This window comes from Stegostoma tigrinum, chromosome 11 (assembly GCF_030684315.1).
Source record: "Stegostoma tigrinum isolate sSteTig4 chromosome 11, sSteTig4.hap1, whole genome shotgun sequence".
NCBI classification, from domain to species: domain Eukaryota; kingdom Metazoa; phylum Chordata; class Chondrichthyes; order Orectolobiformes; family Stegostomatidae; genus Stegostoma; species Stegostoma tigrinum.
Genome location: NC_081364.1, coordinates 57,991,306 through 58,063,394, shown reverse-complemented (window position 1 = coordinate 58,063,394; position 72,089 = coordinate 57,991,306). Strand labels below are relative to the sequence as shown.

At 41.0% G+C, this 72,089-nt stretch overlaps 2 protein-coding genes across 3 annotated transcripts in view; both read left to right on the top strand.

Moving 5' to 3' along the window:
* LOC125460375 (ADP-ribosylation factor-like protein 8B-A) overlaps nucleotides 1–9,797 on the top strand; it is a 42,338-nt gene extending 32,541 nt beyond the window's left edge. The window contains 3 exon segments of the mRNA XM_059649618.1: nucleotides 2,223–2,290; nucleotides 3,443–3,513; nucleotides 8,801–9,797. Of these exon segments, the coding sequence (XP_059505601.1) occupies nucleotides 2,223–2,290; nucleotides 3,443–3,513; nucleotides 8,801–8,850 (189 nt within the window). The 3' untranslated portion in view covers nucleotides 8,851–9,797.
* A 9,947-nt stretch (nucleotides 9,798–19,744) lies between these two features.
* Nucleotides 19,745–59,716, top strand: edem1 (ER degradation enhancer, mannosidase alpha-like 1). Of its 2 annotated transcripts, XM_048547613.2 has the most exons (12): nucleotides 19,745–20,254; nucleotides 23,955–24,027; nucleotides 39,597–39,700; nucleotides 40,946–41,117; nucleotides 42,931–43,114; nucleotides 47,343–47,517; nucleotides 49,032–49,152; nucleotides 49,259–49,429; nucleotides 50,939–51,012; nucleotides 54,064–54,160; nucleotides 56,280–56,465; nucleotides 56,865–59,716. In XM_048547613.2, exons 1-12 carry the CDS (start codon nucleotides 19,773–19,775, stop codon nucleotides 56,952–56,954), a joined length of 1,929 nt encoding a protein of 642 aa, XP_048403570.1. In that variant the 5' UTR covers nucleotides 19,745–19,772; the 3' UTR covers nucleotides 56,955–59,716. The 2 variants fall into 2 exon arrangements, with proteins under 2 accessions (XP_048403570.1, XP_048403571.1); XM_048547614.2 differs by lacking the exons at nucleotides 39,597–39,700; nucleotides 40,946–41,117.
* Nucleotides 59,717–72,089: the final 12,373 nt, after the last annotated feature.

The window sequence follows — 72,089 nt, the reverse complement described above, 5'->3', positions numbered from 1 at the left end:
ATGCTTTCAATTCTATGAAACTGGTATATGCCTGTTTTAGTTTAGTTCACATTTATTTCGATGGTCAGTGTAATGTATACTCCAGTTTTACAGTTAATAGCTGGGCAGTGCAAGCATTGAACATGAGCCTCACAAATGCCATTGTCCACTTGAAACAGATGAGATTGACTAAATGCATCCTCTGAAGGGTCACTTAGGTTCCAGTGAAGTACAGCTGAATTTGTGATTGCAAAATGTCCTAAAAGATGATTGAAGGAAGTTAGTGCTACTCAATGTTATGGCAGAAAGCAAATGTGTTGAATAATTAGACTGTGAAGAGATGTACTGAAACTGAAGGAGCAGAATAGGGGTGGAAAGAAAAGTCATGTTCAAAGACAATGAGCTTCAGAGTCCAGTCTTGCAGTCAGCAAAGGAAAAGTAGCTTTGTTTAACCAACACGTAATGGAAGGATCGCATGAAATCTATAACTTGAGAAGTAGCTGGAGAACTCCAGTAAATTTTGAAGAGCTGTGACATGCCTTTGGGGTAAACTGTGGAGAAGTGAACAAAGCTGCAAGATTTTAGCTAAGGAGACTGAGTGAGTTGACAGCAAAACGGTTTAATGGAAAAGTAATTTGTAAACTATAGTTTACAAGTTGACTATGCTTGCTTTGTGTGATTATTTTTGATAATGCTTTCTTCAGCTTAAAAGTGTGAAATCTTGTGGTAGCAAGAACCACAGATGCTGGAATCAGAGATAATGATGTGTGGAGAAGGGTTCAGACCTGAAATATCAACTTTCCTGTTCCTCTGCTGTCAGGCCTGCAGTGTTCCTCCAGCTCCACATTTGGAAATAGTATAGTGTAGTTCTGAGTGTTTGGATTTTTCCTAAAGATATTCAGTCCCTAACCAAATTGCAACAACTGTAAACCTGTATGCTGCATTCCAGTCACATCTTGCAATTTTAATCCCTGGAGTACCTCTGAGGGTTTTTAGGATATCTGAAATGACAGCTTTCTGCCCCATAATGAAAAGATTTATCTCCATTCTTTGCAAATCTGTGCTGTTTTTAATTTGCACCCAAGGCTGCTCTTCACAATCTGAAATTCTTAAGTTAGCAAGGATACAAGCGAATGCCATGTCCTTCAGTAGATGTGCCACTTTTAAAATTGCCTTTTCTACTGATCTGTTGGATAAACGACGTCAATTTTAAAGTCCACTTTCAAGGTCAGGAAAGAAAATGTTTTTTCTGGAATGATCAGTTACAAATATTTTTTCCTGTGCATTTTTTTTTTGAAGACCAGGATGACTAGGGCTGATTACCCTGTCGTGCCATTCACAATAAATCTGATAGCCAACTCCCAAGACAGTACTGATCAATGTGCACCATAGATTTGAGCATTACCCTGGCAGTGTACAGTGGTTGTAACTTTGTGATGAGTTCTTTGTCCCAGCCCATATCTGTGTCATCCATCTAATAGGAGCTCCAGTTATGATGGTGAATAAAATTTTTGCAGACTGGGAATTGCAATCAATTAAATTGGTGTCAAACCGATTTCTAATACACAAGCTATGCCTCACTGTCCCATCACGTAAGTCAGATGGGGGTGAGAAATAGAAATGGTACATGGACTTGGGCTGTTTAGAAGAGATATGGCACTACAAAAGGCACTGACAGCACTGAATTATATATAAAAGGTAATTGGACAGGCACTTCAATGTAATTCCATAATTTACACACCATTTGTCTTTCAATCAAGTGAAATCCTGTAAATGTACTGATAACGTAATTTGGGTATGTGAGATATAATGCTGAATAGGTGCAGCTGTTGCTAACTGGGGAAAGCCCATGGCACAGCTACTGTTCTTCGAAATGCAAGCAATTTTGATTATTCAATGCACGACAGTTTTAAATTAATGCTGAATATTTAAATTTTACTCTCTTTATAGATGTGAATTTTTTTAAAAGGGAGCAATACTGTTTATATCTTGGATGTTCTGTTGAGATTTGCTGTGTTCATAAAGGGTTAGAGAAAATGAATTAGCCAAATGTCACTTGAAGTAAATTGACTTTGTGCAGGCAACTTGCGTGATCCTTTGCTGCCATATATGAAAGACCTCATGAATGCTGAACAAATTTGTTATCTAAGAGATTGTGCTCCTTTTAATGAAAGTTAATCTTTAAGAGAAAAACAGCTGTCCTCTGACATGATATTAGTTACAACAATTTTAAATATTTTCAGGTGCTAGTTCTTGGGAATAAGAGAGATCTTCCAAATGCTTTGGATGAAAAACAGCTCATTGAAAAAATGTAAGTCATTTTTCTAGATAACTGCACCCTTCCTTCTCAGTTCTTATCTGTATGCTAGTTGAATTGTATTGAACAATTAAAGGAGACATAGTCATCTGTGTTAATGTGTTTTGTTTGAACTATTCCTTCTCGTATATCTGATTAAAATGTTTTTGAGTGCAGCAACTTGTTTCAATAGTACCAACCTTTAACATTCAGTTCATGAATTAAAAAGTGTTTTTATCACATCTTTAAAAGGTGGGAAAGAGCTTGTATAGTGCATATCAGACATACTTCCAATAGCCACGTCCCTTTTTTATGGATAATTTGTTTTGGTGCACAGCCCCTTTTTTATTTTGTACGGTCTTGCTCAATGTAACTTAAAGGGGTCAAGTTGTGTGGGGCAGGTGCTGGAGCTTTTTGACTGGTTGTGCAGATGAGAGAAAGTACTGTTTCCAAATTATACATATTTCAAAGGCAATCTGTTTCAGTGAGGCCTTGTCTGAAACTTCAGCATTAATCCTGGAGAAAACCAGGACAAGAGCTAAGGTTGCAGTATAACATTATTCTATCTAATTTATATTGCTTGAAATTGAGGAAATGATATGTAACACAAAATTTACAGTTGATTTATCTATTGGCTGATCAGTTAGTTTCTCAGCTCCTTTTGGCAAATACTTGTGCTCTTGCTATCCCTCACGCCACTGCTGTGTTCAAATTTGAACTTGTTCATGCAAAGCCTGTTATGTGCCTCTAATTCTTGAACACTGAGCAGTTGACTGACAAAACACCAACACTAATTTAAGTTGATCAATATACGTCAGAATCTCTTACCCAGCCACTTCTGTATAACAACCAGACTTAACTTGCAATCTAACCAAAAATGCATTTCAGAGTTAGCTGTCAAAACATTACATTTCACTTTGAAGATAGCTATCTTCAAAAGCATTTCAACTATGTTCTAGGATATCACATGACACTGCTTTCATTATTTCCAAGCTATATTAAAAATGAACGTTTAAAATATAGAAATAGCAATCTAAATATTTATAGTCAATAATTGTGTTCATTCATTCTTTTAATAATGAATTATACATAGTTTATATGATTATACTGGTAACTTTTTGAGAATGAGTTTGCTTTTACCAATTTAATTATTTGTTTCTGTTGTAGGAATTTGGCTGCTATCCAGGATCGAGAAATCTGCTGCTATTCAATTTCATGCAAAGAGAAAGATAACATAGGTAGGCAAAATTTACAGGACTCCTTTTGGCAATGTCATTAATATCAGAAATGAAGGTGGAGAAAGCATAGAACTGAGGACTTATCTGTTGCTGTAATTGGCACCTTTGTGGAATCCAGTGGATGCAGTGACTGACTTGTATGACAAGTCAGTGTAGAGGTGTGGAGGGTGAGTCATGTCTGACTCAAACTGTCAAGCCGTTGATAGTGCAGAACTTGAATATTGCTGGAAAGAAAGATGTTGCCAATGCTTTTTTGTTTTGCACCAATCCGGATAAACACAGGAATACCAAATTTCAAACTATCTCAATTCATACTAAGGGAGGAAAGGATGTTGATTAGTTGGCATGTATGCTATGATTGAGGCATTGCCACAGTAATGAGTGGGGAAGTGCAGGATCCCCAAGCTGCACGTAATTCAACAATGTGCAAAGCATGACCGTAAGAAATGTTCTTTACATGGATGTGTATGAAGGTAACTTTTTTGACAAGTGTAATTTAGCAACATTGAGCTTGACTGATTATGCAAAATCAGTTACTGTAATATGAATGCACTCAGGACTATTTAGCAACTTCTGTCCACTTGTAGAATTGTAACTTAGATTCTTGCTTCTGCAGTTTGCAGGTGAAGGGTGGAATGATTTCAGTGCTGGTGATGCCAGGTGTGTGGCTGTATGTTCCAATAATTGGCTGATTGAACCAAAGGAACATGCTATTTGATTCATAATGAGCAGAGTACAATTAACCAGTTTCGATAACATGTCTCCCTTCTAAGCAAAAATAAATTCTAGAAAATCCTTCACTGCTTATTAGCTTAAGATTATTGCTTGGTTTAAAATGTAATATCCTCAACAAAACCTCTTAAAGACCAGAAATCTGGAATGAATACAAATTGCGGTTAAAGAAAACAGGTTAGTGTCTTAAAGGAACAGTGTGGGGGTGATAACAAAGTGTGGAGCTGGATGAACACAAGCCAAGCAGCATCTTAGCACAAAAGCTGATGTTTCGGGCCTAGACCCTTCATGAGAAAGGGGAGATGGGAAGAGGATTCTGACATAAATAGGGTGAGAGGGGGAGGCAGACCGAAGATGGATAGAGGAGAAGATAATGGAGAGGAGACTATAGGTGGGGAGGCAGGGAGGGATTAGATCAGCCTGTGGAGGACAGACAGGTCAAGGGGGCGGGATGGGGTTAGTAGGTGGGAAATGGAGGTGTGGCTTGAGGTGGGAGGAGGGGATGAGCTGGGCTGGTTTTGGGATGCCGTGGGGGGGAGGGAAGATTTTGAAGCTAGTGAAGCCCACATTGATACCATTGGGCTGCTGGGTTCCCAAGCGGAATATGAGTTGCTGTTCCTGCAACCTTCGGGTGGCATCATTTATGGCACTGCAGGAGGCCCAGGATGGACATGTCGTCTAAGTAATGGGAGGAGGAGTTAAAATGGGTCGCAACTGGGAGGTGCAGTTGTTTATTGCGAACCGAGCATAGGTGTTCTGCAAAGCGGTCCCCAGGCCTCCGCTTGGTTTCCCTGGTGTAGGGGAAGCCACTACGGGTACAGTGGATGCAGTATACCACATTGGCGGATGTGCAGGTGAACCTCTGCTTGCTGTGGAAGGTCATCTTGTGTCCTGGGATGGGGGTGGTGGAAGAGGTGTGGTGACAGGTGTAGCACTTCCTGCGGTTGCAAGGGAATGTGCCAGGGTTGGAGGGGAGTGTGCAGCAGACAAGGGAGTCGTGGAGACAGTGGCCTTTCCAGAAGGCGCACAAGGGTGGGGATGGAAAAAATGTCTTTAGTGGTGGGGTCAGATTGTAGATGGCAGAAATGTCGGAGGATGATACGTTGTATCCGGAGGTTAGTGGGGAGGCGAACCAAGTCAAGTCACATGACACCAGGTTATAGTCCAAGTTTATTTGAAATCACAAGCTTTTGGAGCATAGACCCTTTGTCAAGTGAAGTGCGAGAGAAGCACACAATTTATGGGCGGAGAGATCAAAAGATCATTCAGGTGGTGTGACTGGAGTGTCAACAGTGTGTTGAGGTCACGTGCAATGCGACATGAACTCAAGGTCACTCTTGAGGCCATCCTCATGGCTACAGCTTTCAGTTTCTGCTGGGCGATTCTGCATTGTTGTGTATCACCAAGGCAGATTTGGAGGATGCTTACCCAAAGATTGGAGCCTGAATATCCTTGACTGCTGAAGTGCACCCTGACTGGGAGGGACCATCTCTGTCTGACTATTGTTACACAAATGTCGATTTCATCCATTTTCATAGCATCTGCATGGTTTTGCCAATATACCATGTCTTGGGGCATCCTTGCCTGCAGTGTATGAGATAGTCAACATTGGCTGAGTCACATGAGTATCTGCTGTGTTGGCCGTGGGTGGTGTTCCCACATGCGGTAGTGTCCCTGTCGATCTGGCATATCTTGCAGAGGTTGCCATGGGAGGGGTATATGGTGTCGTGGTCAGTGTTGTCCTGAAGGCTGCGTAGTTTGCTGTGGATGATAGTCTATTTTGGGTTTTGCAGTTGCTTGAAGACAAGTGGAGGCACAGGGATGAACTTGGTGAGATGCTCATTGTCATCAATAACATGTTGAAGATCATAGCATTTGACCTCATCTGAGTAATTGCTCTCTGTGCAGGGCTTGTCTATAGGAGATGGGTTCTTTAATTTGTTTAGGGTGGAAGCTGGAAGTGCAGCATGAAGTTATCCATGTGCTTGTGGTAAAGTGAGGTACAGAGATGTCTATCTTTTGGAGATGTGTTCAAGAATGAGATTGATTCTGAAGGTCCAAGGTGAGTCTGGTGGGATGAAATTTGTTGATGTCACTATGTAGTTGTTTGTGATTCCTGTCCTTGAGGCCAAAGGAAGAAAATATCATTAAAATATCTGTTATTTAGCATTGGTTGGAGATCCTGTTCAGCAAAGAAGCCTTGCTTGAAGTGCATGAAAATATTAGCATATTGGGGAGCAAACTTGGTCCCCATGGGTCTGGGTGAGAACATTGTGGTTGAGGATGCAGCAGATGAGTTGTCGGATGGCGTCTGGAAATTAGCAGTTGGTATTGAGGACTGAGGCTGTTGCAGTGATGCTGGTGTAGGGTGCCGAAATGTCTGTTATAACTAGGAATGTTCCTGGTTCAACTGGTTCATGGGTGCTGAGCTTCTAAGAAATCTGTACTGTCTTGACAGAAGCTGGGGTTCTGGCTGCCTCCCCTTTACTGTGGATGTGCAGTCCCTTTACACATCCATTCCCTACCAGGAGGGTCTTGGAGCAAAGACCTGAACTGTCCCCAACCACAACCATCACCACCCCCCTCTACTTTGCTGAGCTCATCCTCACCCTCAACAACTTTTCTTAACTACTCTCATTTTCTTCAGGTCAGGGGAGTGGTACTCTCATGGGCCCCAGTTATGCCTGTCTCTTCATGGGGTACGTGGAACATTCCTTGTTCTTGTTCCAGTCCAATTTGAATCTGACATACTGATATCATCAGTGTTGCTTCCCTCTCGTATTGTGTTGGAAAAGTTCATCGATTTCGCTTCCAGTTTGCACCCTGCCCTTGCTTTCACCTGGTCTATCTCTGACTCCTCCTCTCCCTTCCGCAATGTCTGTTTCCATTTCTGGGGTTAGACTGGTCGATAATATCCACTATAAAACCCACTGACCCCCACAGCTACCTGGACGCTCGCTGTGCTTCCAGTAAAGACTCCATCCCATTCTCTTGGCTCCTTCATCTCCATCACAGAACAGCACCTCATTTTCAGCTTGGGGACCCTGCAGCCCTCCAGATCCCGTATTGAGTTCAATAATTTTGGGTCCTAAACTCTCCCATGCCCTAGCCCCTGCTCCACACACCAGGCCTTGTTATTACATAGCCTGACATTACACAGTACCTGTTGTTAGTTGTGAACAGTCCCCCTTAACAGCTATTCACCATCCTACCCACATTGTTATCAACTGCTTTGTCTATCCAGCTGCTTTTCTCTCTCTTGGAGATCTAGCCTATCGTTTGCTCCCTACCTCATTCCCTCCCTATTTTCAGCACACAAACCGACAATTTCCCAGCTACCATCAGAGGAAGGGTCACCGGACCCAAAATGTTAACTGATTTTATTTTTCACAGATAATGCCAGACCTCCAGAGCTTTTCCAGCAACATCTGATTTTGTTCCTGATTTCTAGCATCCGCAGATCTTTCGGTTTTTGTTATTCCAATCATTTGGTTTGTCCCAAGCGTTACCTTATTTTTAATTCCTTTGCAATTATCTCTGCCTCATTTAATCCGAGTATAGGTCATGCCTTCACTTGTTATTTAGCTGTTGACACTTTTTACACTCATAGTCTAATGCTTTTGATCAGCTGCAGAGACTTATTGGTCAACACTGCACTCTCACCATTTGACTAATACTTTGATCTCTCTGCCCTTGATCTCTGTCTCCATAAATTCTGCTACGCTCCAAAAGCTTGTGATTTCAAATAAACCTGTGGGACTGCAACCTGGTGAAATGTGACTTATGGCTTTGAAGGAACAAGGTAGTGTTTTGAAAAGGATCATGTATCCAATTTTTTATATACAAGATTAGTTGTCCTCATGGTTGATTTTGATTGCTTTGAACATGAGAATGTAGGCCATTGACCCTTCCGACCTGCTCTACCATTCAATAAAATCATGGTTATTGTGGATGTGGTTTCAGCTTCATTTTCTTGACTGGATTCCATAAACACTTGACTATCCGAAATCTGTCCAGCTTGAACAAATTTCAAAATCCGGTCTCCTTCTGGGGAAGAGACTTTTCAGAGTCAATTCTCCTTTTCTCAGTGCATTCTAGGTATTACTTTGCATACTTTCTCTGACTAAGTGAAAAACCGGTTTGAGGTCAAATGCTTTTTAAGCTGATAATGTAGGTCTACTGCAGATAATAGAAAATGCTATATTTACAAATATGAACGTCAAACTCAGACCTTTAAGCAATTGCAGTTTTGTAAAATTGACTAGTCCAATCTGAACTTAAAACTTGTCAAAGTTTTTTTGCAAGTTAATTGCAATTGCATGTATTGTACTTGTATGTATTATAGTTGTGTAAATATTTCATTTTATTGTAAGTCATGTTAACACTAACTATGGAGCAGTTTGAGTCTGTTGCTTAATGTTTGAAATTAAATAGATGTGAATTTTTTTGTACATTCTCTTCCTGGTGCACAGATGAGAATCAGACTGTTTTGACTTTATCAAAAATCTGGGCTTTTTTTTTGCAGTAACATTAACTTTATTTTTATTTTATTTAGATATTACTCTGCAGTGGCTTATTCAGCACTCAAAATCCAGAAGAAGCTGAAATTTAATGGTGAAAATCCGTGTGATTGGCCACAGTCCTTTCTGCACTCAGTTTACTTCATTCTTCATGGATAACCTGCAGAAATACACTATCCTGAATATATTGAATATATTGAAATACTTTGAGTCCCTCATGACACATCTGCTGAAAAGTATGTTCTCATTGTGAGAGACAAACTTGCTTTACCAATGCCATTATATAAAATCATGATTGAGACAAATGTTGAAGTCAGTGATAGAAAAGCACAAGGAAGAGCCCATGAAAATTAATCATGCTTGTTTCTTAGCCTGAAATGTGTTTTGAACTGCAGTATCAAGTAATCTTTTATAGCTTTTATCAATCTCTCACCATTAATTTCCTTACAAATGGGGTTTTAGAGCATGTTACATTGCACCCCGTATTTGTGTTGGTGCTGTAGATATTTCAGTGTCACTAGAATTTTTAAATGTTCACAGTTGGTACAGTATTTAATTTAGTCATGAGCTTTTGCATACAAATAGAATATGTATGTGGTAGTTGGGGGACCATCACTGAGGTTTATTTAACGTGCTTTAACTGAAATTTATGCATTGGATGTGCTGGTTGAATACACTGCTTCAACATTAGAGTCTTGACACTATTGGGCAACATGTGACCTTTCTGTAACCATGCATGCAAACTTCAAATTACAAGATTTGTAAATAATATATGTTGAATTGGTTTACTTTTTCTATTTAGTTGACTTGTGAATAATTGTGCTCTCCCCTCACTTCTGTTGAAATAAATGGAGTTAATGAGAGCATATTGTTGTCATATTTACTATCGTTCAAAGACTTGTTGTACTCAGCTCACTTTTGTGTTTATGGTAGTCTGCAATTGCATTTGTTGCTTCAGGAGCTTGCCTGATGTGTAATTTGGCCTTATTGTGAGGCCCCCTATGTTCTAAATATAGAGAATTTTGGAAGTTACAGCTAATGTGTCCGTTTGCTGTCGCTTCTTTTTCAAAACCAAGCCTGCAGACCATCAGGACCGGGGGTGCTTGTCAGACTTCAGTCCTGTTTGTTTGCCTTGCATATACAGGTTTAAAGTTTGTCCCTTTTTACCACTTGATTTTCAACTATTCTTGGGTGGTTTGTGTTTTCTCCTGTGAAGACTGGGCACAATACTGTTTGTTAAAACCCTCTGCCATTTCCTTATTTCCCAATCTTCTAAGCTACCAACCAAATATTATTTTTACAAACTGCAGTAGAATCTAAATATCCTGATAAATGAAAATTCCATCCTGATAGGAAGGCAAATGAGTGCCTTTAAAATAAAGGGGATGGAATATAATAGTTAAGTCCTGGTGCAATGAAGAGGATTGTTCAGATTTGCACCTTTGATATTATGTACGGATGATCTGGATTTTCCAATGGTTAGAGAATCATTTCTGCAGCCTGGATTAGATTTGCACATGAAAACCCTTCAGAACCCCACAGACTCAATTGCCAAGGAAATGGAAGATTTTGATGTGCAGTTCCTGTTTGTCTGGAACCCTCAAAGTATCTCTCTTTAAATCTGAGGATTTGTAAGGTTCTGCTATGCAAATAATTACTTGGTTGGGAGGGGGTGGTAGTTAGACTATTTTAAGTGTGTAGTCTAACTCCTGAGTAACTATTAAATTGATTTTGAATTTGTCCCTCACCCCAATGCTCCCCCCACCTGACCACTTACACCCCTGTCCCCTCACCCCCCCACTGGCAACCCTGAACTTCCATTTCCCTGCTACATCTACTGAACCTCAGCATCTGATCCTCACTTTCTTGATGTGCTTGCTTTTGTACAAGAGTTGTCAAGGTGGCTGGCTCTAATGTAGGAGTTTTAAATAAGGGAATATGGCAACGAAGTGCTGCGATAAGATTTTTGTGGTTTGCCTTCCCTTGACTGTTTGCTTTACGAGGGACCTGTCAAATATGGCTCTGTTTTTGAAGGAGAATTAAACTAATTTCCTGCTGTAAACTCCATTCTCTTGTTTTATGTTTTTAAAAGAGGGACCATCTGCATGTGATTGTTATTTGATGGAGAATTTGCCCTTGGTTTTGTTATGATAGCATTGAAAATGTTCTGAGACGGTTTACTCTACTGATTCCTGGAATTAAGGGATGTATTGTGAGGTCTTGAGCAGGTTAGGCCTAAATTTGTATTTTTAAATATACAGGCAATCTTATTAAAATCTATCCGATTCTGAGGCTGCTTGACAAGATAGATGCTGGGGGGATGCTTCCCCACAGTTTTTGGAAATTACAGGATTTCCGTTTCCATTTTAGCGAGATGAGGTAGTATTTCTTTTATCATAAGCTAGCTGATCTTTGCGTTATTAGACATTGAAAACTACAAGATACTCACTCATTCATTTTGATCTACAAGGGTCCCTGGTTATGGAATACAGGTGAGCAAAGTGGCATTTAGCTGCAAAGAGATCAACCTTTGTTGGAGCTGATTTGAGTGGTTGAATGGGCCACTGTTGCTATTTCTCCTAAAATGTTGCCACACATCACGAACTTGTGCATACTCCCCAAAGAAAGCAGAATTTTCTATAAAGTACTTAAGTTTGAAAAAACTTTCATAAGCTAGCATGATTTCAATAATTTAATCATTCAAATTTAGTGAGGTAAAGTTATTTCCATGTATTTGCTGTCATTTGTGTATGCCTTATTCTGAAACCTCTTTGGAACCAGTGACATTGAGCAGTGTTGAGCAAAACCAAGTGATTACAAAATACAACTTGGGTCTGTTTACTGAATCAAACTAATTCAAACCCTTGTTTGTTTCAATAATTTAGGCCACTTGGTGGTTTCAGTTGATTATTGGTCCCAGGTTTTGGATTTTAAAGTTGAACCTAGTTCACCTGAAGTTAGAGTATTTGTTGTATTGGTAATGAAAATAAATCAGAATGAGGTTTCAATTGACTGGTCACTGCAGCTACAGTTACTTCATTTGTTCACCAAATGTAAGCATTGCTGATAAGGCAATATGTATTGTCCATTTCCAGTTGTGTAGATGAAGTGCTGGTGACTAGTGTCTTGGGACATTGCAGTGATGGATTAATGCGGCCACAGATGCCTGTCTGAAAGTCTGAACACAATTTGACAAACGATCAAATGATTGGTTACATCTCAATCTTCAACATTCAGAATCAGTCATTATGGCACAGGAGGCCAGTCAGTCTGAGTTCACTCAAGAATATGTGGGGACAGACTCGGGCTATTGAGCCAACATAAAATCAAAACCCAAAGCAAATGGTTGTTTCTAAAGAGTGCCAAACTCTGAATTCTGTTTATAAAATAAAGTTCATGCCAGTTCTATTGACATCATGTCAGTGTTTCAACAGCATGGAAACAGTTTTTTCAGTCTGTGTCCATGCCAGTCATCAAGCACCTTTCTACTACAGTCTCATTTTTTCAGCACTGAACCTGGTATCTTGCATGCTATGACTTTTTGAATAATCATCTAAGTACTTTTTTTAAAAAAAAATGGTTTCTGCTTTTCAGGTCTTCAGGAAGTGAATTCCGGATGCCCACCACCATGTGGGTAAAACAATTCTTCCTTAAATTCTCTCTGAACCTCTTCCCCTTTACCTTTAGTCTGTGACCTCTGGTTCCTGTATTAAGGGGAAAGGCTTCATCATATTGACCCTATCTCTGCCCCTCATTGTAGAAACATGTATAAAAACAATTTTTTGCGCTCCAAGTTTATCCTGTCCAGATTATGCTAATACCTGGGAGACAGCCAGCCTTCCATTCCAGCGAAGGTCTGAGATTGAGACCCTCCTTGACCCCTCAGTTCAACTAAGGTGTCACAAGGAATCGCCGGAACTGAGGTTGTCTGGAGGGACCACTTGGAGCTCTCCTAATGTGCTGAGTGAACATATTAATCGTGGAAATCAGTTGGTATTTGAATAATAGCACTGCATAGATTGAGTTGTAGTTCTTGCAAGCCATATGTTATACATTATTTAAATCATAACTAGGCTTGTGACAATGTCCAGCTTCTACATAAGCAAATAATCTAAATCCTGATAGAATGAATGCAACTGTTCTTGGTCATTAAATCGGTTACTGTAAGAAATTAGTTTTTAAGGTTGCTACAGACTGTCCAATGTTTTTAGAAAATTTCAATAAGGATGCTGTGTCAATATGAAAGTTAGAATAATTTTTCTAAGTGTTAGAGACTTAAGGAAAGAACATTAATCTTTTACATTATTTTGCTTTTTAAATGTGATCTGAGCTACTTGTTGGTAGGCCTTGGTGTCAAATGTATAGATTAAACACCTAAAACACATTGTTTCTGCAGATTAATTTTGATTGCATCTGTCATGACAAGTTATTTTACTTTAAGAACAGTAAATAAGAGTAAAACAAAGTGCTGGAGAAACTCACTGGGACAAGCAAGGAGAGAAATAGTTAATGTTTGAAGTCCAAATTACTTCTGAATTGAATAGCTATTAGTCCTTTGAGCCAGCTCCCTAGGGAAACAAGCATTTCACATTGATTTATTCAAGAAGATTGCCTCCATTCAAAATTTCATTTTAAGGTAGTTTGAATAATTTCAGAATACTTCTGTTTGGATTTCCTTGTCATGACTTGGTCTAATTGAAGAAGATTGATTTGATCTGCTACATTTAGTGAACAGTTCCATTAACACTATCATATGATTACCATGAGTGTACATAAACTAGCCAGATTTAATCTTTCCACATGTAGCAATTTCTGCCTTGCACTCAGTTTTAAAACTAAGTTTGATCTTTTCCCTGTCCAAGTAAACTGCAGCTGCTGGTAATTTTGCATAAAAGCAAGCTGCTCAAAATGCAGTTATCCCTGAAAGAGAACTAAACTTTTCAAAGTTGATTTCTTAATGACTGTCTTAAAGGAATTGTATTGCAAGATTTTGGGTTTCAAAACTTTGCTTGTAACTAACTGAAAGCAAGTTACTGCATCAATTGCCTACCAAGATATACAATAACTAACAAAAGATCTTCCTTCTGAGATAATGGGAACTGCAGATGCTGGAGAATCTGAGATGACAAAGTGTGGAGCTGGATGAACACAGCAGGCCAAGCAGCATCTTAGGAGCACAAAAGCTGACGTTTCGGGCCTAGACCACCTTTACTGGTTTTTGAACACGGTAACCCAATGTCACAACAATACATAACCGTGCACACCTCATCTTTTAATTTTTCAGATCTGCTCCAATGTTAATCCTGGTTTCAAAGGCCGTGCATCTCCCTGTTTAGCTAGGTGTGTATGTTCATGTCCTTTAGAATTCCTAGAAATCCCAATTGCTGTTCAGCAGGAAGGCTCATTTGTATTTCTTTCGCTAGTCATTCCTGCGCAAATGTGAGTCAAAAATTTGCACGTTCTATTTCTTTGACTTGATAAGGTCTTCTCACCCATTTTGTTAGTTAAAGCTGCTCCCTGTTCTTTTCCCAGGGCTTTTCCTCTTTCTGAGCCTAACAAAAACAGTAAGCATGTAACCGCAAACTAGTTTGCCCCCATTTAGTTTTTAGGTATTAAACCCGAGATCTGCATTTCAGTGGGGCTTTACCTGGGCTCTCAGTCCCCACGGTAACCAGATCATACTGGCCATTCATCAGGTGGAACTTTCAGCAGATCCTTTTTTAGGTAAACCTAAGCAGTAAGGAGAATTTCATAAATAATTATCTTACAAAATCCCTCACTTGTAACACTAGGCCAGGCAGTCTCTGAAATCAGAAGACGAGTGCTCCAGCTAAAACATGTTAAAACATGGTTTTGAATAATGTCTTTTTGTTGAAACTGACTAACTTGTGTGTTTAGTGATTTGCTCTTAATGACTTGCCTGTTGCAACAAATCAGTTTCAGTAATGGAAGATCCTGATTATATTCTTGTAAATTATTATTTGGTACAGTTTTGTTTTATCTGAAATTGTTAAGTGACTAATCAAAGCTTCATTTTGCAGAGGTAGCAGCGAACACTTTTTATGTAAGTTCAGATTCAAGAATCAAAAACATCCTTAATTGCCTAACAGTGCATATGGAAGGTACTTGCAGGTAATTCGAGACTTATTGAAAATATTAACTCTGATAAAGTCTGTTAAATTTGAGTGCTGTACTGCTTAACCAATAATAGCTAGTTTTTGAGTAATTTGGTTGAGTTGCTGAATTTTGTAGCTTGAAACATTCCAGATCACATTAAACAGTATCTGTAATACAGCACTGAAGGGTGATAATTCACTATTGGAATAAACCTCAACCGTATTGTAAATAAAAATTCATTCGGGGATGTGAGCTTCACTGGCTGGGCTAGCATTCATCAGCTATTTTTAGTTGCCCTTGAAGATCATAGTGGTTCAAGGTGGCAACTTAATGCAGTCCATTTGGTGTAGGTGTAATCTCTGTGCTCTTAGGGAGGGAGTTTCAGACTTTGACCCAGTGACACTGAATGTATCTCAAAATGGCCAAGTCAAAATGATGAGTGGTTTGGAGAAGAACTTGCAGGTGGTGCCCTTCACCTTTCAGGTGGTAGTGATTGTGGATTTAGGAAGGTTTTATCAAAGAGGCCTTGAAGAGGTGATGGCCTAGTGGTATTATCACTGGACTGTTAATCCAAAGACCCAGATAACCTTCTGGGGACCTGGGTTTGAATCCTGCAATGGCACTTGGTGGAATTTGAATTCAGTAAGATATCTGGAATTTAGAAACCTAATGATGAGCATGAATCCACTGTCGGTTGTTGGAAAAACCCATCTGGTTCACTAATGTCCATTAGGCAAGGAAACTGCCATCCTTACCTGGTCAGGCCTGTATGTGACCCACAGCAATGTGGTTGACTGAACTGCTCTCTGGGCAGTTAGGGATGGGTAATAAATGCTGTCTAGCCAGCAATGTCCTCATCCTGTGAATGAATAACCAGAAAGAGAAGCAGTGTATCCTGTAGCAGTTACATTGCTGCTGCTGCTGTTGGCATTGGTTTTGGAAGAGTAAATATTTGTGGATGTTGTACTAATCAAATTTGCTTCTTTATTCTGGATGGTAAAGCTTGTTGAGTGTGGTCAAGCTGTACTTATCCAAGCAAGCAGGGGTATTACGTCATACTCCTGAGTTGTATCTTTGTAGATGGTGGTCAGACTTTGGGGAGTCAGGTGAGCTACTTGCTTCAGCATTCTTAGCCTCTGACCTGCTCTTGTAGACAAAGTATCTATTTTCTTGTCCAATTCAGGTTCTGGTCACTGGCAACCCTCTGGATAATTGAGGGATTCTGCAAAACTAATGGCATTGAATGTTAAGGGTCACTGGTTAACTTTTCTCTGGTTGGAGGTAGTCTTTGTCTGTTATTTAAATGGTGCAAATGCTTGTCACTTGTAGCCCGAGTCTGGATATCGTTCATGCCTTGCAGCAGATTTACATGGATTATATCAGAATCTGGGGAGTTAGGAATGGTTTTGAACATTATGACAGTTAAGGTCCCCACTTGTAACCTTATGATGGAGGAAATGTCATTGTTGGTACAGCTGAAGATTGGTCTTAGGACACGACTCTTGAGTAACTCCTGCAGAGATGTCCTGGATCTGAGATGACTAACATCCAACAGATGCAACCGTGTTCCTTTGTGCTATGGATGACTAACCAGATTCTTCAGCATTACCTTTGTCCTGTCATGACAACCCTGAGTGATAATGAAGTTGTAAAGAGCCATCTGTATGAAACATTTCCTCTGATTCTCTCTGAGCAAATCCTTTCATGTCATTCCCTTGGGAATTATTTCTCCTCTTTTTCCTCTTCCTGTCATTCCAAGGCCTCTTTGATAAAACCTTCCTAAATCTGGAGGCAAGCAGTGATGAACTTATGGTAAATAAATACTCCAAGAACTGCGGATGTTGTAAATTGGAACAAAAAAAGTTGCTGGAAGAGCTCAGCAGGTCTGGCAGCACCTCTGATGAAACATCAGAGTTACTGTTTTGGGTCCAGCGACCATTGCTTGAGTATGGAGGTGATGTTTGCAAGTCTTGCTACATGATGGAAGTAGTGGCTTTGAAATTATGCCGACCTGGATAATCTGCTGCTGTACATTCCTGCAGTTGGACATAATGCAGCCCCAAAGTGTATGATAACGGCACTAGATGCTTACATTAGTCTTTGAACTGATTAACTGATTAAGGATTATTTTGTTGTGGATGGTGTTGAGAATCTGCATGTGCCAACCTTATCCGTCTGGCTAAATTTACATATTAGTTATGTGTTTTTGGTGATGGGAGGCTTTGGAGTGTCGGTGAGTCACTTGCAACAGAACACTCCAGTCTTTTAAGTTCTAAGTGGCCATGACAATTATGTGGGTGTACCAATTAGGCTTCCAGTTAATGCTGACTCCGAATACTGATGGGAGGGTTAATTGACATTGTACAAGAATTGGGATGGGGGGTGAGGGTGGTGTGAATGGTGATAGATGAGAGAATGAGAAACTTTCCCATTTATGTTATCTTCATAGTTTTACCTTGGCAAGAGCATTTGGAGATTTTCAAACACTGAAATTCATAGAGTACAGAAAAACTAGACAGACACTGTAACACTGATTAATGTCAAACCTCCTGCATGTAACCCTAAAGTACATTCTCACCACTCGCTGCGGTAACAATAATATTGACCGGACACATGGGTGGCACGGTGGCTCAGTGGTTAGCACTGCTGCCTCAACGCCAGGGACCTGGGTTCAATTCCACCCGTGGGTGACTCTGTGGAGTTTGCGCATTCTCCCTGTGTCTGCGTGGGTTTCCTCCGTGTACTCTGGTTTCTTCCCACAGTCCATAGATGTGCAGATGAGGTGGATTGGCTAAGCTAAATTGCCCGTAGTGTTCAGGGGTCTGTAGATTAGGTGGGTAGAAGAGGGATTGGTCTGGGTGGGATGCACAAGGATTGGTGTGGACTTGTTTGGGCCAAAGGGCCTGTTTCCACACTGTAGGGGTTCTATGGTTTATTGAAGGTTTGTATTCAGTATGGTCAACATCAACTCATCTGTCTTGTTTGAGTTTAATGATCTGTTTTTGATATGCTGCATTTCTATTGAGAAATCAGTACATTTACGTAGCAGCCTTACCACCCTATTCTGATGAATGTCGTCACATAATCGAGATGTGGTCTGGTATTTATGATGGCCATTTGGCCCATTTTAGTGCTATACTGCATCTTTTCCATATTTCTGCTCACGTGAAGAGGTAGCTGGGAGTGATGGGTGGCAGCTGCTTTCTTTGTCAAATGTTGTTGCTGTTGGTGTACTTAGGTTCTAATACATTAGCTTAGTGCAGAGTAACATCAACAGGGCTTCAGCTCCAAGCCTGGCTGCGGTCTTGCCCTGCTTCTGTAAGGCAAGGTGACCCTCTGATTAAACAACCACCAGTAGTAGCGCTCTAATGCGAGAGTAACACTCTGGTCCTTTTGAATTACGATGACTTTACAGTTCTATAAATGTGTACGTGCACAACAAGCTCGCAGAGAATGACCACGTTGTTTACTTTGTTCCCACTACATCAGAAATAAAGAACAAGTGAAGACACAAGTTGCTAAAACTACTCAACGTCCACGATGCTGCAGAAGCCCTTCTGGGAATCTGTAGAGTCCTGACTTGAAACATCAACTTTCCTAGTCTACTGCAAATTGTTGCTCACAATATGGTCTCCTCTACATTGCGAAAACAAAGTGTAGACTGGGCGATTGCTTTATCGCTGTTCTGCTACCTCTTGCCTGCCACTTTCATGCACCACGTTGCTCTCTGGACAACATCTATCTCTGGCTTGTTTCAGTAAAGCCCCGTTCGGGACCCGACAGCTCGCCGCCTCTAAGCTGCGTTAAATAAATTTAAGGGCTAAACTCACCCCCCCGCCCCCCCTATCACCACGTAGTGTGCCATTACACACACACCCCTGTTAGTCTCTACTATTTACTCTGCCAGCCTGATCGTTAGCAACTCCTTCGTCCGTCCCACTGTCTTTCTCTCTCTTCGCGCGCTATCGTATCGTTGAGGTAGTGAATATCGTTCTTTCTTTCCCCATCATCTCCCTATTTTTTTTTTGCGCATAAACTGACGTTTTCCCAGCCGCCATCAGTTCTGAGGAAAGGTCACCGGCCCCGAGACGTTAACTCTTGTTTTCTCCTCCACAAATGCTGCCAGACCTGCTGAGCTTTTCCAGCAACTTTGTTTTAGTTCCTGATTTATAGCAGCCACAGTTCTCTTGGTTTTTAATCAACCTTCCTGCTCCTTTGACGCTGCTTGGTCTCCTGTGTTCGTCTACCCCACGCTCTGTCATCTCCGGCTTCAGCGCTTATTATCTCTGCTTGTGGACTGACCACCAGTTGATTCTTCCGGTTGTGCGGTGACGGGGGCGGCTCCTCCTCCTCCTCCTTACTATTCATTGGTCAGATTTTGATGGAGGGGTGGGGCGAGTGGTAAACACTGGGATGTCACCACGTTCAGAGTAATTGTGATTGACGTGTGAATTAACCCGTGCACCAATCGCCATGACGAAGGATCCCTTCCTATTCGTCAGATCTGAGTCGGTTGTCGGATGAAGGAAGCTCTGATCATCCCAGGCTTGTGTGAAATTGACATGTGTCTGGACCAATAAACGACTAGCACGTCAGAGAACTGCCATTGCATTGGTCATATCGTGACAGTGGGTGGTGTGAAAGGAAGGTGGGGAATTGATTCACAGGCCGACCAATGGAAGCGTGGAATGTCAAATCTCCGTATGTCTATTGGCCGCAATCTGAGGAGGCGCGGACGGTACACACAAAGATGTGTCCGACTGACACGAACACAGACCAATAGGCGAGCGATTCTTGGGATGACTGTCCAATGGTGGGCCTAGGGGGCGGGCGTTGGGAGTAGACCCGCCCCCCAACCCGCTGAGGCAATGCGGCCACCGCAGTCTGAGAATGCAATGGCGCTCGATAGTGCTGGGCCTCCTGCTGCTGCGGCTGGGCCTTCACCTCAGTCTCTGGCTTCTGTTCGGCTTCGGGCCCAGCCTGGGCTTTTACCAGAACTTGGTGCCCTTCCGGCTCGGCTTGAGCGTGGTACGACAGGCCGAGGCTCCGACGCGGCATCGGGCTAGCGGGAAGCCTTCCTGGTTCGACCAGACCTGGGGCAAGCGACGGCCGGCGGGCGGTGACCCGATGATGTGTCGGAGGCAGCGCCCCGCCGCCTCCAGCCCGGCCGGGCCCGGCTACAATTTCTTGGACGGCTTCGGGGAGTACAGCCGCAAGTACAGCGCCTTCCCCGAGCCGCAGCGCCGCCGCATGAAGGAGGCCGCCCTGCGGATGTTCTACTTCGGCTACGAGAACTACATGGAGCACGCCTTCCCCCAGGATGAGCTGAACCCCATCGACTGCCGGGGCCGAGGGCCCGACCGCGATAACCCGTGAGTGCGGGCTGGAGAGGTGGGACCAAGGTGGGGTTCGGGGAAGAAGAGAGCGGGGGTGGGGGGGTGAAGGCGAACAAGCGAGAGGTGGTAACAGGGACCAGGGCAGGTAGACACTGGAGATAGGGGCAATCAGTTGAAGGAAGAGCGGGAGGAAGGCAAGAGGGGAAAAAGGGTAGTGAGGACAGCGTGGAGAAAGGTGATATGGATTCTAGGTGTGTTAAGGATGACCACGGAGGGGTTTGGTTGCCCACTGTCCTAATAACCTTAAAAATAACTTGGTATGATTGAGGAGCCTCAGTATTCTAGTGTGATTGTCCCTTTCTGCGACCGTGTGTTGGAACTTGTTCCACAATTGCTGTGACATTCCAGCCGGTTTGCTGCAACTCTTACGTTGTGAAACCTTTTTTTTGTTGAGTTGCACTTTTCCTTCCTGCACTTTCTTTTTTTTTAAATGTTCATGTTTCTGTTGTATCTTTCCAGTAACTCGTCCAGCTTTAATTTCAGCATCAAATAGAAGCTTTTCCAGCGATTGCTTTTTTTTTTGTTTTCAATTTCAACACTCCTGTAGTTTGTACAAGCAGTATTGGTATACAGTTTATTTCAGCTGTAGGTTAGCTACGTGATATAACTGATTAGTGAGCAGCTAAAGCTGTTGTCTGTTCTGTGGTGAGCAAGCATTGTTTTTATTTGCATGAACGCTTCAGATGCATTCAGTTGAATTGAAACAGAAAAATGCAAATAATGCTCATGGTACGTTTAACTGAGATCCTAGTACATTTTTTAACGTGTATGAGGAGTCAGAGTCTACAGCACTAAAACACGTCCTTTGGCCCAAACTGGTCCTATTGACCTAATTGCAAAGGTGAAGGCAGAATGAGTTTAGAGCAGTGATTTTTTTTTTATTGTTGCTTGCGTACAGGTATTTCAGACCTATTTTAAAGCAATGGTTTTCACAAACACCTTTGGTTAACCAAAGCATGTCTGAGTTGTAAAGATTGTGAAGGAATGTTTCTCTGAGTAGCTGTAATCAACTTTGGATCTGGTGTGTTTTTGGGCTTCTTTCTGCCTGTCTCGTTGTGGATTCTATTCCTGCTTTCTGTAACTTTGTTCCTTGTATCAGCTCTCATTTTAGGAGTGCAGCTGTGCTTAAACAAATCAAATAGCAAAACCTTTTTAATGGTGGAAATCCTACAAACTTTAGTGTCATAAATGGGCACAGTATTAATTGTTCATTGAATATAACATATTCAAAATAACATCCATCTGTTATGTTTGAGCTTTTAACTTTGTGAAGAAAATTTAATTTTTGCTGCAATTGAAGTTTTTAATTGTGAGAATGGTATGTTTTTGAACATTTAAACTCTAATGTAGAAGTTAATTGTGAATTGTGTCTTTCTCAATCCACTGAATTAGGGAAAAATTTTGTACCATGCCATACAAGTAGCAAATTTTGTCATGTTTTTGTATGGACTTCTGGCCTGCCGATTAATTTTTCAGTTGGTGATAGTGAATGCGATACAGAAACTGTTTTCAATTGCTTTCGTTGAGGTGGTGTTGAGCAATTGTTTAACCTGCCCTGACAATGCCACTTAGCTCTGCCCAAAAGGTATTGTTACAAGTGACTAGAAGATTACGTTTACTTGGTTTAATTGAAAAGAGCCAAAATCGCTGATGTCTAATATGCAAATAGTTCAGATTAGCTTCACTTAAGCATGAGAAAGGGATAGGAGTTTGGTTGATGAGTTGAGGAACTTCCTGCTAAACCAGTAAGGCTGAATATTCTACACGAAAATGGAGAAACTCATCCAAAGACTGGCTAATGTTCTGGGTTCAAATCCCATTACAGCAGCTGGTGGAATCTGAATTCAATTAATACATCAGAAGATAAAGCTAGCCATTAGTAATAGTTAGCATGACAACCATTGTCACTTCTTTCAAACAAGATTCCACATGCAAGGCTGGTCCAAAAGGTAATGCCCATGGGATCTAAGGCAAGTTGGCAAACTGGGATTTGAACACAGAACATTAGTCGGTCTTTGGATAAATGTCTCCATTTTCGTAAACGTAAAGATAGAATTCAGATAGAGAACATAAATATAGCTATTGACCAGATAAGGTACTTTGGAAAGCAATTTCATATTGCCACATTTATTGGAATTTAAAGTGAATACTCACTGCTACTATGAAAATCCCTGCTGGACTGTTTAAATGATGTGCTACAGAAATAACTTAACATTTGACTTGGTTGTAGCTTTCAAATAGCTTTTCAGATGCGTGTACCAATGATGCTTTTAGAAAGAAAAACTGTTTGATCTTTATCGTCAATTGTGGTTCTATGCAGGTGCGTGCCGTCTTTAAATGCATAAGAAATAGAAGCAAAACTACACCCGTGTCCTTTCAAGCTGACTTTTGACCAAAATGACTTGTGCAGCTGAGCTCCACCTTCTGGCTTTTGGTCTGCGTCGCTTGACTACTGGAGTTCTGACAGCAGCAGTCTATTGAAAAAATACCTTTCCTCCCCACAATTTTTAAGCATTTGTGTTGATGCTAGTAATGTTTAGGTTTTCAAAGCAGTGTTCGTGTAACTAAACTTAGTCCACTTCCACTCAGTTTGCAGAACAGGAAACAACATCCTTGTCACAGAAGTCCTCATAAGGAAACTTATGAAGACTTGTAGCCCAGAATTTAATATGCTTTGAGTCAAGCTGTTGCAGTATAGCTCCAACACTGATCACTACCCAGCAATGTGGAAAATAGCTTAGATATGTCCAGTATCATAGAATCCCTAGCACGTGGAAGCAGGCCATTCAGCCCATCAAGTCCACACTGACCATCTGAAAAGTATCCCATCCAGACCTACCCTTATAACTCTGCTAATCGTCTAGCCTGCACATTTTTGGACTTAATGTAGGGGGGCATTGGAAATGGAGGACGAGTCGACCAAGGTGTTCCAGAACTGCGCTGACACGGGAGGGGATGTGATTACCCACTCCATTGTCTGCCCTAATGCTGTTCTGTGGGCTCCATCTCCACCTATTAGTAACTCGACCACTCTAGAATCTTCAGCATAAGTGCCAACCCTTTTCTAGCTACAGTCAGTTCTGAAGAAGGGTCTTTGAACCCAAAGACTTAATTCTGCATTCACTCCTCGTATACTGCCAGACCTGTTGAGTTTCTCCAGTTTCTGTTTTTGATTTGGCACTGATTCTCAGTTTGATTTCTGCCAGGGCCATTCAGTTCCTCACCCCATTACAGCCTTGTTTCAAATGTGGGGGGGAAAAAAAGCTGAATTTTACAGGTGGTGGTAAGCCCTTCGCAATAAGGTTGCATGTGACCAAGGCTGGCATTCGATGGATATCAGAAGAGAAAACTCTCCACTGATTGGACATGCAAAGTCACGAGTTCTAATCAACATGTTCAGAAATGCTATTGCATACCTCTGGAGCAGGTCAGAATTGAACCCAGGCATCCGGGCTCAGATAGGCACGTGACCACTGCACCACGGGCCCCCTAATTCTTCAGGTAGTGACCTAGGACCAATCATCTTCACCCACATCATCAATAACATTCCCTGCGTAAGGAGAAGAACTTGACAATTTTCTTGTTATAGATGACAAACTCTGTTCATATGCCCAATAACAAACTACTTGGGTAAATTATGCTTTGGAACTGTTAATTGATTTTGTTTTCCTTCTAGTTCAAACATAAACATTAATGATGTCCTTGGGAACTATTCTTTAACTCTGATCGATGCACTTGATACACTAGCGGTGAGTAACAGATGTTCAGTAACATAGCTGCTTTTCTCAATGGGACTTGGCAATCTTTTTATGCTGTTAATTTCAGTTGTGCAAGTTTCTTGTTTTCCCAAGTCACTTTGTTTGGAACCTTAAAATTTATTTTGTGTGAAAATGTTCATCTATGTGTTTTAGCCAAGAGGTTGCTTTAACATTTGTACTTCAAGTGTCAATCCTCTTAAATTCATTAGATTTTCCAGATTCTGTCTAGTTCCTTCAAGGAAGGTCTAGTTCTATACGTCTCTGGTGATTTTGCTCAGTCATTTTATGCAATCAACAATCAAGATTGCTTGCATCATGAAATTTTGCATAAATGAAACATGACTTCAGTACCCAAATGTTTCCAGTTGAAATTAGCAGTGAGCTTGTACTTGATGTAAAACACTTGTGCGCTCATGCCGATAGCATGATTTTACTGCGTGATTTAAGAAAGAATGGAGAGAAAAAAATTCCCCTTGAAGTGCTGGATGATTTGCATCATTCCCCTGTTGGTTTCCATTGATGTTAATAGTGTAAAATGTCACATAATTGCTGAATTTGCTCTTTAAATGAGTACTTTTTGCTGTTCAAGGTTGGTAATTTAATCATAAATCACATCATCAGCAGGCTGCATATCCTCACCTCATGGCAGTCAATCTTGGAACCTCGACAGGGAATAAATGCATCTGTGCATGTCATCTTGGCAACTGGTGATTTGTTCCTAGTTTTACTGTCTTTGGCAGTTTTTTTTAATATTAGATTTTGTTGCACTCCTTACAGGTTTCGTTATGTTCTTGTATTCAAGATGCAAGGCTGTTTTGCCACTTAAATGCAAATTATGTTTATTTCAGAAAATAATTTTGATTTAAAGTATATAACGAAGAGTGTTTATGCATTTCACAAGATGTCCTTCCATTTACTCATTAATGTCCTGTAGACCTATGCAACAGTAGTCAAAAACAGCTGGTTGTCATATTGCTTTTCTGTTCTTTTTTGTTCTTTTGCTTTCTGCCTTCCTCCCTTCAGTCCACTTAACTCTATTCGCCCTGTTTCTCTATCCTTAAATTCCACTTGTTAAGGAGATGGTATATTGGAGCAGATAGTTATGATATCCCAGAGACACCATTGCCATCGAGGCAGAATTATAGTTTCTCGTAGCCCAGTTGGTTGAACAGCTGCTTTATGATGCAGAGTGGTGCCAACAGCGTGGGTTCAATTCTTGCACCAGCTGAGCAGCTCTGTGGTCTGGTAAGACTGTGACAGCTTTGCCTTTTACTTCTAATGTAAATAAAAATCTCAGCAGAAACTTGGCAGTGAATGCTGTCTGAGCGTACAGGTCCTACTTCATGCTTTCATCGTATTCTCCCACAATACTACCTCCTCCTCTGCACCCCCACTTTCCCCATATTCAAACAGAGGCAACAAAACCTGTTACTTTGGAGAAACCTGTTATGAATTGACACCATGGTACATGTGCTGCATCATGAGATATAGAAGTGAGATTCAATTGTCCCTTGCCTCATTGGTTGTACTTTCAGATGTTGGTTTCATGTCAGTTCCTTTGCAAGTGTAGCAACAGACTACTACCCAGGTCAGTACACACAGATACTTAGCCCATTGGCACATGCAAGAACCTCAGTCCCATTAACATATTCCATTAAAGTTAAATCAGGTTTTTAACCCCAGACTTTGTGTAGTGTACCTGCAGTTTGGGGCATTTCTCCAGGAATTGGCTTGCTATTGAGCAAGGGATCATCAACCCCTTGATATTTTTGAAATTATGAGATTATAGTTCACGCTGTTTGGACTTGCCTCTTTCCTATTCAAAGCATTATTGTTTAAAGTTTGCTTTTGCATTTTTAGGAATGATATTCTGTAGATGTTTCACTTCATGTGGTGGCTACCTTTACATCTTCAGCCATATTTATGTGTTGTCTTGACAGTGGTCAGAAATTGGTATGAGGCTGCTATCTTTAAACAGACTGCATGCCCAGAGCTGTGCTTGAGCCACTTGGGAGATGGAATTTTTAAAGTAATTGGGTTAGATGCACTATGTAGTCCAATTTTATTGTTTTCATAGAATAGCCCCCTGTTTTCTGGGTGGGCTCTTGAAGTAATTGAAGTGTGGAGTGGCATGGTGGTTCAGTGATTAGCACAGCTGTTTCCCAGCAACAGGAACGCGGGTTCACTTCCACCTTCGGGCGACTGTCTCCGTGGAGTTTGCCCGTGTCTGTGTGGGCTTCTTCCGGCAAAAGGGCCAGATTCCACACTAGGGATTCTGTGTTGATTCAAGTTCTGGAAATACCCTGGATTTACACTTCAGCAAGAAGTACAGAGCACTCCTGGCTGAGTGTGTGACTCGAAGTTGGAAAGGTGTCAAACACTGCTAGATAGGAATAGATTATGTGTAGATATAATGATAAAAGCAACTTCAATATGTTATGCACGTGCTGAGAAAAAACTGATAACGCTGCATCAGTGTGGAATAAAACACAGCTGGAACTTCTGTCATTGGTGTAGCACCACAGGTAAAGAGTAGAGTGAAGCATGTCCAATGTTAGCTGCACTAGATTGACGTCCGCAAACAGCATGGAGTGTAATGTTTATTTTTGTGCAGCAAGAGGCAATTGACATTGATCGGAATCGTGGCCTTGAATTATTTAATGTAACATTCTGCTGAAGCAACATATTAAACTTTTGTATTGCCACAACATTAAGTGCTCAAATTGAATGTATAATTGAGAGAAGGATGTCTCCCCGTCAGCTTGTATAGAATGGGAAAATAGGTAATTTATCAACTGTCTCTACTTGGCAGAATTGCACTGAGGTCAATTAATAGAACATAGAACATTACAGCACAGTACAGGCCCTTCGGCCCTCAATGTTGTGCCGACCTGTCATACCGATCTCAAGCCCATCTAACCTACTCTATTCCATGTACGTCCATATGCTTATCCAATGACGACTTAAATGTACCTAAAGTTGGCGAATCTACTACTGTTGCAGGCAAAGCGTTCCATTCCCTTATTACTCTCTGAGTAAAGAAACTACATCTGACATCTGTCCTACATCTTTCACCCCTCAATTTAAAGCTATGCCCCCTCGTGCTCGCCATCACCATCCTAGGAAAAAAGCTCTCCCCATCCACCCTATCTAACCCTCTGATTATTTTATATGTTTCAATTAAGTCACCTCTCAACCTTCTTCTCTCTAATGAAAACAGCCTCAAGTCCCCTCATCTTTTCCTCGTAAGACCTTCCCTCCATACCAGGCAACATCCTAGTAAATCTCCTCTGCACCCTTTCCAAAGCTTCCACATCCTTCTTATAAGGTGGTGACCAGAACTGTACGCAATACTCCAAGTGCGGCCACACCAGAGTTTTGTACAGCTTCGCCATAACCTCTTGGTTCTGGATCTCGATTCCTCTATTAATAAAAGCTAAAGCACTGTATGCCGCCTTAACAGCCCTGTCAACCTGGGTGGCAACTTTCAAGGATCTGTGTACATGGACACCGAGATCTCTCTGCTCATCTACACTGCTAAGAATCTTACCATTAGCCCAGTACTTTGCCTTCCGGTTACTCCTACCAAATTGCATCACCTCACACTTGTCTGCATTAAACTCCATTTGCCACCTCTCAGCCCAGCTCCGCAGCTTATCTATGTCTCTCTGCAGCCTACAGCATCCTTCGTCACTATCCACAACTCCACCGACCTTAGTGTCGTCTGCAAATTTACTAACCCATCCTTCTACGCCCTCATCCAGGTCATTTATGAAAATGACAAACAGCAGTGGACCCAACACCGACCCTTGCGGTACACCACTAGTAACTGGTCTCCACGATGAACATTTCCCATCAACTACCACCCTCTGTCTTCTTTCAGCAAGCCAATTTCCAATCCAAACTGCTATATCTCCCACAATTCCATTCCTCTGCATTTTGTACAATAACCTATTGTGGGGAACCTTATCGAACGCCTTGCTGAAATCCATATACACCACATCAGCTGGTTTACTCTCATCTACCTGTTTGGTCACCACCTCAAAGAACTCAATAAGGTTTGTGAGGCACGATCTTCCCTTCACAAAACCGTGCTGACCATCCGTAATCAATTTATTCTTTTCTAGATGATTTATAAATGCTATCCCTTACCAACACTTTACCAACAACTGAGGTAAGGCTCACTGGTCTATAATTACCAGGGTTGTCTCTACTCCCCTTCTTGAACTGGAGGATAGCAAATGTGCTTCCCCTGTCATCTGGCACTATGCCTGTAGACAATGATGAGTCAAAGATCAATGCCAAAGGCTCAGCAATCTCCTCCCTGGCCGCCCTGAGGATCCGAGGATAAATCCCATCCGGCCCAGGGGACTTATCTATCTTCACCTTCTGAAGGATTTCTAATACCTCTTCCGTGTGAACCTCAATCCCACCTAGTCTAGTAGCCTGTATCTCAGTATTCTCCTCGACAACATTGTCGTTTTCTAGAGTGAATACTGTCAAAAAATATTCATTTAGCGCTTCCCCTATCTCATCTGATTCCACACACAACTTACCACTACTATCCTTGATTGGGCCTAATCTTACTTTCGTCATTCTTTTATTCCTTAAATACCTATAGAAAGCCTTAGGGTTTACCCTGATCCGCCAACAACTTCTCATGTCTCCTCCTGGCTCTTCTGAGCTCTCTCTCTAGGTCTTTCCTGGCTACCTCATAGCCCTCAAGTGCCCTAACTGAGCCTTCACATCTCATCCTAACATAAGTCGCCTTCTTCCTCTTGACCAGAGATTCCACCTCCTTCGTAAACCACGGCTCCCCCACTCTACAGCTTCCTCCCTGCCTGACAGGTACATATTTATCTAGGACACATGGGAGCTTTTCCTTGAATAAGCTCCACATTTCTAATGTGCCCATCCCTTGCAGTTTCCTTCCCCATCCTATGCTCCCTAAATATTGCCTAATCTCATCGTAATTGCCTTTCCCCCAGCTATAACTCTTGCCCAGTGGTATACACCTATCCCTTTCCATCACTAAAGTAAACATAACAGAATTGTGATCGCTATCACAAAAGTGCCCACCTACTTCCAAATCTAACACCTGGCCGGGCTCATTACCCAGTACCAAATCTAATGTGGCTTCGCCCCTTGTTGGTCTATCTACATACTGTGTCAGGAACCCCTCCTGCACACTCGGGGCAAAAACTGACCCATCTATAGTATTCCCAGTCAATATTTGGAAAGTTGAAGTCCCCCATGACAACTACCCTGTCTCTCTCACTCCTATCGAGAATCATCTTTGCTATCCTTTCCTCTACATCTCTGGAACTATTCAGAGGCCTATAGAAAACTCCCAACAGGGTGACCTCTCCTTTCCTGTTTCTAACCTCAGCCCATACTACCTCAGTTGACGAGTCCCCAAACATCCTTTCTGCAACTGTAATACTGTCCTTGACCAACAATGCCACATCTCCGCCCCTTTTACCATCTTCTCTGGTCTTATTAAAACATCTAAATCCCCGAACCTGCAACAACCATTCCTGTCCCTGCTCTATTCATGTCTCCGAAATGGCCACAACATTGAAGCCCCAGATACCAACCCATGCTGCAAGTTCATCCACCTTATTCTGGACGCTCCTGGCATTGAAGTAGACACACTTCAATCCAACTTCTTGCTTGCCGGTGCCATCTTGCTTCCCTGAAACTTTATTTCGGACCACCCTACTCTCAACCTTTTCTATAGTCGAACTACAATTTTGGTGCCCATCCCCCTGCTGAATTAGTTTAAACCCACCTGAACAGCCTTAGCAAAAAAAAACCCCCCCCCCCCCACTCCCCCCAGGGATATCGGTACCCCTCTGGTTCAGGTGAAGACCATCTTGCTTATAGAGGTCCCACCTACCCCAGAAAGAGCCCCAATTATCCAAGAATCCAAAACCCTCCCTCCTGCACCATCCCTGTAGCCACGTGTTCAACTCCTCTCTCTCCCTATTCCTCGCCTCACTAGCACGTGGCATGGGCAACAACCCAGAGACAACAACTCTGTTCGTCCTAGCTCTCAGCTTCCATCCTAGCTCCCTGAATTTCTGCCTTAAATCCCCATCTCTCTTCCTACCTATGTTGTTGGTGCCAATGTGGACCATGACTTGGGGCTGCTCCCCCTCCCACTTAAGGATCCCAGAAACACGATCAGAGACATCACGCACCCTGGCACCTGGGAGGCAACACACCAACTGTGAGTCTCTCTCGTCCCCACAGAACCTCCTATATGTCCCCCTAACTATGGAGTCCCCAATGACTAATGCTCTGCTCCTCTTCCCCCTTCCCTTCTGAGCAGCAGGGACAGACTCTGTGCCAGAGACCTGTGCCCCACTGCTTTCCCCGGTCAGTCTCCTCACCACCCCCCCCGCCCCCCAACTGTATCCAAAACGTATACTTATTGTTGAGGGGAATGGCCACAGGGGATCCCTGCACTGCCTGCCGGTTCCCTTTCCGTCCCCTGGCCGTAACCCATCTGCCTTTTTCCTATACTTGAGGAGTGACTACCTCCCTGTAACTCCTCTCAATAACCCCCTCTGCCTCCCGAATGATCCGAAGTTCATCCAGCTCCAGCTCCAGTTCCCTAACGCGGTTTTCGAGGAGCTGGAGTTGGGTGCACTTCCCGCAGATGTAGTCAGCAGGGACACTAGTGGTGACCCTTACCTCCCACATTCTGCAGGAGGAACATTCAACTGCCCTGACCTCCATTCCCATTATTCTAAATTCCCAAGGCTTAAAAAATAAACTTGTTACCTTACCAATCAGGCACACAGAACCTTTTTTTTGGTTAGAGGAGGAGGATGGGTGGGAGACACTACCCGGCTAGTGTTTCGGGTAACACACCCTCACTCATTCACTCACTCACCAGTCCCATGTCGGCTCCTGCTCAGCGTACCTCCGCCTATTCACGAGGTGAGCTTTTTAAAGATTCAAAAACCGTGACTCTTCGGCTTCCCGACAGACTCCTGCTCCAAGCTCCCGCTCGCGCTGCTGCTACAACCAGAAAATCAAGAAAATTAAGAACATGATTAGTTGATTTAAAATAATATATAATTCGTACAAGCAAGAATATGGTTGTGTAAAAGGGGGCCAGCACAGGTGGCACGGAGGCTCAGTGGTTAGCATTGTTACCTTACAGTGCCAAGCACCTGGGTTCACTTTCAGCCTTGGTTGATTGTCTGAAGTTTGCATGTTCTGTCCTCGTCTCTGTGGCTTTCGTCCCGCAGTCTAAAGATGTGCAGGTTATTTGGATCAGCCATGCTAAATTACTGCATAGGATCCAAGGATGTGCAGGCTAGGTGGGTTAACTGTGGCAAATATGGGATTTGGGGGATAAGGTAGGATGCTCTTTGAAGGCTTGTTGCAGATCTGATGGGCTGAATGGCCTCTATCTGCACTGTGAAAATTCTGTGAAATAGTTTTTACCATGCAAAATGGTTACTGCATAACGCTATGTTACTGAGAGGGATCTGAAGTCCTTACCTGATCTGGCCTACATGTGACTCTAGATCACAACAGTGTACTGTGTAAATAGCAATGAGCAATAAATGCTGGATGAGCCAGTGATAGCCCCATCCTTTGAGCAAACATATTTAAAATGCTTTTGGGCTGTAAAAGTATGGTGTCTGGTTTATCTTTACAGTTATAACATCTGTAACATCCTCTCACACTGATTAGCACTTCACAGCAGCCCTGTATTTTCTGAAGGATGTTTGCAACAGTTTGAGTTGTTAAGGCTTCTTGAAAGATTGATTTTTTTTTTCTAGAAGCTCGGATGTTAAAGAAAAGATTAAACCTTTGCTCAGATAAATCGTTTATGGCTTTAACCTTGCTTGACTAAACAAGATGTTGGTTGTTCAAAGTTTTTGACAAAAAACTTCCTTTAGGATGAATTCACAGCAAGATTTTGTTTAAGAATACAGATATTTGTGTTTCTAACTTTGAGCAGTTGAGAGACTGACGTGCGGTCAGAGCAGAGAGGCAGTTAGGAAGGTAAGAGTGCTATTTGAGTAGGTGTGTTCTCGGTCCCAGGTCCTACATGGTAGGGCCTCCCTCCCACCCTCCTCCTCTAACCTAATTAAGAGTCCACAGACTCAGCGCAAACACAAGGGCTGAGGGAAGTGCCTGGTGAGTAAAGTGCAAGTCTTTAGCTCACGGGTTTTCGGCGAAGAGGATCAGTGAGGAGGTTATGCCACTGTTGAAGAGGTGAAGACATGACTGCCAAGCTGATTCAGTGTGCTGCGTGCGTGATGTTGGAGGTCAGGGACACTGATGATGCTTCTGGCTCCTATAGCTGTGGGAAGTGTGTACACATTCAGCTTCTGAAGGAGGTTGTTGCAGCACTGAAGAAAGAACTAGATGACTCGGGCTCATCCGAGAGAATGAGAATTTTCTGGACAGGACCTTCAGCGAGGTCATTACACCAAGGATACCAGAAAGAGAAGGGGGATGTCGATGACAAAGGAAGACATGAATGAAGTACAAGAGACCCCAGGGGAAGCACCTATTGTAAACAGGTTGATTGTCTTGGAAACTGCCGAGACAGACGACACTGCCAGTCTGAGAGGCGGACAGGTCTGCAAATCAAAAATTGCTGTAGAGGTAGAGCCGAGAAGTCAGACATCATGGAGACCCGTGGTAATAAGGGACTCCATAGTGAGAGGGACTGACAGGGGTTTCTGCGGCAGCAGGTGGGATTTGAGGATGGTGTGTTACCTTCCTGGTGCCAGGATCCAGGACATCACTGATAGCATGCAGGGAATGCTCAAGGGCGAAGGTGAAGAGCCAGAGGTGGTGGTGCGTGTCGGCACTAATGATGTCAGGAAGAAAAGGAGGGGCATTCTACAACGGGACTTCAGAGAACTCGGAAGAAGGCTGAAAAGTTTGCTTCCAGTTCCTCGGGCTGGAGAGGGCAGGAACTTGGAGATAATGGACTTGGACGTGTGGCTGAGGAACTGGTGCCGGAAGCAAGGATTTAAATTCTTGGATCACTGAGGTATGTTTTGGTGTAAGGATAAATTGTACACAAGGGACGGGTTGCATCTTAATAGGGTGGGGGACCAGCATTCTGGCAGGCAGGTTTACCACTGCAACACAGTTGTGTTTAAACTAAGTAGTGGGGGGGAAGGGGCCAAACTGGAAATTTAAGAATGAAGTTAAAGGGAAAGTGAGAATAAGAGGAGTTAAGAAAGACAGCAGAATCAATGGAGCAGAAAACTCAAGGGATCGTACAGTATGGCCAAGTGAAATAGGGATTGATAGGAAGAGTGAGGGGAGAAACAAATTAAAAATACTAATATATGAATGCACGAAGCATAAGAAATAAGGTGGATGAGGCTCAGTTGGAAATTGGCAAGTATGATGTGGGGATAACTGAGACGTGGCTTCAAGTGGACAGGGCCTGGGAAATGAATATTCAAGGCTATACGTGCTATCGAAAGGATAGACTGACGGGCAGAGGGGGTGGGGTGGCCCTGTTGGTGAGGAATGATATTCAGTCCCTTGCGAGGCGTACATAGAGTCAGGAGATGTAGAGTCAGAATTTCTCAGCTCTATCCATACTAAGGGTAGACCGACCCTAATGGGAGTTATCTACAGGCCCCCAAACAGTAGTCAGGAGGGAGGGTGCAGGTTGAATCAAGAGTTGAAATTGGCCTGTCACTAAGGTATCACTACAGTTGTTATGGGAGATTTCAACATGCGGGTAGACTGGGAGAATCAGGATGGTACTGGACCCAAGAAAGGGAGTTTGTGGAGTGCCTCTGAGATGGATTCTTAGGCTCCAGTACAAGCTGTTCTACCAGGGAGGAGACAATTCTGGATCTGGTGTTCTGCAAAAAACCGGATTTGATCAGGGACCTCAAAGTAAAGGGCCATTAGGAGGTAGTGACCATAATATGATAAGTTTCAATCTGCAGTTTGAGAGAGAGAGAGAAGGGAGAATCAGAAGTGTCAGTATTGCAGTTGAATAAAGGGAACTATGGAGCTGTGAGGGAGGAGCTGACCAAAGTTCAATGGAACAATACCTTAGCAGGGATGGCAGTGGAACAACAATGGCAGGTATTTCTGGATATAATACAAAAGGTGCAGGATCAATTCATTCCAAAGAGGAAGAAAGATCCTAAGGGGAGGCGGGAACGGCCGTGGCTGATGAGGGAAGTTAAGGACTGTATAAAGATAAGAGAAGTATAACATAGCAAACATGAGCAGGAAGCAGGAGGACTGGGAAGATTTTAAAGAGCAACAGCTGTTAACTAAAAAGGCAGTACACAGAGGAAAAAACGAGATATGAAGGAAAACTAGCCAAAAATATATAGGAGGATAGTAAAAGCTTTTTTAGGTATGTAAAAGGAAAAAAACTGGTTAAGACTAAAATTGTGCCCTTGAAGTCAGAAACAGGTGAATTTATTATGGGGAACAAGGAAGTGGCAGAAGAGTTGAATAGGTACTTTGGATCTGTCTTCAGTAGGGAAGACAGATCCAATCTCACAAATGCAATAGTGGCTGAAGAACCTAGGATGATGGATGAGCTGAAGGGAATTTATATTAGGCAGGAAATGGTTTTGGATAGACTGTTAGGTCTGAAGGCTGATAAGTTCCCGGGACCTGATGGTCTGAATCCCAGGTACTAAAGGAGGTGGCTCTAGAAATCGTGGACGCATTGGTAATCATTTTCCAATGTTCTATAGATTCAGGATCAGTTCCTGCGGATTGGAGGGTAGTTAATGTTGTCCCACTTTTCAAGAAAGGAGGGAGAGAGAAAACAGGAAATTATAGACCGGTTAGCCTGATGTCAGTGTTGGGAAAGATGATGGAGTCAATTATAAAAGATGAAATTATGACTCATTTGGATAGTGGTAACAGGATAGGTCAGAGTCAGCATGGATTTACGAAGGGGAAATCGTACTTGACTAATCTTCTGGAATTTTTTGTTGATGTATCTATGAAGATGGACAAGGGAGAACCAGTGGTTGTAGTGTACCTGGACTTTCAGAAAGCCTTTGATAAAGTCCCGCATAGGAGATTGGCTAGCAAAATTAGGGCACATGGTATTGGGGGCAAAATACTGAGTTGGATTGAAAATTGGCTGGCTGGCAGGAAGCAAAGAGTAGTGATAAACGGGTCCCTTTCGGAATGGCAGGCGGTGACCAGTGGGGTACCACAAGGTTCGGTGCTGGGACCGCAGCTGTTTATGATATATATTAATGATCTAGACGAAGGCATTAGAAGTAATATTAGCAAATTTGCTGATGACACAAAGTTGGGTGGCAGTGTGAAATGTGAGGAGGATGTTATGAGAATACAGGGTGACTTGGACAAACTAGGTGAGTGGATTGATTCATGAGATGCAGTTTAATGTGGATAAATGTGTGGTTATCCACTTTGGTGACAAGAACAGGAAGGCAGATTACTATCTCAATGGAGTCAAGTTAGGTAAATGGGAAGTACAACGAGATCTAGGTATTCTTGTACATCAGTCAATGAAAGCAAGCATGCAGGTGCAGCAGGCAGTGAAGAAAGGCCTTCATCACAAGAGGAATTGAGCATAGGAACAAAAGTCCTTCTGCAGCTGTACAGGGCCCCGGCGAGACCGCACCTGGAGTATTGTGTGCAGTTTTGGTCTCCAAATTTGAGGAAGGACGTTCTTGCTATTGAGGGAGTGCAGCGTAGGTTCACGAGGTCAATTCCCGGAATGGCGGGACTATTATATGTTGACAGATTGGAGCGACTGGGCTTGTATACACTTGAGTTTAGAAGAATGAGAGGGGATCTGATTGAGACGTATAGGATTATTAAGGGATTGGACACTGGAGGTAGGAAGCATGTTTCCGCTGATGGGTGAGCCCAGAACCAGAGGACAGGGTTTAAAAATAAGGGGTAGGCCATTTAGAACAGAGTTGAGGAAAAACCTCTTCACCCAGAGAGTGGTGGATATATGGAATGCTCTGCCCCAGAAGGCAGTGGAGGCCAACTCTCTGGGTACTTTTCTTGAAAGAGATAGAGCTCTTAAAGATAGTGGAATCAAGGGCTATGGGGATAAGGCAGGAACAGGATACTGATTGTGGATGATCAGCCATGATCATAATGAATGGTGGTGCTGGCTCGAAGGGCCGAATGGCCTACTCCAGCACCTATTGTCTATAACTAGATGAGACAGGCTTGACTTAATATATCACTTTTTTTAAATAATGGAAGTTGTGGAATGGCAGTAATATTTTGTTTTTAATGTTAATTCTTTGCATCAGTGTGGAATGGAACGTATTAGCAAAAGTGATAACAGATCTATTAAACAGGTACGATGATTCTGAACTATATACGTTATATATGCATTTTGGACTCTAACATTCAGGATTAACATGAGTTTGATAAAGAAAGAAACTATGGTGGAAAACTCAGATTGTTCTTTAAATGGATGATTCAGAGGTGACACATCACATGTGGTAAATTGAGACTGTGCTTCGCTAAATCTCATTTAAAACTGTCTTATTTGCAATAAATTCCCGTTGTTCACTTTTGAAGAATGCCTTAGGGTGTGACGACCTCAACGACTGCTGTTATCTTCCTACTTCAGTCTCTTCTGAGACCAATTTCCCCCGCAACTTGAAATGACTTCCAAGTGCAACACAATTTCCTCCTTTATCAGAGATAGTAAGAACTGCCAGTGCTGGATATAGAGATAAGCATGGAACTGGAGGAACACAGTAGGCCAGGCAGCATCAGAGCAACAGGAAAGTTGACGTTTTCGGTCAGACCTTTCTTCAGAAATGGAGTTTCTGAAGAAGGGTACCAACCTAAAATGTCACTCTCCTAATCTTCTCATGCTGCCTGGTCTGCTGAGTTCCTCCAACTCCACACCGTGTTATCTCTTCCTCTTTCATCAGACAGTTAACATTGCCGAGTTGCTGCTGAACTTAAGTAAGCTCCAATCTTTCACAACTGGAGTCTGCAAATATTGCCTGTGGGCTTCGTTCATGCCACTCCCAGCTGTACTGAAGTATGTGTGGCCCCAAGAGCTACCCTTTTAGCCTTGGTAATTTTCTGTGGCACAGAGCCACCATTCTCTGGAAATTTTCCTTAGCTGGAACTACCTGAAGTTTGCTGGCAACAGCTCTTGTGCTTCAGTACTCTTTCAACTCCAAACAGCAACCAATGTTTTCTTATCAAACGCACACCCAGACAAATTGAAGCCAGAGAACCTTCCTAAGCACTATGCATTACCACGATAATGTAACCAATTTTGGGCCATCTTTAACCTGACTTTTAGGGTTTAAACTGATTTAGCTCCAACCTGCTCCAGATTACCATTTCTGCCAGCTCCTTGGGCACCAAGTCTTCAGTATCGTAATCTCACCTATTTTTATAGCTCCATCTCTATTCTGATATTACCATGCAGATGTGGGTAACTTTCTGAACTACCTTTGCTTCTAGTTCATGTGACATTCATAAAAGCCGAATAGTTTGATTACTTTCCCATTACAAAATAATCTTTCCAGAATGAAACATTAGTTCTAAAATGTTGACATGAACCAACTACTAGATAGTTGCAACACAAACATGTGACGTTGTTTGACTTGTGGAATGAAACACTATATTTTCAGCATCCTTTGAATTTTGCAGTATTGAAGTTAATTCCTGTTGCGCAAAAATGCAGGTTTGTCCAGGAATGTAGACAAAGGCCAAATATTTAATTGCAGTATTCTGCCATTATTTTCAGTTGCCATTTTGTTGTTGTGTTGTGGCTGTTTGGAGATAAATGACGGCTACCTAAATCCAATGTTTTCTTTTTGTTTGAATGCCAGTGTTTATGCTTTTGTGATTTCTGAATTAGACTGAGCGGTTTCTTTCCTATTTAACTTGATAAGATTACTATCTTATTTTTGCAGTCGGCTTGGATGTCGACTGAAATTTCTAGCTGAGCTTTTACAAATTCGTTATGACTTTTTTGAAGTCAGCTAGTTGTTTTAAAGGGTCTAGAAATCTTGTGGTGAAAGCCTGATTGTTTGTGCTGCTGTGTAGTTACTTTATTGCAGCTGAATATGCAAAATTTGTGGCTACAATGACTCTGCATAAAAGTGCACCTTTAGCAGGAACTTGGTGCTATGCTGAAACTTTTAATTTTATTCGTGAGCAGTGGTGTTGCTGGAAAGACAGCTGGAGGACCATCTGCTTGTTAAATGATGCACTTTGGCCAGCCTCAAATTTCTTGGCTTTGAAGTGCAAAGAACTCTGCATATCAGTATACTACACTTAGACCAAAGTGGAAGACCGCATACTGAGGGATGCATTAAAAGCTTCGGACAACTCCAAGTAGGCAGTGGGGAAAAGATCATTGTCTAGGCCCTTCAACCATAGTCGACTGAGGGCTGGAAACTAAGAAAAGCCCCTTGGGCTGTATGTTTGTAATGGACGTTGTTGTCATTTTAAATGTAGTATTAGAAGATGGTTTCTTTGCGCTTTACTCGGCTGTTCAACATGATATTGTAGAATGCAGTTAATGAGTAATGTATAATTTTTGGGAAAAATACAGTATTACTCCTTACTACTTAGCTGACCACGTGGTTCATTCCTTTGCAAGTTGTTAACAAGCTGGGGTTTAACAACAAACTCAGCTTTCATCATTTGGTCTGCAGTTGTGTTGTTGAAATGGATTTTGAGACTTGCCACATGGGTAGAATGAAGTGATAACACTGAATTTGACAACTGGGGTTGAACTAAAGGAGGTGGGAAAGGTTAATGTGCACAATGGATATAACTGTTTAAAGTTGGGCCATTGGCAGTTATTGTCAAAAAGAAGAATGGTAAAAGTTAATCTGAATATGGTTTTTCAAGGTAAAACTGCTACAAGCAATCCAACTTTTACCCCAGAAAATATTAACGTTTGCCATAGTTTGTGCGCTTGTATGTCTTGTGCAATGTCTGCAGGATTATTGTTTGTTTCAGGTTAAAATTCAACCTTCCAATGCATATCTATATGCACCTTTATCAAAAAAAAATACGGTTTGAAAATTTGAAACAAGGTCCCTAATTGATACTGTGTACTTAGTAATTGGAAATTGAGGCCTGATCTTGGATTGCCTGGCTTGTGGTTGGTTTCCCTTTGATGGTGTGCCTAAGATGTTATCTCCCACTGTCCGAAACAATGAGGGTAAATGTATGTTCTTAATGCCATGCCCAAAGTTTTCTTCCAGATGAATGTTTCTCCTTTCCTCATACCTTTCTCCAGCTCCCTCAGAGATTATGGGTGCATTTGTTAAGATTTCTGTTCAAAGTTTGCTCAGGCTTATACTTGCTTTTCTTGATGGAATTGTCATGATATCTCTGGCCCACTGACCTAAATTCTAATGAGCAGAGCTGACAAGTCCACTTCTCATTTCATAAAATGCACTGTTATTGTTGCACTGCAAATCTGATAGCTTGTTAGGGAAGCATAGTGTGCAGTCTGCAGCATTTTCTTATTTTACACCTAATAGTGTGACAATGTATTCTTTTTTTAAAAAGAAATCAATTTTGATTTTGCTTTGTAGGTTTTGGGCAATGCTTCTGAGTTCAAGAGAGCAGTGAAGCTGGTGACTACAACAGTCTCTTTTAATAAAGATTCAACTGTGCAAGTCTTTGAGGCAACAATCAGGTAGACCACAATCTAATTCTTGTACCTGGTGTTTTCTGTTTTTTTCATCCAGCAGCACCTCTTGGGAGTTTTTGTGTATTATGTGAAGACAGCGTCATGCTTGTCTGTAATGCCTAAAAAAATGCAGGAATAGAGGTAGCTCAGTCAGCCCTCAAGCTCATTATACCATTGCCTTTGCTGCATGCAGATTGCTCGGATGAGAGCTTGCAGGTTGGAGTGTTCCGATGTATCTGCTGCCTTTGACCTTCTAATCATTAGAAGTAGACTTAGAATATGGTTTCCAAGGATGTGTGCTTTTTTATTAAGTACATCTTCTCAGTGATACACATTGCTGTCGTTGGGTGTCGTTGACAGAAGTGAATGTTGGTGTTAGATGGGGTGCCAATCAAATGGCTGCTTTACATTGAATGATGTTGAGTTTCTTGAATGTTGTTGGAATTGTACTTGTCCAGGCAAGTGGGGAGTATTTGACTGCACTCCTGCCTGTGCCTTGTAGATATTGGGCAGGTTCTGGGGAGTCAGGAAGTGAGTTACTCACTGCAGGAATTCTCCAGACCGTACGACAAAAGAACAGAAATTAGGCCTTTCAACCTAATGAGTCTGCTCTGCCATTCAATCATAGCTGATAAGTTTCTCAAACCCATTCTCCTTCTTCTCCCCGTAACCCTTGACAATCAAGAACCCATCTATCTCTGTTTTAAATATACTCAATGACCTGGCCTCTGCAGACTTACATGGCAGTGAATTCCATCAATTCGCCACTCTCTGGCTGAAGAAGCTTCTCCTTATCTCCATTCTGTAAGGTCTTCCCTTTACTTCTGAGGTTGTGCCGTCTGGTCCGAGTCTCTGCTACAAATGGAAACGTCTTGCCAGCATCCGTTCTGTCCAGGCCGTTCAGTATTTTGTAAGTTACAGTTAGGTCCCCCCTCCTCATCGTTCTAAATTCCATCAACTATAGACCCAAAGTCCTCAAACATGCTTCACACGTTAAGCTTTTTGTTCCTGGGACCTTTCTTGTGAACCTCCTCTGTACCCATTCCAGGGTCAGTACATCTTTCCCGAGATATAGGGTCCAAAACTGCACCCTGCTGTTGTAGCTATGATATTTATATGGCTAGTCCAGTTCACCATTGGTTAATGGTAGCCCCAATGATAGTTTTGGGGGCAAGTGTTCAGAAATGGTAATGTTCTTTTGACACAGCTATTCCTACTTGCATTTTAGCAGCTTGTCTTGTTCTTCTGTAGGATTTTGGGCAGTTTGCTGTCCGCACATATGATTATAATGGACCCTGCTCAACCCTTTGGAAACATGACCCCAGACGATTATGATGACGAATTGCTGCACTTGGCTCGTGACTTGGCTGTGAGATTGCTGCCAGCATTTGAAAACACCAAAACTGGCATTCCTCATCCTAGGGTATGTGGCATGTAGTGTTTGAGTTGTAAGCTGGTGCATTTTTTTATACCTGCAGGTGCCTATAAAATAGCCAAACATTTTGTAACCCTGTGGAAACTGTTGCAGCTTCAAGTGCATAATCTTAATGTTAGATTTTGATAATTTCCTGCTTTTTAAGCATAACCTATTTGATCACGCAATTGGAATGACTAATTTATCTTCCTGTGGACTCGTGTATCCTTTTTATTTAAATCTGCAAATGACAAAATTAGTGTTAGTTGTGCCACTTTTGGAATGGCTGAGCAGTGACGTGATCTCTTGAACAGAAGTAAAATTGAGAAATCTCATAAGTTGCGTTTGCACAAGTCTGGGAGCAACCAGTTTGACTTTGACATGCTATTGTGCAGAGCGGTCTATATTTTGAGAAAGTACAAATGGAAACAGCCCATAAGGATTGTGTCTCAAGACATCCAAACAGTATTGTAACACAGTGTTGTGCTTGTGGACCCTTGAAGGGTCCTGACCCAAAACGTCAGCTTTCCTGCTCCTCTGATGCTGCCTGGCCTGCTGTTTTTATTTAGCTCCACGCTGTGTTATCGCTGACCCCAGCATTGGCAGTTCTTACTATCTCCAAGCAGTATTGTAGCTGCTTTTACGTTGACCTTGGTGCTGTTCAATCAATAAAATTGTTGCTCCCAAAATGTTATTGCTTGTGACAACTTCGCTGTGCACTGGCCAGATTTGTTTACTATTGGTTTGAATCTTGATCTCTGACACTTGCTGCAGGTGAAGCGGAGTGACCAGAAACTGTCAGTGTGAGCACTGTTGTAGGGCAACTTCTGTGTAATACATATCCTGTCCTGGTTAACAGCCATGCTCATTTCAGTTATCAAAAGTTTGAACTCCATAAAAGCATTAAAAGTTTACCACTTGATTTAGTGCTTAACATGGACTGCTAAATATTTTTATTATTCATGTGATTCAGGAAGTGCTCAACTTCCAACCTGGGTTGGCAAGCACCTTTTTAGCACAATTCAACTGAGAATATTGTCCTAGTTTCTGTGTCCTCTCTCTATCCTGTTGCTGGGATTTCTGCTTTCATACTGACTGTATCCTTCTAATTATTGTCAGACCATGGGAGGTCATAAATATCATTATATAAGCAAATTTAATGTGTGGACAATTTTAAAAGTCAAGACCACCCCTCCACTTGTATCAATCACATGCCTAATGAATTAATGCTTTTCTAATGAAGCACCAAAAACACAACTTTGGGTATCAAAACCAGAAAACATGTCGTAAAAAAGTATTAAAAGATTAATGCAAAGCTACTGCAGGGAAAATTGGCAGTACTGTGAGTGCTGCATTGGGGAGGTACAACGTGTATAACATTGAGTTAAGTATTGATGTATAGGATTTCAACTGTTTATGCTGCGCCTAGTCCTTCACTAATTTTTGGCTTTTCAAATATATGATAAAGTTGCATTATTTTGTGTAAATTGATATTATTCTTGTATTGAAAAGCATTTTGTATATGCACTAGCCATAGCTGAGGAGTAGGAATTTTTGAATAGGTAATTTTGTTTCATATTGATGTGAGATGATGTGGTAACAGCAAAAGCTATTGACAGGTTGTTGCAGATGAATGAACTGCAATTGTTTGTTTAAGTGAAGCATGAAATGTCAGAAGGAAGCTCATTCAAACTTGACCAAAATTTCCTGGGAAGTATCATGACAGCTTAATTCCCTGCTGATCTTGAGTGTATTTTGCAGTGTGGCTCAGCAAAAAGTAACGAAGTAAAGAGACCTCTTGTTTTAAAACAAAACATTGCAGGTGAATCTAAAGAAAGGAGTACCTTCTACTTGCCTTAATGAAACCTGTACTGCTGGAGCTGGCTCTCTGCTGGTGGAGTTTGGAATCCTGAGCCGCCTCATTGGGGATTCCACATTTGAATGGGTAGCTCGCCAAGCTGTAAGAGCCCTTTGGAAACTCAGAAGTGACGAGACTGGACTCCTAGGTACTGAAATGCATTATTTGGGTTTCTGAATTGTTTGTGGAACTTTGCAAAATCTTCATTTTAATGTTAAAGTTTTAGATAGAAGAATGCTAATTAGTGTTCAAAATTGAACATTTTGACCTGTTCACCATAAGAATATTCATAAAGCTCAAGTTATAGATTGTGATGTGAAATAGGCTGCAATGTATTAAAAAAGCATTCAAAAATGCTTTATTCCCCCATTTCAATTTTCAGATCATGGAAGTGACTGAATTCTTAATTGTAGAATTGCTTTGTTTTGGCTCATGCTGCTTGAGTATAGAGAGAGCATGAGATCGCTCTGCAATTTCTTGGCATTTAGGTGATATGCTTTTTTTGAAAGAAGTTCTTTCGACTAAGTTGAACAGTTTCATGTTTTACCACAAAATGCAACAATTTGCCAGATCTTAACTTATCTTTTTTTTAAAAGCTGTTTTATGAGCAAGCAGGCTTGAAGTTTCGTGCCTTCTGCCCCCCCCCTTTTGAATGAAGGAGTTACATTTGCCATCTTCTCACCAAGTGAAACTATCCTCATATCAAGGGAGCTTTGGGAAATGAAGCCAGTGCCAAATCAATTAAAATGATCTAACAACGCCTTTTTAAGACCCAGGACGAAGACTGTCAGGATCCAGACATTTGTTAGTTTAAAACTAAAATTTACAGAGTTCCACTTCTCTGGTTTTTCCTGAATTGCTCCCTCCTTCCATTTTTTTTTATCAAACATCCTCGAGTGAAGACTGCAAAATACCTATTCAGGTCATTGCCATTTCTAACTTTTCAACATTAATTTTCCCATCTCGCCTTCTATAGGACCAACACTTTTTTCAAACTTCGAATATTTATAGGAATGTTTGCTGACTATTGACTTGCTCTTGCTTCTAATATTTTCCTCCTTACTGAAGTTTTTGTTATTCTTTACTTTAAATATTCTGAGCAATCTTCTGACTTGCCCTCTGTCTTTGTCTTTGTAAAATGATGTACTTTTTCTTTTAGGTTGAAACTATTTTTAACCTTTTTAGTTAACCATGGATGGTGAGTCTATTCCTTAGATATTTTCTGTTTTGTTAGAATGTATTAGTTCCGTGTCTTCTGAAACATCCCCTTAAGTGCTTGCAACTGTATCTCTAATGGCCTATCTTTTAACCTACTTTTTAAATTCAGCTTTCATACACTCATGATTTTCCTCTTCTTTAATAAATATGAGACCTCCCCTCCTTTCTATAAAATTCAGTTGTAATACAAACTACTTCTTAGGATGTTCTTGCTGTGAACTAATTAACCCTGTTTCTTTGCACAGTATAGATCTAATTTGGTCAGTTCTCCTTTTAAGCTTCAATATCATTTTTGATGGAAGTATCCTGAAAACATTCTATGAATTTATTATCCGGGCTACCTTCCCTGGTTTTTTTTCTTTTATATTTCCAATGGATATGTAGATTTAAAACCTCCCATGATTATCAACTTACTTTTCTGATAAGCTCTCATTTCTTCCTTTGTGCAGAGCCTTACCATGTAGTTACTGTTAGGGGTCCTGGACACCACACTAACAAATGACTCTATGCCTTTATAAAGCTGTTTCTACATCTGATTTCCTGAACTTTAGTCATCCCTCTCTAATATCATCATTAACTAACAAAGTCACCTCTCTACATTTTTATTAGTTTCCTGTCATTGTTAAATATCCTGCATTCCTCGACATGCAGATTGAAATACAGCCCAGATTGTACTTCATGCCTGTCTGCCTTCTTGGTTTGTTTTAATTTGAATGCTGTGTACGTTCAGATACAGAACCTTTAGTTATAAATTCTAGACTCCTCAGTTATTTGGCTCTGATTGAGACACTCCATCTCTTCCTGTCATGGTCTGCATATCGTTTTCTTTTGTTAGTACTTTGCTGTTGACCTTAATTCAACTTGATTTACCATATCATCCCAGATTTGATCCCTTGCTCCCTGTATTTAGATTTCATTCCCCTCTACTTCCTACCTCATCAGTTGGCAAGATCACTGCCCTAGTACAGGCCCCATTTTCCTCAGGACCGGTGTCCATGTCCCGTGAATTGGAACCTACTTCTCTCTCAAATCTTCAAGTCACACAATTAAAGCTATAATTTGATCTACTGCATACAAATGTGCATGTGGCTCAGGTTTTGACCAGGTCATCCTTTTGAGGTTCTCCCCCTCACTATGGTTCTTAGCTCCTCTTACTGACTATACAGAAACTCCTCGTTTATCTTGCCAGTGTTGTTGGTACCTGCGCTGACCAGGGTTAATGGATTCTCCTCTCCAGCCGTGGTGCCACACAAGCAACGTTGCCAGCTGGATTTGTTATATTTAGCTGCTCTGAATGTTCTTTATCCCCTTCAGTATACTGACCTGCACTACCGCTATATTCATCCATGACCCCTCCATCTCTTGAATGGCTTGTACCATGGTGGCATGGTCAGTTAGCGCATCTGCCCTTCAGTCCTTGTTTTCATCCAGACACACTCACTTAAGAATCTCAGAGCATTTGGGGCAATTATGAAAGCTGAGGCTGTGCGCTGCCCCCCCCCCCCCTGCCAAACTGGCTCCTTTACCTGTCTCTCACTAACCTGTCCCTAACCACGTCAGATTACCCTACCCTAAGAGGTGTCAGTGCATCTTGGTACAAATAACCCAGGTAAATTTCTTCATCCCTAATGCATCCCAGCTCGTAAAGTCTGAGCTGCTTTGACTGAAATATTTCTTTTATTTGATTTAAGTGATAATCTCAGGTGTTCTATTTGCTGCATGGCAAATTTAAGGGTTCTACATTCAGTTTAATTGCCTATGTGGAATGAGCCTCTGTTTATCTCTCAAATGGGGCTTGTTTTATTTCTAATTGAACGCATTCCTGGGCTCTTGGCCTGTTTTTATATAATGTGAAGTTCTATTCCCTTTTCACACCATGAGCCCCTCCCAAACCACAGTCTGTTCAGATCAGAGCTTCCCTCTTCGACATATTAATCCTGTCCACTTGAACCAAATGTTGCTTCTGTTCGGCCAGCATATTGAACTCTCAGACTTAAATAATATTGTTTAATTGAGATTTTTTTCAACAGGAGAATGGAGAGATACTGACACTGTAAGAGAAGCAGTAAATGAGACTGGCAGAAATCATTTAACTTGAACATTAAAGGAGAGGGAGGGAAAGCAGAGACTATAGAAATGGCAGAAGGAGTTTTATAAAAATTCTGCAGGATAAGCCTACAAAGATCTGAAAGCTAAAGAAAATAAGCACACCAGAAAATAAAGCTAAAGCTTTCTAATTGCTTTTATGTTAATATGTCTGTTTCATCTGAGCAATGTAATAAGAGGTCCACTGATGTATCAGACTTTTAGTAAATCGCCTTTCATTTTGAACATGTTTTATAACTAACCTGGTGTTGCTACAGTGTTAAGTCCCAACATAGTTTAAACATCAGGGCCATTAAATTTGTTTTGTCAGTCCATCACAGCTTACAGCCAGATAAACCATTTTCATTTAATTTTGGGTTTGATATATGTTCCCTATTAATAGTTGATAATGACACTGGAGCAGCACATCAAGACCGTTCACACCTGGTTGGTTATTTTGTGGACCAAGGTCTCCCATTTGATATTTTGATCTTCAAATGTTTTTCCACTGGAAATGGCCAAACTCTATCGAGTTGTGACCAAGTTCAGCTTTGTCCCTAATCTGTGAGAGTTAGATGGAGATCCAATTAGAGAAAGCAGATAAATAATTTAAATTTTAAAAAAAATTATAAATACTCATTGAGCGATAGCTAAACTAACTCTTCGTCAACAGAGAACAGTGTATATTTTAAAACCACAAATAAAATAAAACATTTTTACAAAGGTCTGTGGCTTTTGTGTGTTTTGAAACCTGTTTGTGCAGCTATTATAGACTCTTGTTGCAGTATTTCAGTTTCCATTGTGCCATAAATTTCTAGTAAACGTTGAAATACAGGCAGGTATTCCATTTCTAATGCAGATTTAAACTGTTCATTTGGGACTTTTATTTTAGCAGCTACTTACAGTTTGAATGTATATTTCCTCCTGTTTAGAGTTTGTTACTTTCCCAGATCTAATGCTCAAATTGCTGAGTCTCTACAGAGCATTTAGAATTAAAGTTCCACTGTGATCTTGATCTAAGAATTTGAACTTTGAGCTCTTAGATATTGAGAATTGTCTCTTTTTAACCACAGGGAATGTGGTAAACATTCAGACTGGACAATGGGTTGGAAAACAAAGTGGATTAGGAGCAGGAATGGATTCTTTTTATGAGTACCTTCTGAAATCCTACATACTATTTGGAGAAAATGAAGATCTGGAGATGTTTAATGCTGCTTATGAAAGCATTCGGAATCATCTGAGGAGAGGGTATGATGTCCTTGTACTGCGAATATTAAGCTCCTGGATAAGTACTATCTTCAGTGGCAGAAACAGCCAGCCTTTCTTCATTTTTTAATATTTATTAGATTTTCATGCAATTGTAAATTCACTGAAAATTCAGTCAGCAGTAATTTCTGTGTTTTTTTTCTTCCTTTTTGGAGTATTGAACTTTACAATGATTAAAGGAGGAATAATGGTTATGGAAATTAATTTAAACTTCTGAGAGCCCCATCTCTCAATCCTGACATGTATGATGAACTATCAAAGTCAGTTTTAACTCACGGATTTTCCCCCTCAGCCTCCACTGAACAAATTTCCAAAAGCTTGAATGACAGAAAATGCTGCCACTCGGAGTGAGTGGGATTGGGCTGTTTGCTTAATTCAGGGCAAAATTTTTTTTATTTTGAGTTTCATAATTTTATATTTATGGGGAAATTTAGCAAGTTTTAACAGTCTAAAGCAGATTCTATTAAGTGAGTAAAGGTATATTTTCAGTACCTGTAGCAAATATCCTGAGTTCTACACTGTAAAATGCAAAGCCCAACTTGCTTGTTCGAATTAAACCGTCCGTGGTTTCGAAAGGGTAATTAGGATCATTAGTTATGTTTCCAGACAATAGTTGTGGTTTCATGTTTGCAAAACCTGTTTCCTGCCATGTGAGAACAGTAGCAGAACTTTTAAAGCTGCAACTTCATCTTTTTTCAATGCAACAGGAATTAATCCACATAATCGAGATGTCTTCCTATAATTTCCTCAACAATGTGATTATTTTATTGAACAAGCTTGTGCTCCTTTTGCACACTTAAAGGGTTGCTTGCCAAGTGGACTTGATACTGAAGTTTATTTTGGATTTTGGCAGGCAAAATCAGTTTCCCTTTGTCATTTGTTGTTAATGCAGGTTTCTATTACAATCAAAGTTATAATAAATGCACCTATTGGTGGTGGTGGTGGTGTCAGAAATATAGGGTCTAAAGGCTGCTTTTTGTTCTTAAATATTGAATATATTGAATGCATAGAACTTTACTCTTGCAGTGCAGATTTTAGATGTGTTTTAGGAAATGACAGTTCCCAAATACAGGGTCGGAGGATGATTGTTGGATTATGCCTGCAATTCTGGCACTCTTTTCCAGCAACTCTTCCTTAATTTTATTGGTCTGCCTCAATCTCCATACTCTGGTATAAATAAATGTGTCTCCTACTCGGAATGCTCCACGTTTTGGTAACTGTTAGAGTTCTTATCTAAACTTTTTTTAAAAGCCCTATAATCAATTACAACATAATGCACTACCCTATTGAAGACATTCCATTGTGACCAAGTGATAGACTGCTAATATGAATAAGCTGATGGGCTACTTGCCCTTGTATTTCCTTGATAACAGATTTGAAAAGAAATCGGTGTTATGGAGTGCTGGAGCCAATGCGCTCTTCTGGCTTGAAACTTCGTCGTTTGGGATTTGCTACTAAAGCATATCTGTAAACTTGTATTATTTCTTAACATGCAGACGCGAAGCTTGTAATGAGGGAGAGGGAGATCCTCCGCTCTATGTTAATGTGAATATGTTTAATGGCCAGCTAATGAACACTTGGATTGATTCACTACAGGCGTTTTTCCCTGGTCTTCAGGTATATTCATTGTAAAACAGCAGTTTTTTTTTCTCTAGTTTTGTTTTATGCACTTCCCAAGTGCAGTAATATTTCTGGAGCATAAACAAGTTTTTATTTGATTCAGGTTTTAACGGGTGATGTAGAAGATGCCATTTGTCTTCATGCCTTTTATTATGCGATATGGAAACGCTTTGGAGCTCTTCCAGAGCGGTATAACTGGCAGCTCCAAGCACCTGATGTAATGTTTTATCCACTAAGGCCTGAATTAGTTGAATCCACTTATCTTCTATATCAGGTATGACATGAGATATGTATTTGTGAACATAATGTCCACTTAGCCAGTTTACCTCTGGCCTTAGGATTTATTTGGTGCCAGAATTTTGAACAAGACTGACTTAACACACTGAGCTGAACATGTCCTCCATGGGTTTGCACATGTGGTTCACTCAAGGATCTAGCTCTTCTGTCATGGCCATCCATTAACTGTCAGTCCTCTTCTGACCCATTTGGCTGGCATTAAATTTTTTCTAATGTGGCAATTCACTTGAATCTTTAGGTTCAATTGATATGCTTGATGACGTCCTGAATTCCATGTTGCTATTCCACATGTGCCCAAGGGTCTAGCACAATAGGTAATTTTAAACCAACATGGCAATTTCAGCATGTCCCACCACAGCTCAGTACTTGTGGTCAGTTGGGGGTTCTTTGCTGGTTTGGAATTTCATCTCCTTGTTTTTACAGTGCAAGTGTTCAAGTGATGGAATGTAACTCTTTAGTCTCACAACTAGTCAATTTATAATGGACACGAGCTGATTGTGAATCCTTTGCTTGACTCTGTTTGTCCCCATATTTACTTCAATTTTGGAAGATGTTCGGATAAGCATTTCTCTAGACTGTGGCATAGGCTGACAAATAGTAAAAGAATCTATGAAAATGGTAGCTGATGTTAATGGAAGCAATGATTTTCAGTAGTTAAACATTTTGTGGGACAGAAAATAACAGTTGTTCAGTCCTGACTTTTCCAGGCTTCCAGTGTCTTAGCAGAGAGCCTTTCAGTAATAGCTACATACCTGTGTTGCAGGATTTTCATGTGTAGCAGTGTCTGGACGAATGGTTAGTCTGAGCTTCCAGCCTGGACTCCAGAAATTGGGCTTTTGGTCAGTCATGAGAAGTCGCGACTGGATCCTTTGCAGGATGTGGTTTCTACAGTTCTGTACAGTCAGACATGGAATGTTCTGCGTGGGATAGATTCTATGTAGTGCAGAGGAACCTAATTGCATCCCTTTGAAGGACGGTACCTATCTCTTGGTCCAAGTTTATCTACAGATAATTCATGCTTATGATCAACTTCATCCCTTCGTGTTCCCATAGGTGTCTGTTTATGACTGCTTTTCAGCTAAATCTAATTAAACTGGTTTCGTGCACCTGTGAGGGAGAAATTGTTTTGTTTTTTGGTTTGAAACCAACTACAGGCAGCTACAAATTTTTTATTTTTTTTCTTGTCCTGTCCAACACTTCAACACATGCTGGGGTACTACTCCACGTACCCATGATTTAGCTTGAGGATGCTGAATTTAGTCAGCTGCAGTATCCCTTGACTTTTTTTAAAACCAGAATAGCCAACTAGGCACAGAGCAGTAATGTACTTTAATTGTATAACATATACTTCATTACAAAGTTATTTATTAAACTATTCTATAAATGCTGTATTCAAGCATTCAGTTGATTTTTATGCTGTGGAATGTGAGCATTAGTTGTACTTGATATCCTCGATTGCTAACCACTTGTTTCTGTTTAATATCAGGCAACAAAAAACCCTTTCTACTTACATGTGGGAATGGATATCCTCCAGAGTTTGGAGAATTACACCAAAGTCAGGTCAGTGCTGCAATATATCTATGATTTTGTATTCTATCCATGCAACACTGTCCAATTTAAAAGTCCAGAGTTGCTCTGAGTCCATTTTCAAAGTTCTCCATACTGAATTCTATGGGCATAGGCTTTCTTATTAATGCTGACAAATTTTGTATCTCTCGTCAACACCATTGTCTAGAATCTTTAAGGCGTGGGTGAAAAGGCTTACTGAAATTGACAAAATAACTTTCCCTTGTATTTCTTGCTGGATTCTTCCAAACAATTGGGTTTGGGAGAAGGGGATGTTCGCTCAGATGCATGATTTATACAGTGGGGAAACTGGCGGCCTTTCAAAATATGTAAAGCTGGAAGGAAAAAGAAACTGAGGTCCTGTAGGCACTTTGTATCAGTAATGCTTGCCTCCACTTTATCATATTGATTTAACTTAGCAATGCCAATTATGTATAAAGGCTTTTGGACTTTGACAGAATCAACTGTACACAGCATTCAAGCAAACGCTAATAGAATTAAGACTGGCATTTTGCTTTTTAGTCTCTGGACAGTAGCGCAGCACAGTACATCTTAGTTATAATCTGCCATGGTTTATTCTGTAAGCGCTATTTCATTTATGTCCCTTGTGGCTCTACCGTGTACGGAAGATTGTTATTCTTGCTGGCTAGTTTCGACATTCCATTGATTAATCCTGGCAACTATGTTACCACCTCCTCAGAAACATGAATGACCATTCTGCAGTTTGACTGTTAATAGTTAACATGGTTAAAGCCATCCAGATAGTTTGGTGCTGAAATATGGACTACTGATGTGAACACCTGAGTTGTTCACAGACTAAAAAGAAAATGCTCATTCTTAAAACAGCTGCAGAAATCAGCTCACCACAATGGTTTCATAAAAATTCATCTGAATTGAAATTAACATTTTCATTAAAAGGTGTTAAAATGTGACAGCTCTGTCAGATATGAAGAAACCCTCATCTCCTGTTTTGATTTCTACCTGTCGTGTCTTTATTGTAGATGAATGCTAGTGTGCCATTACCAAGCTTGGAAGCAAGGAACTCTAGCATTGATGTACATAAACCAACTGTATTTCAGGCATCCGCTTTTGGCAGAGTTGGAGAGATGGATTTGTGACTGGAATCATCTGGAAAAAGTGCTTATTTAGCCTGTCAAATGGAAAGTGTCTGGTGGTAGAAATGATTAAAAAAAATGAGAACAGAGTTCAAAGGTCAACTAAAATAATTGCCACTTCAGAGGGTACAAGACTGAATAACTATCTTATGTTGAAACCATACATGTCAAGGACTTCCGAAGGACTCGGTGGTTAGCACTGCTGCCTCCCAGCACCAGGAACCCGGGTTCAATTCCAACCTAGGGTCACTGTTTGTGTGGAGTTTGCATGTTCTTCCCATGTCTGTATGGGTTTCCTCTGGGTGCTCTGGTTTCCTCCCACAGTCCAAAGATGTGCTGGTTAGGTGGATTGACCATGCTAAATTGCCTGTAGTGTTCAGGGCTGTGTAGTTTAGGTGGCTTATGGGGGGAATGGATCTGGGTGGGATGCTCAAAGGGTTAGTGTGGACTTGTTGGGCCAAAAGGCCTGTTTCCACACTGTAGAGATTCTATGACTATAAACCAAACCTTTCATCCTCCTTTTGTACTGGTCGCTAACCCCTTTTAACTTTGTGTATTTTGTGTACATATGCTTGACATTGTATTTTTTTTGAGGTTAGATAATATTGCTTTTTTTCTTCACTCCAGGAAACTTTGTAATTGGCTTTTTGCAGTAATTGCATTTTTATTAGAGATGGTTATGGGCTTGTACTAAAAGGAACAGAACTTTTGCACCCTGCAGAGGAGGTTGGAAAGAGGGGTTATATATCAACCCTCCTCACATGGTTGTAACACGGTGAGATCATGCACCCTGTCTAGTGGCTGCATCCTACGTAGTGTTAACTAGCCATAGTCCAATACACAGCTATGTCTTTGCTCGTCCAGGTTAATTGCAGACTCCCTCCAGTTAACTGGCAAAGTGTACCGTCACATTATTAACAGTTAATGAAGTTGAGGCTGTGCAATTCCATCTCATAGTTAATGAAGATTGGACCACATAAGATCCATGTAAGAATTGAATCATTGTCCTAAGTTATATAAAACTTGGTTATATTTTCGTATTTCAGCACCTTGATATACCTCACTATTGTTCTCAACAAATTTGCTACGTTGGATCTATTTGTTTTATGTCTTTTGTAGCACTTCTAAACCAAAGGCTATATTTCCAAAAACAGTCTGAGTGACACTTGAAGATTCAGAAAACAATTGCTGATCTATCTGCATTATCTAATGTCTCTGTTTGGGACCATTTTCCAATTTGTTTGATTTGTGTCTGAATTGTTTGTGTCTGAATTATTGTCATAATTGTGTGTTGCTGTTACAAGTTAATTTTGTACCAAGCAAATTGAGTTGGGGACAACAGCATTGTATGCATTTCTAGAGTTTATCTGAGGTTGTTAACTTTAATTTTGTCATCATTCACTTGGTTAGTTCAAAGAACAAAACTGTAGGTCCTGTACAATCATCACTGAGTAGCTATAATTGGATATGGAAATAATTGTTTTTAGGCACCTTGGAGAATTTCTATCATGGCATCTGTCAAAATGATTATTGATACTGCACACTTTGTAACTTAACTTAGTTTGAAAATAAATTATTCTGTCAACCCCTTTTAGGTTGGCCTTTAAGATTATCTTGGGGCCAGAGTCTTCTGGGTATTGGCAGGCAGCTTGTATTATGTGACCAGGCGATATGTGAAAAGCATAGAAACAGATTTTACAGAAAGGAGGGGCACATTCGGTCCCCTATTTACTTCTGGCCCAAGTTTAATTGTTTACTGTAGATAGTCAAGATAAAAATAGTCTCAGTACAAGAAATTATCAGAGAAATTATAACTACCATGATTGTCACCCCGAAAGACTTACTCTAGTATTAAAGATCTTGTTATCTTGTTAAACACTCGCTGAACTCTGGTCCTGAAGTTAGAATTGACTGTTTTCTTTCCAAATAGATGTGGTTATGCCACGCTTCACCATGTGATAGACAAGTCAAAGGAGGATCGAATGGAGAGCTTCTTTCTCAGTGAAACCTGTAAATATTTATATTTGGTATGTTACCTCTATAAATATTTTTGAGTGAAATTAATCATTTAAAATCAATTTGTTAATATCGGTATGATCTTTCAGGATGTATCTTGATGTGAAGCTGCACTGAATAATGACTCACCTCGGGCTCAAAGCTGCATCCTGCAGGATAAGCAGGAATAGTTTGGTGGTTTGCATGCTACTGCCTGTTTGTATGCATTGCTTGTTAATTTGTCTTCTGTGGTATTGCATATCGGGAACCAGGGCCAACTGAGGTCTTCAGATAAAATCAGACATAGATGGGACCTAATTGAAATAGGGTGCAAACTGTTAACCTGTATCTTGAGCTCTTTTATTTTAAGTAACCTGGATTGGAGATCTAATTAAACACTGCAACGTAATTCATTGTGTTAGAAAGAATGAGAGGAAACATTATCTAAATGGTAAAGTTTTAAATGAGGTGCAGGAACAACAACAACTTTTGAAAGTGGCAGTCTTTTTTGTTTTAAAATGCAGGGTCCTTCACTTTATTAAGCAAATCCGAGTGTACTCAAGCAAGAATTTATATTAAATCATTAACGATGCTCCTGATAAATGCTGTCCAGTTCTGGGTAACGTCTGCAAACTGTCAAGTTGGAGAGCACGGATGAATTACTAGAATAAAAACAAGATAAAGAGACTAGATAAAGTGAAAGTGGGGAGATGTAACAGGTTCTCAATCATATTTTGATGAAGTAAATAAAAGGATCATTTTTAATGTAACAGCCAAATGTATGGAAGAAAACATTTTATCTACCTGACACTTTTTTTTAAATGCACACACACATATGAAAGTGCAGGAATAGGCCACTGCAGCCTGGTCTGCCATTCTATATGGACATTATTGATCAGATTTTCCATCTTTCTACCTACTTTGTTTCTAGTCAAGCATCGATCAAACCCTGTCTGAAAAATATTCAAGTACTGTGCTTCCTCTGGCTTTTGAAGAAATGGGTGTAGTGTGTGATCTGGCAGGTACTGCCTGCAACTGAGTGGCAGTGGTGACTTTGAAACGAAAATGAGATGAATAAATAGAAAATTAATTACAAGATTATCAGAAAAGGGCAGAAACGCATGTGGAGTTTAACTCTAAGAACAGACAAGCTAATTGGCCTCCTGTTGTGCTGTAAAATTTCATAATTCTGAAATTTATGAAGTGGGGAAACAGGATTGAAATCCTTATTAGTACTTGGTCTCCCAGTCTATAATCTTTCCTTCTGAGAGTAATGAGAGTTAGTTTTCTGAGCTCTGTAGCCGTTCCCCCATCTCTATCCAAGAATGTTAGTTGGGACTGAGAGCCAAATTATGCCACAGCCCACTGCCTTTTCAATATCTCTGGTCAAACTTTCTAACGTTAAACCATGCTAACTTAGCTGAAAGGTTAAGTGACAGAGGGAAAAGAAGGGCTACCTCTCAATGTGAGGATGGAAAAATTATTGTGTGAGGTGTCTTGAGTTTGAATCTACATAAATAATATAGACAGGTTTGGTGCTGCAAAATAAGTTTCAAGATTGGAGCAGAAGGAGTCAGAAGGCCTCGAAGCAATTAGTGGCATTTAAATGTAAATAAATGAAGTCCAAAGCAGAAATTTAATTTTGGTGGCATCTTTGACATAACAAAACATTCCAGAGCGCTCTTCATTCGTAAATTTAGATTATATGTCTCTCTGATCCAGGATGCATCACCAGGTCATGAATGTTCAAGTATATATTTTTAAAAAAAACTCAGTCTGACCATAGGAAGCTAATGTTAGAAATTGACATTTGATCCATCAATGTTCATCCCTCCAATATTCAAACAACTCCCAGCCTAGCACCAATTAACTGTTTTTGTCTTTATTTACTCCAACCCTCAATAGCCATCTATGTCTGTACTTTTTAGCTTGGAAATTTAATCCAAATGTACTCCATGTGTAATAGATGTCCTTCTGGTACCTGACACTTCTTTGCAGAAGTTATACTTCATTGTAATAAATCAAGATTTTTAATCAGCTGAGCCATTTCTCCCATGCAATGCAAATAAGATTCTGTTCAAGTTGCTTCCAGTGATTGTTTTGTGATAGGAACCAGTTTTTAATCTGTCTTCCTTTTGACTGTACAATCAGCTATTTGATGAAGACAACCCATTGCACAGATCTGGGAGCAAATATATTTTCACAACGGAGGGCCATATTTTGCCAGTAGACAAGCTTTTCAGAGAAAAGCTTTGGGAAGATGTATCTTCTGAGGAAGAAGGCACTGCCCATAACTCTGGAGTGCTGGACCACAAACCTGCTAACTCCAGCATTAATGTAAGTAAAATAAAAGACTGGAGATTGCACCTGTTTGGAAATTAAATGAACTCTTGTTTTCTGTATAGTGCACATCGTTTTTCAAACTGACATTGTGATAGTCTCCAGTCTGAGATCAAGTAATGTGCTGTAATAAAATGCCTTGAGTAGCTTTTCAAATAGCCTATGTTATTTTTCTCTCTGGGTCATGATTTGATATTTCACATCATAGATCTAAATCTTTCTCTGTTCGCCAGGGGGTTTTGTGTTTTATTATTGCCTCTGAACATACAAATTTTTTTCCTCCTCCTCCTCCTCCTCCTCCTCCCCTGTTACCACTACTGTCTTGATATTACATGAGGATAATTTCCTTGGCTAGTACGATGGTATAATTTATTGTTTTTAAAAATGTTTCCACAGTGCAACAAAGTCCCCAGTGAGCGGAGATATGCACTTCCATTAAAAGGAGTTTACATGCAGCAGATTGACCAGATGGTGGGCCTTCTTTAAACCAACCTCAGAAAGAATTCATCGCTGAATTGGCAGGGACTTGTTCTTCAACTATGCAACTTTTTATTTTGTGTACAAATATATCGACATTTATTTATTAAGATTTTTACAACCTCTCGAAAGATTTCTAGACATGTAATTTCATCTCTAATAGTGATATTACATTTTATACCTTTGCTTTTATGCAAGGGTGATTTTTTTTGTTTGAGTAAGTAATTTTTGATGCCTAGTGTCTTCTGTGAAGGCATAGGATTAATTGTTTGACTACAGGGCTCTTCCGGAAAGTATAAAATGCAAGACGGCTTATACTATGCATTTAAATGTGTTTGAATATTTGTATAATTTACCCCAAAATGTTTAGTGATTTGAAATAAATTTCAGAATGCATAGCTATACTAGTGCAAGTGCAGCACCTTCATGGGAACCATGAAATGGTGACTGGCCTATGAAAGACTGTTCACATGTTTTTGGGTATTTTTCCAGGAGTCCAGTCTTTGGGTGCAGGGGATCCAAATATCAGGATGAAATTGTACTCTCTAGATTTGCCTAATGTGCCTTATGCTTTCAACAAAAGTGGATCATGGCATCCTGTCTGAACATCAAATCTGCCTTGACACGCATGATGTCTGATGTACATGCTTTGCCCGTTAGATGGTTGGCCGTTTTGGACTGCAGCGCTTATGATCAAGTGTGCCTTGTTTGAGTCTATTCACCAGTGATAATTGATTCATTTTTGTGAATGATTCCTTATGATCTGTCTTGTGTAAATAATATAAAAATGACTCCGTTATGGTGTTTTGGTCCCAAAACTACAGAAGGGCAGCAATGTTTGTTGAACTTTGCTCAGTACCTCCTCCACATTAGTACAGCTCTGTCTGGGGACTCTAATTGGCATTCTTTCATTCCCTGGTAGTTTATAATTTTTTTTGTTCCAATGCATCATCTTAAAGTGGTTGCCATTTAGTTTTGATGGAGTACACTTCTTTGGGATATTTTTAGCACTCTTGGTAGTTTGTATGTCCTCAGTTAAGACTTCAGCAATTTCGATTTTATAATCTTGAGCATGTATGACTGAATTCAGTGTCAAGATACTTTCAGAGCATCTGTGTCTGATTTATATGATGTAAGTGAATCTTCAGATGGGCATTTATTGAAATGCATTTCGTGTCTTTGTATCTGGTGAATTGGCTTTGGATAGGGATGAACAAGTTAGGCTATTGTGATGAAATATGTATCGTACTTTTCACCAAAGTGTAGAACAGTTTTTAATACTGCTTCCCAGACTTTGACTTGGTCGCTTACTCCCTGATCTACTTTGTATATGTAAATCAGGGCACCCTTTTGCTTTTGTGCATGCATTTTTGTTCTTTGAGAAATTTCAGCATGGGTTTAATGCCATGGAAGTTTCAGCTTTAACCTTTTCCATAGACTACTGGCTTAGAATCAAGTTATTTCGACAGAAGGGAGGAGACAATGGAAGAAGGAACCCAATCCAGAGACTGATTCTGCAGCCTGGACTCTGCCTGCCTGTGCTTAATAAGCTGGCAATTGATATTCGAAGTGAAAAACACAAATTCATAGTTTCAAGATGACCATGTGCATGGACAAAGAAGTCGTAATGGGGTGCAGAGATTGGTCAAAGGGAATATAACAAACAATTTTTAAGACAGTTTTATACGGCACCTTTCACAACCATCTTTATCATTTTATAACAAAAGGTCCAAATTTTGCTGATGCTGCAAGTTGACATTTTGTGACAGCATTTTCTCAGACCAAGTGCTTAAGGAGCTGCTTGTGCTTCATTTAATCCGCTGTATTTCCAGTTGTGCAATAGTGAGTTGCATTTCAGTAGCTCTTTTTCTCTCTAACTTCCAAATAGGAGGTGGTATACATTATCTGAACTGAAATGAGACTTGGAACCAAAATTAGTGAAATCATGTCTCAAACGCGTGGTCTTCTCCAGTACTGCATGTCTCATCTAAGGACCTTCAATTTTTCCTGCTGTACATATGAAATATTTCTACTTCCAGCTGGAACAAATCCTAGTTATTGATGGTTTCCTCGTTGAATTGCAGAAATGTTTGACCCAGAAACTGAATCGACATGGAGCTTCATTTATTAGAAGGATGATTTCACATTACCTGTAGTTGCCTGTATCCTTCTGAAATTACATGCTGCCATATTTGGTTGTGTCTTTTTTGTTTGTCCAGCAGTGTTTGTGTTTTTTTTTTGTTTGTTTGCTGTTTGTGCAGGGTCAACCAAAATTCAGCCTTTAATTTCCAATTTCCTACAGGTTTTGAGTGGTCTGTCTATTTTCTTCTGTGTGGTTGAGGAAAGAATGAGCCTGATCAGGGAACATGAGAGATCCAGGTAGTGGGATCTTCCTTTGGTTAAATGTGCAATGAAGGTGCCAAATGTTGAAGATTTTAACATTTTAGGTGATTTCTGTTTATATTACACCTTTTTTATGTAATTGACCAATCTGGGTGTAGTGACCTAGAGGACATAAGCGCATTTGATCTTTTTTTAAAACAAAAACACCTTGGTAAGGTTAATTGTCAAACTTCAATTCATAAGAAACAAAGTATTTACTCAAAACCTAAATGTTTATTATACAGGACCATGTTGAACTAGTAAAGTTTACCAAAATCAATGTGCAATATACTTATATAAAAGAGAATTGTATGAAATTTTATTTTCCCAGAAATGAGCAGTGGTATTGAAATTGTGAAAGGACCAAGCAAATGTCAATAAAACAAGTGCAGTGCCATTGTTTTTATTTGCTGCTCATATTTGCAAATATCTGAACTAAAGCACGCCACTCCATCTTTAAGCTCTGCTCACTCTCTATTACAGTGACATTTCATACTTATGTTGGTATTCATGGTAACTACATACAGTTAGAACCCCATTTAAATATATTAGTCAATATCTCTGATTTTTGATACATGAAATTTCAAACTTTGTGTTCTTACTGCTTTTTTCTGCAATCTATCCAATTGTTTCACTAGTGTTGACTAGAAACTGAATTGGACAATGAGTATCAGGGTTATTGCTACAAGGGCAGATCAGAAGCTAGGAATTTTGCTTATTCACTAGTTGACTTCCCCAAAGCCTATCCACCAACTAAAAAGTATGTCAGTGTGATGGCATTCACCCCCCTCTGCCTGAGTTAGTGTAATCAACTACATTCAAGAAGCTTGACACCATTGACGACAGACAATAACACTATATCTGTAAGCATTCACTCCATCCACTAACACAGTGTTGCAGTGTCTTATTTACACATGCACTGTAGAAATTTACCAGGCATCTTCCAAGCTCCTGACCACCTCAGTCTAGGGCAGGGACAGCTGAAAAATGGGAACAAGTTCACCTCCAAGTCATTCACCATTCTGATTTGAAAATGTAGCGTTGTTTTGTGTTTCTAGGTGAAAATCCTGGTCCTGTGGGTGTTCCTGCAGCCACTGGATTATAGTGGTTTAAGAACCTTGAAGGCAGCTGGTGACGGTCAATAAATGCCAGCATTGTCAGTGATGCTTACAGCTTCAGAATGAATAACAGCATCTATGCTAGATGTCAATTTCTTGCAGTGTTTCCACCAGCATGTAGTTAAGCTTCACTTGTGTATGATTTCTGAGCTATTTACCTACATTTGCAAGCAAAAATGCTATAGGAGGCAGCATTGGTTTTCTTTTCGATTCTGATGATTGGTCAAAATTTAAACCAATTCAGAATTTTCTTTAGCTAATTAACCCCTGTCCAACATAGAACAGTACAGGCCCTTCAGCCCATGATGTTGTTCCAACCTGTTATCCTACTAAGATCAAACTAACCTGCACGCCCTCCATTTTATTATCCTCCATGTGCCTATTCAAGAATCGCTTAAAAGTCTCAAAAATATCTGACTCCACCACCACTGCTGGCAGTGCATTCCACACACCCCCCAATCTCTGTGTAAAGAACCTACCTCTTACATCTCCCCCATGCCTTCCTCCAGTCACCTTAAAATTATGTCCCTTTGTCATAGTCATTTCCGCCCTGGGAAAAAGCCTCTGACTATTCACACTATCAGGTCACCTCTCAAAAAGCCCTAACTCCCTCAACCTTTCCTCATAAGGCCTGCCCCCAGCCCAGGCACCATCCTCTGCTCTCTCTCTTAAAGCTTTCACATTTTTATTATAATGAAGTGACCAGAACTGAACACAATATTCCAAGTGTGGTCTAACCAGACTTTTATAGAGCTGCAGCAGAACTTTGCGGTTCTTAAACCCAATTCCCCTGCCAATGAAAGCCAACACCCCATATGCCTTCTTTGGGTGGCAACTTTGAGGGATCTATGGACGTGGACCCCAAGATCCTTCTGTTCCTCCACACTGCTGAGAATTCTGCCATTAACCCTGTATTCTGCATTCAAATTCGACCTTCCAAAATGAATCACTTAGCACTTTTATCGGTTGAATTCTACTTGTCACTTTGGCCAGCTCTGCATCCTGTCAATGTCCTGTTGTAACCTACAACAGCCCTCCACGCTGTCCAAAGCTGCTCCAACCTTCCTGTCATCGGCAAACGTACCCATCCTTCTCGTCCTTTATAAAAAGATCACAAAGAGCAGAGGTCCCAGAACAGATTGCAGTAGAACACTACTGGTTGCTGGGCTCCAAGATGAATACCTTCCATCTACTACCACTGTCTGGATTCGAAACTACCTGTCCAATAGAAGACAGACTGCCAGATTTCCCTGAATCCCATGCTTTACTTTCTGAAAACCTACCATGTGGAACCTTATCAAATGCCTGTACCCCACATCCACTGCTTCGTTACATCCTCCAAGAATTCAGTAAGGTTTGTGAGGCATGAACTGGCCTTCACAAAGCCATGCTAACTATTTCTAATCAAGCTGTGCTTTTCCAAATATTCATTAATACTATCTGTCAGAATTTTCTCCAATAATTTGACCACCGAAGAAGTAAGACTGACTGGTCTGAAATTCCTAGGATTATCCCTATTCTCTTTCTTGAATGAGGGAATGACATCTGCCACCCTCCAATCATCTGATACTACTCCAATAGACAGTGAGGATACAAAGATCATTGTCAAAGGGGCAGCAATGTCTTCCCTTGCTTCCTGTAGAAACCTTGGGTACATCCTGTCTGGCCCAGGGGACTTATCTGTCCTCATGTTTTTCAAAATTTCTAGCACATCCTCTGTCCTAACATCAACCTGTTCGAGCATACCTGCCTTTTTCGTGCAATCCTCAAACATGAGGGTCCTTCTCACTGGTGAATACAGAAGCAAAGTATTCATTAAGGACCTCCCCTACCTCCTGTAGCTCTGGTTCGCGCACCCCTGCCAAACTAGTTTAAACCCTCTCAAGGTGCTCTAGCAAACCTCCTGTCTAGGCTATTGGTACCCCACCAGTTCTTGTACTACTTCTATAGGTCCCACCTTTCACAGAAGCTATCTCAATGATCCACAAACCTGAAGCCCTCCCTCCTACAGCAGCTCTGTGCTCTGTAGCCATGTGTTCTCTCTCTCTCTCTCTCTCTCTCTCTCTCTCTCTCTGATTCTAGCCTCACTAACCCATGGCATCGGTAGTAATCCTGTGATTACTACTCTGGTCATCCTGGCTTTCAGCTTCCACCCTAACTCCCTATATTCACTTTTCAGGTCCTCATCTCATTTCCTAGCTATGTCATTGGCACCAATGTGTACCACAACTTCTGCCTGCTCCCCCCCTTAAGAATCCTGAAGACCTGAGACATCCCTGACCCTGGCACCCAGGAGGCAGCATACCATCTCGGAGTCTCGCTCGGTGCCACAGAATCTCCTGTCTGTTCCCCTAACCATTGAATCTCCTACCACTATCACTTTCCTATTCTACCCCCTTCCCTTCTGAGCCACAGAACCAGGCTCAGTGCCAGAAACCTGGCTGCTATGGCACTCCCCTGGTAGGCCATTCCGCCAACAGTATCCAAAGTGATATGTTTATTAATGAGGGGAATGGCCACGGGGATCCCTGCACTGTCCTCCTATTCCCTTCCCCCTCCTGACAGTCGCCCAGCTACATTTCACCTATATCTTGGGTGAGACCACCTCCCTGTAACTCTTATCTATCACCCCCTCATCCTCCTGAATGATCCGGAGTTCATCCAGCTCTGGCTCCAGTTCCCCAACACAGTTTTTGAGGAGCTGGAGTTGGGTGCACTTCTCACAGGTGAAGTCAGAAGGGACACTAGTGGTGACCCTTATCTCCCAAATCCTGCAAGAGGAGGAACGTACCTGGCCTCTGTCCTGCTAACCCAGTCTGCTGTTCAGCACACAAAAAATCTTGCTTAAAATCTAAGTTTCATGTTTGGAGTTCCTTCCGTCCATTACATTCAATTTTTTGACTCCACTCTGAAAACTCAGTTATGGGTTTGTTCTGCTTGGTGAAGACTTAAGTCTTTCTAAGCAATAGGCATACAAAAATAACATAATTTCCCAGCTTTATTCTGGGCAGAAACCTAACTTCCATCAATTCTTTCAAAGTAGGTTTTACAAATTGGAGGAATATGTCCAAATTTTATTGGTATATATTTATGTACCTTACTGTAGAGGCTTTGTTATATTTTGATAAGCTAACTGTGACCAAGAACCTATAGTAACCCTGTTTCTCCCCTCCCCTCCATTACTTGGTTCCTGCTAACTATCAGATGCTGACTTGTTCATCATTTAAAAGTGATTATCTTGCCCTCTTGTGTTGCTTCCCATGTCATGTCTATTATATTTCAGTGTTGACAAAGTATTCAACAGCCATGAATTGGACCTCTGCTTTTACTGTCACCTCGACTGACAACTTTAACTCTTTCATTTCATTTAGCTGTAATAAAGTCCTTTCAAGTTAAGAAGCCAAAAATATTAATCACATGAGTATAAAAGAAACTTGGTCCTCTGTGCATTATGCTTTCAAGTCATTTTAGATCTTAATTTAATGACCCACCATTTTTAATTGTTTGTATTACTGTTTAAATTTCTCACTAGCCTTCAAACTTAACTGCAGAGCCATCAGATGGTAGCAAGTGTGGTATGTGATATCACCCTAAGTGTTTTTCATGAATTATTCTTCCACTCATGTTGACTGGTATCCCTCATGATACTTTTGTAATGAGTGTAGCAGGTCTTTCACAGCACCTTACAAATCTGCAGCATCAACCCTTTAGAAGGTTAAGGGAAGTAGATATATGGGAACATCGCGAACTGAAATGTTATCTCCAAGCCACATGCCATTCAGACTTGGAACTATATCACTTTACATTGCTTGTTGCATGGTCCAAATGAAACTCCCTAACTACACTGTGGGTGTATCTCCACCATGGATTGGTGATTCAGGAAGATAGCTCACCACCAAATTCCAGGACAGTTGGGGATAGGCAATAAATAATTAGCAACACTTGTAATGCCTGAAACACATTTGAGGCATTGAGCATTGAAGTATATTCATCTTGTGGTTAAAATTCATAAGTACTTGCAAGGCTTCTGTCATGTGAGTGACCTAAAGATGCCTTACCTGGTGCCAATATTTCATCTGCAAATTAAGTTTTTTTTTACTGTTGGTGTAAGGCAATGTTATGCATTATTTTATGGTCTAGTGACTGATTTTTTTTCCCAGTTTGAATGTTGATTTTGTTTCAGTTCCCTCAATTAATTTGTATAGGGTATCAGGAATTCTTTATCGCGATGAAGCCACATACTGATTGGTGAGTTCTCCAGTACACTGCAACAGTGTAGAACCATGGAGACGATACTAAATTCTATCTTCCTACACGTGCCCATAGCCTTGCAGCCTCCAGCACTTAAGGTGCAGATGCAGATACTTTTTAAATTAGTTTAGAACCTCCATCACCAACTCAGGTGGCAAATTCCTGACACCCACCACTTCCAGCATAAAATGATGTTTCCTTGTGCCCCTTCTTTACACTTCTGGCTCTTGGTTTGAATCTATCAGCTCTTTTTTTTTGAACTCTGTACCAAGCCAACCAAGTTCCTTCTGTTAATATACCTCAATTGTACCATCCCTCAGCCTTCTTTGGAGGAAACCAGATGCAACCTCTCGAATTTCTCCTTGTAGCGACAATTCTCCAGCCCTGGCACCATTGTAGAAAATCTCTGCATTCTGTCACCAGAGAGGTGTCATTTTACCCTACGAAGTTCATGAACTAAATCGGAACCTTTCTGTTCCCCTCACGAATATCTTCAAGCAATATAAAATAGCTGTGTACTTGAATGCTTTTTTAAAAAAAGTGTGCATGCCTTCTGTACATCATGCTAATGTAGACTTTAAATACTTTCTTTTTGATCTATAGGTACCAGTATTATCACAAAACTAGTTGTAAAATAGTGCCTCTATTTGGAGAGCTTCCTGCATATTTCAGATTTTCTCCTTAAGCTGTGTATCCATCTACAGATTTTTATTTTAATTATTCATAAAATCATTAATGATACCTTTTAACACCTCATTAAAACTAAAATTCAAAGAAAAACACAAAGATCTTGATCAAAAGAACAGAGACGAAGCCCTAATTCAACATAAAGGGATACCTTTACTTAGCTTTTTCAAAATCCAACATAGCTTCCTGTCTTTAGATAAATAAGCAGACAATCATGGTTATGTGTATCATTATTTGGCCCTTATGGATGCTTTAAAAGTTTTAGAAAATGTACGGTGTTCATAGTTCCTCCTCATTACCTTCAATATGTATTTTCAAAACAGGTTGATTTGTGGTGAATCTGGGTAAGAGTAGACTCTATTTCATCTACTGGAACTGTTACGGTAGCTGTAAGTTTTGCAAATCTCTTCTGCCATATTCTCAAAACGTAAGTTGCAAGTTGGAAGCATAATCAGCTGAAACCAATGCCGGAAATTCACCAAAGAGCTGGTCACAATATTGTACCGTCTTTTGGTACAGGCCTTGCAGCTGCACTATAGTGTGAAGGTGCCACTGTCAGTGTTCCTCATGATGTATATTTGTTAAAATCTGCATTGTTTCAGCTATGCGCAGGTGCTATATAGAACATTTCCTGGTATATTGGCCATTACTATGTTGGGAAGGATAACGGATGCATCATTTTCTCTCAAGCCAGAGAGAAACAGGATGATTTGATTTTACTAGTGCTGCAGGATTCATAGAGATGCAGAAGCCTTTAACAAAACAAATATGGCTCTGTGGGTTCTCCCATGTCAACAGGGAAAGGTGCAAAACTTGTGAAGCATTCCGCTTCAATATATAATCAACACATACCCGAAACCAAAACATGATGTTGGCGAATACTGTAATGTTATGAGTGCTCTCTATTCTGGTAGCAGCTGTGATGCCTTCATTCTGAAGCACTTGGCTCTTCCTGACACTTTTATACAACTAGGAAGAACCAGAGAATGGATGACTGGAGGCAAGAGATCCTCTTGCAACTCATGGCTGATGTCTCTTCTTGACCATCCAATCAGTGTGGGTGACTGGTGGACAATGAAAGCTGTGATGTCACCAAAAATATTGGAGAAGTTTGTGGGTGTTCCTACACGTTTATTGCTCATCAAGGCAGGCCCAAGATACAGCTTTAGCTTGTCTGTAAATTTGTTGTGGTTCACTGCATCGTTCACGTCATCATCATTGTGAAGCACAGTCAATGCCAGTAAGCAAGTAAGGGGCCACCTCCAGAGGAATAGGAAGCAAGAGACGTCTCCGCTCTCTTCGCTTGGGATGAGCTGTCTGAAAGAATCTGCTCAAACTCTGCTTCCCTTTGCAGGTTGTTACTTGCCAGACTAGGTTTCCCATCCTCCCATCTATCTCTGACAATCCAGTGCCATGTCCTCTTGGTTGAACACCTAAAACAAAAATGAACAAAAACACTGTCTTCAACAACTTTATCCATGTTGCATCAGATAATAGAAACAAAAAAAAATTGCCAACTCTATCATTTCATTTTGTTTCTACCTATCTTTCATTGCTCTCATTGACTTCAGCTTTTCCAGGGCTCTTTGATGCTGCATTTGGTCATATCCCTTCTTGATGTCAACAGCAGTCATTCTCACTTCTTGAACCTTTGTTGAACATTTTCACAATGGGAGTTGCTGCCCAAGATCAGCTGTGATCATATTAAATGTGAAGGAGGCTTGATGGCCCACGGTCTACCATTCCCATTTCTTACGTTCTTGAGGAGTTTACCCCTTTTGTCCAGGTTTTGACCAGGGCTGTAATGAAGCCATGATCTAAATGGCCTTGGCAAAACCTAACTTACCTTCAATAGGTTGTGTCTGAGTAGGTGCTGCTTGATAATGCTGTCAATGACTCCTTCCATCTTTTTCTCTGTGTTTGAGGATCATCTATTGGAGTGGTAATTGCTTGAGTTGGCTTTGTTGTGCTGTTTGTGTCACAGGGAGCACCTGATTTTAGGCCCAAATTTGGTTGGTGGGTGAGATTGGGGTGTACCGCATTGACCATTTTGAGAGGTTGATGGTGAGCCGCTGACTACCCAAGTGAAGGAATCAAACCTCTTGTGGTACTGTTACTTGCACCTTCCTTGAGGCCAGACTGTGGTTAGGGTGACAGGTGATAGATTGCCAGCTGGGTAAACTGCAAAGGCGCAAGATGGTAAAGGGGCCAACTGATTGATGTAACATTTAGGGTAAGTCGGGGTTGTTGGGAGAAATCAGGACGGGCACCTTATGGGCAGGAAAGCAGATGTTGGTCTCAGTGAGCGGGGCGCCTAGGTCCTGGGAAAGAGTGCCAGAAGTAGGTAGGGTCCAGAGCAAGGTGCACGGTAGGATGCAGAAGTGTTAGGGATGGGGGTGATATTGGGGAAAGGACAGTTGCTCCATTGGGAGTGAATAAGGTGGGATGCTGGGCAGGAAGAAGAGGTAGAGTGAACGTAAAGTGGAAGAAAAGGTGACCAGGACCTAAGTGGAGCAGTGGGTGTCAGGTGCTGGGGAGTGGAGGGCAGAGTTGGGCCAGAGTTGAGAGTATATAAGTCTAGGCCATTGATTTTTAACAAGTAAATCAATGGCCCAAGTGCCGACCTCTGGAGTTCATTACTGTAGACCTTCTTCCAGCTCAGACAAGTATTACACTCCAACTCCTGTCACTGCATTCATATCCATTGTGCCACATTTCCTATTACTTCCTGGGCCTCAGAGTCATGCTTGCACTTCCGAAAGAAGGTCGTTGCTCCCCAAAAGAGTCTGTGATTGACCAACACTTATGCAAATTGTTGCTAATTTTTGTTCCGGATTATAAGCTATTTCACCGCCAATGTTAGATTGACTAGCCTGTAGTTGCTGTGCTTTTCGTTCAAAAACCCCTTTTTGAACAAGACTACAAGATTTGCAATGTTCCAGTGCTCTTGCACTACCCCTGTATTTATGGAGAACTGGAATATGAACCACTGCATTTTCCATCCTTATGTAGTCCTGGCAAAATATGTCACGGACAGCATTAATCACAGAGTTACTATAGTGTGGAACCAGGCCAGTCAGCCCAACAAGTCCACACTGCCCCTCCGGAAAACATCCCACCCAGACCCATTCACCATGTCTAACCCACCTGACCTAAACATCCATGGAGACTACGAGCAAATTATTGCAGCCAATCCACCGACCCTTCACATCTTTGGACACTCAGCTTTACCAATAACCCTCCTTTAGCAACTTTTGTCCCACTCAGAATCTTAGCTTGCTTTTCACTATTTTTGCTGTTTCTTCCTTGGTAAAGTCAGTAGCAAAGTTATTATTGTCCCAACAGTGATCTCTGCCTCCATGTTGGCTCTTAATGTGCCCTGCCCCCACATCCACAATCTTTTCCTGTAGAGGAATCCTACACTTCCTTCCATGTTAGTTGCCGGTCTTTATTTGTTTCTCAATTTCCTTTTAAAGCTCCTCCATGACTTTTTGCATATTCATATAGAAATTGTTGATACAAATTGTCTCGACAGGCAGTTGCAACATGGGTTCATGATGGACAGGTGATGCTTAACTAATTTACTGGAATTCTTTGAGGACGTTACAAGCACAATGGACAATGGGGATCCAGTAGATGTGGTGTTTTTGGGTCTCCAGAAGACATTCAACAGGATACCACACAAAACCATGCTGCATAAGATAAAGGTGCATGGCATTACAGGTAATTACTAGCATAGATAGAGGATTGGTTAACTAATAGCAAGCAAAGAGTTGGGATAAATGAGTGTTTTTCTAGTTGGCGATCAGTGGCTAATATGTACCTCAGAAATCAATGTTGAGACTGCAATTGTTTACAATTTAAGTGTATGATTTGGAGTTGGGGACCAGATGTAGTGTGTTAAAGTTTGCTCAAAGTGATTGCTTTTGGACTGCTTGTTTTATGTTGTTTAATTTTTAAAGTTGCCACAAGGTGGCAACATATGTATGTTAAATAACCACTACCGGTATTCTGAAAGCAGATGAAATTCCATCAATACATATTTCAATATTAGTTTCCATGATTTTAAAGTAAAATTTGCGTTTTCCTGCTACCTCAAGATTGGGTGGTACTGGTAAATCAGAAATGCCTGTTAACCCATTGTAGTTTATGGCAATTATAAGAATCTAATGAAAACATGCATTAATGAATATGGAACTTACAGATCCCTCAAGTCTCTACACAACTGACTCTTTCCACTGTAAATACTAAAGAAAAATGCATTGAATTTCAGCTGGTTCTTTTAATATTTTATGCAGCAACAGTGACGCAATAGGGGAGATATCAGAGATTCTCGTTAATAGAGCTTTGAAGGGCTGGTATCTGTAATTTTTCTGTGTGTCACTTTCTTTGGTTCCAGAAGGGCTCCCATTGTTTGGAAATTCCTCATCCCTGTCCCAGTGATTTCTGCAGCTGTAGGTTAGTGCCCTTTGAAGCCATCCGTTTGCATTTCCAAATGAGGTTAAGGGTATCTGGGAGTTATTTCTGACCACAATTGCCAAACAGCTGAAAACTTGCCTCGGGTTGACTTGTTTGAGCAGATCTTTGCAGTCAATTTTTAAACACCGTCCAGGATCAAAGAATTTAAGTAATAGGAACAGGGGAAGATGCTTAGTCCCTCAGGCCTGCTCCGCCAATCAATACGTTCACAACTGAATACCCAGCTCAGTTTCCTGTCTGGTCCCCGTAACTTTTAATTCCCTGATATATAACAATAAGTACAATTACTCTTAAATACAATCAATGGCGGAGCCTCCACAACCCTCCAGTGTTGATAATTTCACAACTCTCTTGACTGAACAAAGTTTTCCTCTTTCAGTCCTAAATCATCAGTCCCCACCATGAGACTACTGTGGTGAGATATGCCTTTAAGAGGGATTTGTCCTGTCCTGTTCTTCTTGAAGAGGGGCGCTGTAAACCTGGTACCGAGCTTACTGCTCCAGAGAAAGCAGAGTGAATAGCTTTGGGGTTTTTTAAAATTGGAATAAAGAAGCATGTGTGGGTGGAGTCGGGCTCACACAGACTCAGGGTTGGAGCTCTCATAGAACATACAGAACAGTACAGCACAGTATAGGCCCTTCAGCCCACGATGTTGTGCCAACCTATTATCCTACTAAGATCAATTTACCCTGCATACCCTACATTTTACTATCCTCCATGTGCCTACCCAAGAGTTGCTTAAAAGTCTCTTAAGTATCTGACTCCACTACCACTGCCAGCAGCGCATTCCATGCACCCATCACTCTCTGTGTAAAGGACCTATCTCTGACATCTCCCCTACACCTTCTTCCAATTACCTTAAAATTATGCCCCCTTGTAATAGTCATTTCCACCCTGGGATAAAAGTCTCTGAGTATCCATTCTATCTATGCCTCTCATCATCTTGTACATCTCTATCAAGTCACCCCTCATCCTTATTTGCTCCAATGAAAAAAGCCCTAGCTCCCTCAACTTTTCCTCAACTCCTGCCCGCCAGTACAGGCAACATCCTGGTAAATCTCATCCGCACCCTCTCTAAAGCTTCCACATCTTTCCTGTAATGAGGTGACCAGAACTGAACACAATATTCCAAGTGTGGTCTAACCAGAGTTTTACAGAACTGCAGCATAACCTTGTGGCTCTTAAACTCAATTCCCTTGCCAATGAAATCCAACACACCATACATCTTCTTTACAATCCTATCAATTTGTGTAGCAACTTTGCAGGATCTATGGATGTGGACCTCAAGATCCCTCTGTTTCTCCACACTGCTGAGAAAGCTGCCGGATACACTTTCAGTTGTTGAAGCTGGGGTCTTTGGAATTGAAGCTGCGAGACACAGCTCTGTCTCTGTTGCTGCAAAATGCTTGAGGTCTCTCTCTGCTACTAGATTGCTTCTTTCAGTCTTTCATTGTGCTTGATTTGTGTGAGAAGACCACATGTGAGAATAACACTTGCTGAATTTGCCTTTGCCATTGGTATGTTTATGGGATGCTGCTGTATTGGATTAGGGGAGGCAACAGCCTAATGGTATTATCACTAGACGCTTGGTCCAGAGAGCCCAGGGAATGTTCTGAGGACTCAGTTTTAAATCACACTGTGGCAGGTGATGGAATTTGAATTCAATGAAAATCTGGAATTAAGAGTCTCATGATGACAATGAATCAACTGTTGGAAAAACCCATCCGGTTCACTTATGTCCTTCAGGGAAGTAAATTGCCATCCTTACCTGGTCTGGCCTACATGTGACTCACAACCCACATCAATGTGACTGACTCTTAACTGCTCTCAGGGCAGTTAGTGTTTGGCAATAAATGTTGTCCTAGCCAGCGGTACTTCCATCCTGTGAATGAACAATAAATAAAGTTGATGAGTAGTAGTTAAATAATTATATTATTTGTTAAATATTTCAATAGCATTAAAATTATGCCCATTCTTCACTCCTTTTTTGTTTGTATTTTAACTATGGTGTAAGAATAAAGTGTATTTTGCTTAAAGCCTAGTAGTTTGATCAATTGAATCGCATCTGGGAATGCAGTACCTAACACTTGATTCACATAAGATAAAGTTTAGTATCTGGGTTATCTCCTTGATATGTTTTGAGTGGGTTTGGTCTGGGCAATGACACTGTATTCCCATGTGTTAGGTTCTTCAGCCAAGGAAACAATCCCTCAGTGTGTACCCTGTC

Excerpts from the sequence above, each read along its gene's own strand:
- edem1 (XM_048547613.2), top strand. The coding sequence starts at position 19,773 with ATGCAATGGCGCTCGATAGTGCTGGGCCTCCTGCTGCTGCGGCTGGGC. Across the intron at positions 20,255-23,954 it reads GGGCCCGACCGCGATAACCC|TTCAAACATAAACATTAATG; the intron begins GTGAGTGCGGGC and ends TTTTCCTTCTAG. Across the intron at positions 39,701-40,945 it reads GTCTTTGAGGCAACAATCAG|GATTTTGGGCAGTTTGCTGT; the intron begins GTAGACCACAAT and ends GTTCTTCTGTAG.